General features: G+C 40.3%; 5 protein-coding genes, 4 long non-coding RNA genes, 1 other non-coding gene and 4 pseudogenes across 11 annotated transcripts in view; 8 read left to right on the forward strand and 6 right to left on the reverse strand.

Moving 5' to 3' along the window:
* Positions 1-7,191: 7,191 nt before the first annotated feature.
* LOC110044328 (extracellular calcium-sensing receptor-like) lies at positions 7,192-10,028 on the reverse strand. Its single transcript, XM_020749861.2, has one exon. It carries the CDS (start codon positions 9,918-9,920, stop codon positions 7,350-7,352), a length of 2,571 nt encoding a protein of 856 aa, XP_020605520.2. The 5' UTR covers positions 9,921-10,028; the 3' UTR covers positions 7,192-7,349.
* Positions 10,029-11,024: 996 nt separating this feature from the next.
* Positions 11,025-12,901, forward strand: LOC149105110 (uncharacterized; annotated as a pseudogene).
* A 13,585-nt stretch (positions 12,902-26,486) lies between these two features.
* LOC149105111 (uncharacterized) lies at positions 26,487-27,907 on the forward strand. The gene has a single exon (XM_089298902.1). The coding sequence runs from the start codon at positions 26,737-26,739 to the stop codon at positions 27,541-27,543; it is 807 nt and encodes a 268-aa protein (XP_089155028.1). The 5' UTR covers positions 26,487-26,736; the 3' UTR covers positions 27,544-27,907.
* Positions 27,908-27,966: 59 nt separating this feature from the next.
* Positions 27,967-30,256, forward strand: LOC149105112 (uncharacterized). The gene has a single exon (XM_089272326.1). It carries the CDS (start codon positions 28,232-28,234, stop codon positions 30,254-30,256), a length of 2,025 nt encoding a protein of 674 aa, XP_089128452.1. The 5' UTR covers positions 27,967-28,231.
* A 2,309-nt stretch (positions 30,257-32,565) lies between these two features.
* Positions 32,566-33,398, reverse strand: LOC149105113 (uncharacterized). Its single transcript, XM_089298956.1, has one exon. The coding sequence runs from the start codon at positions 33,375-33,377 to the stop codon at positions 32,880-32,882; it is 498 nt and encodes a 165-aa protein (XP_089155082.1). The 5' UTR covers positions 33,378-33,398; the 3' UTR covers positions 32,566-32,879.
* Positions 33,399-33,610: 212 nt separating this feature from the next.
* Positions 33,611-35,107, reverse strand: LOC149105114 (uncharacterized). The gene has a single exon (XM_089272433.1). It carries the CDS (start codon positions 35,105-35,107, stop codon positions 33,896-33,898), a length of 1,212 nt encoding a protein of 403 aa, XP_089128559.1. The 3' UTR covers positions 33,611-33,895.
* A 20-nt stretch (positions 35,108-35,127) lies between these two features.
* On the reverse strand, positions 35,128-36,716 carry LOC149105115 (uncharacterized; annotated as a pseudogene).
* Positions 36,598-37,534, forward strand: LOC149105116 (uncharacterized; annotated as a pseudogene).
* Positions 37,535-42,217: 4,683 nt separating this feature from the next.
* LOC149105117 (uncharacterized) lies at positions 42,218-44,233 on the reverse strand. The gene is made up of 2 exons (XR_016201424.1): positions 44,008-44,233; positions 42,218-43,610 (listed from the first exon to the last, which is right to left on the reverse strand). It is a non-coding gene; the product is annotated as an uncharacterized LOC149105117 (long non-coding RNA).
* A 122-nt stretch (positions 44,234-44,355) lies between these two features.
* On the forward strand, positions 44,356-45,126 carry LOC149105118 (uncharacterized). The gene is made up of 2 exons (XR_016201425.1): positions 44,356-44,485; positions 44,910-45,126. It is a non-coding gene; the product is annotated as an uncharacterized LOC149105118 (long non-coding RNA).
* A 4,214-nt stretch (positions 45,127-49,340) lies between these two features.
* Positions 49,341-54,156, forward strand: LOC110050394 (GFP-like fluorescent chromoprotein cFP484; annotated as a pseudogene).
* Positions 54,157-55,673: 1,517 nt separating this feature from the next.
* On the forward strand, positions 55,674-57,152 carry LOC149105119 (uncharacterized). The gene is made up of 2 exons (XR_016201524.1): positions 55,674-56,057; positions 56,383-57,152. It is a non-coding gene; the product is annotated as an uncharacterized LOC149105119 (long non-coding RNA).
* A 10,836-nt stretch (positions 57,153-67,988) lies between these two features.
* On the reverse strand, positions 67,989-68,061 carry Trnas-gcu (transfer RNA serine (anticodon GCU)). The gene has a single exon. It is a non-coding gene; the product is annotated as a tRNA-Ser (tRNA).
* Positions 68,062-70,344: 2,283 nt separating this feature from the next.
* LOC149105121 (uncharacterized) overlaps positions 70,345-71,373 on the forward strand; it is a 10,750-nt gene continuing 9,721 nt past the window's right edge. Inside the window, exon 1 of one of the 2 annotated variants that reach the window (XR_016201480.1) lies at positions 70,345-71,047. This is a non-coding gene — a long non-coding RNA (uncharacterized LOC149105121). The remainder of the gene's footprint in view (positions 71,048-71,373) is intronic. The other variant, XR_016201481.1, reaches the window with a different exon arrangement.

Here is a 71,373-nt window from a genome sequence, read left to right on the forward strand (position 1 = left end):
CACACAGTGACTGAAGAGAGTAAACATCATTTCCAAGTCTAAGATATTAATAAAAAGGCCATATTTTATGCCGGTTGGAATCGTGTGTTCTATCGAATATTGTTATTGACAATCACCTGTTTTATAATTTACGCCGACTGCAAAATGGAAGAGACAATGAGAATTTTATAATTAATACTAAATTATCGATGCTCCGGCTTCGAACAGTATTCCATGAGTCATAACTGAACTTTAACAAAAAGCCGCCCCATACAAAGTCTCTAATCTCGTTAAAACTATTAATTCGCATAAGTTTTGGCTTCCAAACCCCGTTGGGAAAGAAGTGGAAATGACAATGACAGAAGAAACTAGAGATAACTCGTCTTTCACTATCCAACTAAGTGCCGTCAGTTTACTTTCACTCACCCTGCACTACAGAATCGGTTTAGAGGAGCTTTCATAGTAGACCCCCGTGCAGGAAAAATGGCTTCGAAGTGCAATCTATACATTTGTAGTGCAATTACCTTTCACGGGTCAAACAATATCCACAGTACGAATTAGACTTCTCCGTGTTTCAAAATGACATTTTTCCTTATTAAATACTTTACTTACTTATAGTCAGAGACCTGGTGCAAATTTGTCCTAAGGAGGTGATCGTTTTCTTTCTTACTCTGGAATATTTTTTGCTCAAACGCTTGCCTGCTCGTACTGCTTTAATGCATATTTAGCATGTAATGTTAAAATTAATTATTTATCGGTGCAAAAGGCAAATTTTCCTGTTGACTAATGGTACAATTGGATTCGAACCCACTCTTGTCGGAGTCTTGGCACTGTTACTATATAAACGATACATTTTTTAAACTTGACGTTTTCATGTATAGATGTGTACATGTAATTGCATCGTTCCTGCAAAGAGTAGAAGGGCCTTCCTACAGAGAGTATAAGCGGCCGGTTTAACAAACATGAATTTTCTTCGGTAAGAAAACGCACGTAGTAAACCAACGAGGCTCAGGAGCGCATGCGCATCATGATGATCTGCCGCTCGGTTCCCTTTACAGAGCCGATTAAGAGAGCTAACATCTGTTTAAACAAAGTTCTTCGATTCCTAAGAGAGTTTTCCTTTTATTACAACTGTTCCATTTGCTATTGTTTTAAAAACAGTTTTAAAGGATAGCCTTGCAGTTGTTTTAAGGTTACTTTAGACCTACAAATGCCAAATTTTGTTGAAAAAAAGCTTGGTTGGAAAAGATAATTTAAAATCATTAATTTTCATGAGGTATGATGGACAAAAAAAATTGGGGGAAAGAGTTAATGGATAGCCAAAAGTGTTATAATCCTAAACATACAGGGTACTCCGTGTGAATTTTCGCGGAAAACTTCATGTGGGGACTTGAATTGAATTACAAAGATTTGCGTAAGTGAGCGTTCACATCAAAAGAGTTAGAACTCCCTTTTTTTGCGCTGGTTAAAGAAATATATATAAAAATCCTTTTGGAGTAATTGTCTGTCAAAAAGTTGTTGTTAGTTCGTTGCCAAGAGAGAAGACCACTTGGATAAAATATGGAAGGAAACTCGGGACGAACAAAAAACGAAGAACGGACGACGGATCCGTAAATGTAATAAAGGAAAAGGAACTCACCTCTAGCGACAACCTTCAAGACCCAAAGTATAGCACTACACCAGAAAATACGCGGATTCCCATGCTTCAACGAATTAACATAATACGTAGAATTGACGGCTTTTTACGAAACTTGGCCAAAAATTTCTAGATTATGAATGCGCGAAACGTTTTTTTTTTGGATATTCAAAATACTTCCTCTTTTAGGGCTTGTCGTGTGATGAGGATCAGAAAATTTTCTATTCGTCTAGTTCAATAAAAAATTCTCAGTAACCATTCAAAATATCGAAACGTTTTATAGTCCATCACCTGCTGATTGACATTGTGCACTTTGTTTGGTCGTACTTGCGCACACGAAGGTAGGTAATTTAGCTCAGCATTCATTGTCAGTTCTGCGTTTGAAGGTTTGCGATCGCCAACCAACAATTGAATTCTTTAATTATTTTTTTTCTGATTCAACATGTTATTAGCTTTACGGTGATGCATATTTTTCTATGGTTTTGTTATAAAAAAAAAAAAAAAATCGAAAAAGTAATTTAGCTCACCATGTTCAATTAAGTTGAACGTGAGAAATTTGTTTACCGAGACAAGCTAAATGGAGATCACTTACAAGCTCAATGGAAATGTCACCCTTACGCCTTCCTGTAGATGCGACAAACAAAGCACAGATCATCTGTTTACAGCACGTCCTTAATTTATGAAACGAATGAAAGATCTCACGCCATAAACAACGACGCAATAGTGGTGAAAGTGGCCGTGATAAATGGGTGAACTCCCCTCCTCGGGTGTTCGTTCTAATAACACAAAAATATATTCTACGTCAGTTAGAGATATCTCTCATCTCCCTCTGCACCAGATGAGATGTTTTCTGTGGTCACACTTAGTAACACGTGATAACATCCTCTTTCCTGGCTATCACCAGTTTCTCTGAAAGTCAGAAAATAACGTAGACTGTAGGGAAGTTAATCCAAAACTACAATAAGATGTAAAAAAGGTGCAAATAATTCTGTCAAAACGACGAATTTTGGCTTAACCAGCATATCAAAATGCGGTTGATATGGCAATGTCAAATGACTAGAGGGAAATTGGAATAATATATAGATTTAGCTAAGCCAAAAAGTGGAGCTCCTGATTACAATAAGTTAACTTTGCTTGAGCCTGCAATACAATGGAAAGCCAGTACCTGAGCAGCGGTCGACTTAAAAAAATACCTGACCACTATTAGCTCTAGACTTGAGCCTGTAATATGGTCTGACCTTAACATGGATGTCCAATATCAAAGATGTATGCTGTTGACCAAGGCTGCATGTGTCTGTCAACCTATTAGTTGGGCTACAAACGCCATGTTGCACGACTTTGTCGTGCATACGCGAGCACAAGCAATTATGTACAAGTATTTTACCTTCACTATAAGTATACAGCTGAACACAATCGAAGGTTATGAGACATGGGTGCATTTGGTCAGACTAGCCGAGATATGTTTTAATTGACACATCAATAAGATTTTTTCAATAACTGCAAAGATTCTCGCACGCCCATTGGCTAATTTTCATTAACAATAAGGGGGTAGACACATGAATTTATAATTTATGCAATGTTAAGGCAACGAGCAAGAGCAGCCAATTTGACAATTTGTCATTGTGAAAGACAAATTAACGTCATTTTTCATGCGTCTGTCCTGTTATTGACAATGAATTTCGTCTTAACACTGTCAAAATAGTTTGTGGAGCCACTCGGCTATCGGCTCGTGGATCTACAATTACAATGTTATGACGAAATTCATGATCACTAACAGGACAGACGCATGAAAAACTGACGTCAATTTGTTAAACAGCAAAATAGATAAACAATGTAACCTACATGCACCAAAACTGGACACGTACAGTGTCTGCAACCCTAAAACGTCTTATTAGGAAAATAGGGATCGGGTACACCCGACCAAATGCAGTCGGCACTAATGGAATCAAATAGCAAATCAAAATCAATGTAAAACTTTATTTACATGCAGTGTTTCTGATAGACGCAGACTGCATGTGGCAAAATGGCATGCTACTATGGAAGTGCTGTTAACTCAGTCTCGGCATGCTCAATCAATGAAAAGCGATAATCAAAATAATCAGTTCCATTCAATATACCTTATTACACGAAATTTTCGCGACACGTTAATTTCGCGAATTTCGCGATTTAAAAAAAATCGCGAAATTTAAGTGACGCAAAAATTAAATGTTGCGAAATTAACATGACGCGAAAATTAAGTGACTCAAAATACGTCAATAATTTAAAAAGCGACTTTATTACCATTACACACGTTTATAACAATCATTTTGAACTATTCTGTGGCAATGTTCTGGTCCTCTTCAACACTACTTCTTTCCGCCTCCACTCCAGGTAGCACTTCTTTTGTACAACCCTTAAACTGTCCATTTACTGGCTCGTTGTAGTGCTGTTCCACTAGTTGCTTAAACCTTTCAACTGCTTCAACGTTCTTAGTAGATGCCTCTATTCTTACTGTCGCCTCTGGAAAAGAAGTGCTACCGCCTGTTGATCCGTTTCAAGACATTTAGGCAAACAGTTAAAGAGCATCAGTCGTGAAACTAAACGGCAACATTTTCTCTTTGGAGTCTGCAGAAAGGAATATTTAATGTAGATGGATAATGAGGTCAACTGACCACTAAAAACGTGGCTTGAATTCAAGTATGAACTACAAACCGTGCCTTGTAAACACTGTGAGAACATCTTTCTTGTTACTGTTTACATAATCAGTTGCGTTTCTGTTTATTTGGACATTGTTGATTAAGTTGTTTGATCAAATTCAGGGACATGTTAAATAACATTGACAAACAAATAAGTGTCTCACTCAAAAACGCGAAATTAAAGTGAGTCAAAATGAAAAATTTTCGCAAAATCGCGAAATTAAGGTGTCGCGAAATATGCGAACCTCAAAATCGCGAAATTAACGTGTTGCGAAAATTTCATGTAATAAGGTAATCGATAATAATTAATCGATGAAAATCGATAACCAAGAGAGCGCTGAGTATGGATTTTCAACAAAACCGCTAGCTACATAGGCTATAAAATAACTCTCACCATCATTTACTGAATTGAGACATTTTTTTTAACACTTAAATATTTATTTACACTGCATTGAAGTTTTTCAATACTTGTTAATCGTACCTTGTAACATAAGCTGCTCTACATTTTAACTAAACATTCCACCGAACCGAATGAGTTGATCATGAACAACAACGAGGAAATCTGGATAAAAACAATACACTCTTTCTATTTTTTTTATAAGAACATGTTTTATAGCATATCGAGGCCGAAATTTGCGAAATTTTAAGAATTGCGAATATTTTAAGAATAAACCTGAGTCGAAAAAAAAAGTCAAAAAATGTCTCAGTTCAGTAAATGATGGCGAGAGTTGTTGTATAGCCTGTGTAATGATACTCAAATGGCATAACTGGCTAAAAAGCAACAAAAACAGCACTAGCCGTACATTCGATGTTAATAACATTTCTGCAGGAGGTTATGCGCGTTATATCAGACTTAAATGTCTGCGGGCTGGCTCCAAAATTAGTTCAACACGATCGAGACACCAAAATACATTCGAAAAAAGATATGTCATACGCTATATAATCATAATTGAGAATACTTTCAGCCTAGAATCCGCAGAAAAATAAGAATATTCAGCCTCGGCCGGAAAAACAACATTTTTACAGGAAAAAGAAAAAAAAAAAAAAAAAAGAGTGTATGCATATCACAACATCTGAGTATCAGACAGCAAATACCGTCTCAACGAAAGATGGCCGAATGAAAAATAAGTAAAGAAAATTCGTTTAATTTGATTATTATTCAAAGTAAAGCCACGAAATGAAGACTTGATTGTGGTGTTAAAATTTAACAATTATTCACGCTAAAGCGTAGATTTGAATATCATTTTTGCCGATGATGGCTTTGCAGTCATTATCGGCCGTAGCTTTACCAGTCTTTTACCAATAACTTTAAAAAAATTCACCCAAGCATTTCACCAAACCGACTAAATTGAACAAACAAAACGAGGAAATCTCCATACTTTGTAAACACAATATGCAATTTAACCTACGAGCGTCAAATATAAGCTTAACAAATCCCGTGTCCGCTTTTAACCAAATTTTGTTTTTAAATTAAGTCAATACGCCTAAAGTAATCTTTATCATTAATGAGACCCTCCAAAAGTTCCAGAAGGCAATTAACGGCAAGTTAATGTCATTGCCACGGAAGCACGCCAAGATTTCAATTCTTCAGTAATCAATATAAGTATTAACTATCTAATCTACTGCACATTACCTTGAGGGGTGGGAGGGGGGTCACATTATCTGTTCGGGAAAAGACATAAAACATATCAAAAAGCAAACGCAGTACGTTGCAAGGTCCTCAGGTATTTCTGGGAAAATAGTCGTATAAGGGGGCTTGCTTAATACAAGGAACGAAGAAAACGTACGTGACCTTTAAACGCGAAAACAAAAACGTCTTTAAGTACGGAGTATACCATTGTTGTTGTTTTTCTTTTGTTGTCTTTGTAGGAGGCCTGCGATTCGTTTGTGGCATCTTTATAATATTTTTGGCGGGATCTCGAGAAAGCCGTCTTACACGGGGGAGGGGGGGTGGCTAGGGTTAGGGGGGGAGAGCAAGTTAAACAGCCAGGATACTCCATTTAGAGACTTAAAAGGGTGCTAAATAGTTACAACGCACGTTTCATTTCACTTTCAAGTTGCTGCTGTTGTTAGCCCTCGGGCGTACAAGGGGAAGGGGGGGGGGGGGGTGTAAATGCCACACCCCATATGGGTTTTTCAAGTTTTGAAGAGACGATTTACTCTAAGGGGCTGAAACTTTCAGTAGCTTTTCCTACATTCTCTGCAGAAATTTTGATATGTCATTTGCGTGTCCATCATATTTGATGTTGCCATGGCAACCATCAAATTTCATGTAGGTCCAGCCAAAAATCAACGTTTTTGAGATAATTTTGTAGTTTTTCTCTCTCTCAAATTGCAGAAATTCATGCATTTGCACATTTTGTAAGCATTGTGGCTTGATTTTGTGCTAATTTCCATTATTTCTTGACTTTTTAAGAAAATAGGAAAATCCAAGATGGTGAATCCAAGATGGCGGGTCAAATGACGTCATTTTACGTCATATGGCGTCATAACCAACAAAAATGGTGCCATCTTGTAGAGCAAGCTCAGGGCTATCTAATCAGTGTAAATTTGTTTTGCTCTTCCTTAACAGAACGAACACCAAGAGGGGGGTTCCATCCACCCTTTCTACTCTTGTCCCACGGTGGGGGTATGAGTTAACTTGTGCGTCCGAGCGTTAACTGAGTTCAGAGGCATCACAATAGTAAAGAAAACACATGCTCTTCCGATTCCAAAAGCAGCTCTCGGGGTTGTCAAATCACAACATATTCGGTTCCATTGGCTTGGGTTAATTATAAACTAACCTCATGGGAACTCGCGGTGTTTAGTCTTATACCAGTTACATAAGTAAATTAACCTCATTCCGCCCGGGGGGGGGGGGGGGGACAAATGGAACCAGTGTCAATTTCAGAAGTGGAATGACTTGTTTATTTGTTATCATCACTGTACTCGTTATGATTTCTACTTTTGTCCGAGTATTACTGAATATAATATACATTAAATATACTCTATAAAATCTCCTCTAATTTCAAACAAGTGCTTTTCTGTTGGATGACTGATATAGTATTGGGATTTTTTCCTCACAGTGTTGAACTGTTTAAAGCAGGATTCGCGCGGACAGAGCTGATACCAAATGAGTAATTGGTCACCTGTTGACTTAATGTACTTGAATTATTCAACTCCGGTCTAACGATGATGATATACAATTTTGGCAAGAATATGCAGCAGAGAAAACCATAAGAAGTCAAAAGAGTTGTCACGCAGTCCACAACTGTCACATACCATCCATCCATTGAAAACTCTACCGGATGATACGCTAGCAATGAAAACATAAATATGTACATCGAAAAGGCTATTCGCTTCGCTTCACCGAAGTTTTCAGGAATGTTCCTTATCTTAAAGGAACTAAATGCACACAGCAACATTTGAAGTAAAACACAACAGAACGTTAACAAAAACAGGATTTTTCCAGTCAAGTAGTTGTACGCTTTGCATTCAATAAAAATGTAATGGTCTGTCAGGATATGCTTGGTACTGACAGGCGGATCCAGAAGCAACCAAGGTAGTAAAACAAGAAGCAGAATAACTTGTAGAGTTATTACTACCACTACTTGCACTCTATTGGTAAACGAGGGTATGGTGCAGCATAGCGTTATTGGAATTTGAAAAGCGCTGGAAATTCGCAAGACTTTTACCAGCAGGATCGAAAGACAGAGGTTGTAAGTTATGTATCGCCATGGATAAATAATCTTGCAAATCGTATCTGTAGGCTCAAGGAGATTCATTAATGTCAGAGACAGCATCATCAAAATGATTGCAAGAAGAGCAAGGCTTAGTGTTCTGTTGGATGCCTTGACAATTGGAGTGTTCCAAAAGCGACAGTAAACGGCAAATGAAAAAATGGTGCCCAGCACGCCCAAAGCTAAAAATGCAAGGACTACTATCCCTCCAAAACTAGAATACTTAATATTGATCAAAGGCAAGTCTACACACTTTGTTCTAGCCCAATTAGAAAGCTTTCCTCGGGGACATTCAATGCAGTTTTCGGAACCAGAAAAGGTGTTGACAGTGCCACGAGGACATCGGACACACTGCCAACAGCAAGGCGAAGTAATGGATTTTCTAGTTCCTTCCGGGCATTGGTCCAGACATTCAGATTTCGGAGCGCTATCGTTGGCGGAATTCCAGTGCATTTTGTTATAATGACGCATCCTTTTGCTGCTTTGCCCATTCGCTTCCCATTTTCCGACGATGGTCTGTTTTAGTTGAAGCTTACCGTCAGTGTCTTGCACTTGTTGGAACTTGACAATGTCGTAGACCGCAGATTCCCTGTCGCCAAATTCGTCAAACGTTACATTTCCAGATAGTCCAATAAAGTTAATTTTGGAAAGGAGCCGCCTCATATCAAGAAGATCAATGCTAAGCTCTTGCTGGCAATGGTCATCAGTCATACTGGTACTAGCTTGAGCTAAGCCTATTTGTATGGCATGTGCAACGGAATATACAGCATCAATGACATATGGAATATTGGACCCTAATATGTCTTGAACCACACCCTGTATACATACTTCAATTTGGTGAGTATCAGTCTTTTTACGAGTTGGGCAGGACCTTGTGAGAGCCTTAGCTTCGCTCCACCATTCTGGAACATTCTGCCTATTTGTTCCCTTAGTTAACAACTCTATTATATACTCCGTAAATCCTGTGTCAGTAAAACGATGTGGTTGAAAACCTATAGATTCGTTTATGGTGAAAGTGTCTGAATAGACAAAAGTCTTTAAAGTGACGGATACATCGCTAAGAATCCAAACTCGTCCGGTCAGGTTTTGTCCGTTTACCTCACTGAAAAAGTTCCTTTCATGACTACCGTATGTCCACAATATGATGACCCTGATGTTTTCCTGGCGTCGTAGGCTTGAGACGATGTTTCTAATACTCGGTAACTGGGCTTCAAGAGGTATGAATTCTTTCATAGCAACACAGAAGGAACCATTCCTTCTTGCGGCTTCTTTGATTACGGACCTCACTCCATTTCGTCCATATGAGTCATCGAGTCCAACAGCCGCCACGTATGTCCACTTGAAGTGTTCGATAATGTCGGCCATGGCTTTTGCCAGAAAGGTATCTGTAGGTGCTGTTCGATACCAATAACTATATGTGTTTGAGTTCAGTTCAGGACTCGTTGTTGTTCCGCTTATGGCTGGGACATCGAGAATTTGAAGAAATCCATTGATAGCTAGAGCTGTGCGAGACTCGAATGGGCCGATGAAGGCAATTAAAGGACTTTTCGTTTCCATTTTCCTGCGTGTTTTGTTCGAGCAAGTGCTGTCCTTTATTAGCTCAAAAGTCATTTCTATTGCTTTTGTGGCATTTTCGCAGTAGTCTCGTATGTCATAGCCAAGAGTTATATTTGGAAGTAGGTTTGAATTGTTGTTAATGGTTTCAATGGCAAAGATCATGGCCATTGCCCGGCCTAATCCTTTCGTATCAAGCTCACCACACTGCCCTTTTGAATTCTCTGCGGGAAATTGATGAACATTGAAAAGTCCACCAAGAATGAAATCACCGTCCTTAGATACTGCTTGAGCAACAGTGAAGAGCCACAACCATATTATACCCATTCTTCGAAAGAAAATGACCTTACGTTCCATCTTCAAGCCCACACTTTGTCAGAGTTAAGAGGACGTACTGAAGAGCTATTGCGGAAGACTCCAAATGAAGTGTATTAGGCTGCTGGGATGTTTATGTGATGGAAAAATGGATCTGAAACAGGTAAAAATGCAAATAATTAGCTGTTAGAAGGCTATTATTGATTTTAAAGTTATCAAAGGCGTCTTATTTAGGGTTAGGGTAAAATACATTTGCTAAAATACATTATCAGTTAAGGTTACTGCAGACCTTCAGGGGTGCCTTTCGGAAAATGCTTTCTTTACGCGCTGCTTTAAAGAAAACCCCGGCAAACTATATATCAATGTAAAGCTAATAAACTGTGGAATCCGAAAATAGCAATATATTTTGCTATTTTTGTTTTGATAGGCACGCGCAAGCCTAAAAACGCAAAAATGACCGTACTTGCTAAACTGAATTACCAGCCTTTGTGTTAGCGCGGACATCCAAACCGACTGGACATTATCAGTCAGGAGATGATGGGCTAACAAAGTGTGTGAGGCTTTTTCGATATTTCTATTGGTTGCTTAGAAAATCTCTTTCAAAGTTGGACAATGGAAAATCTTCTGACTGTTGTTACCTCATTGAACATCACAGGAAAAATATTTCGATTTTCGCAAAAGCCTCACACCCTTTGGTGCGCTAATATCTGACGAACATTTTGGCCAAGTTTCGTGGAAATCCGATAAATCTACATACGCTATTAATTCATTTGAATAGAGGTAATTCTCGCAAAAATAAACATTAAGTTTTCGGCCTCGAAAGAAAGTCACAGTTTTCGCACCTCACTGAAGCGGTTGTTTACGTGGCCATGCCGCGGCGGGCTACAATAACGCTTCCCGGGAATGAATGTGCAATGTTTACATTTACAGTATATCCGTTATATCTTACATCGTCTGCCGTGAACAATTCAGCATCTAAACCGAATCAGCAGATAAATAGTAAAGAAGCAAAAGAGAAAAAAGAGGAATGCTAGCGGAATAGCCTTGAACAGGCCTACTCGGCGAGCCGAATCGAGTGCGGATATTTACACATTTACGAAAAAAAACTAAACGTGCAATTCATCGGCCTGTTTGTTTTAGTAGAATATGGAAAAACACTCTATAAAGCAGGGGAAAGGAGCGTTTGGAGAAGCTGCCTTGTCAGATGTCAGCGATTAAATTCGTCGGTAATTCCGCGGCAATCAACTTTTGTGCCAGAAGTTAGAGCAGGGCAACGACGAAACATTAGCTTGCGATTTGCGCTTGCGTTTAAATGTGGGAATGCGAAGCGCCTAGTCTATCACTTAAGAGGCGAAAACAATCAACAAAAGCGAAGATTTCTATGCGAAAAATTGCAAGATGTAAACAAAAGAAGCGAAATACGACTCCGTGGATGAGATCAGTTGCGCGAAAATTGTTAATGCTCAACTCAAAGGTTGAGACATTTTAATTGGCTTATCACAGTTTGCGGTTCATTGACTCGTTTTAAGAATTTACATTTTTGTGTATAACTCGTTCGCGTTCTAAGTTTTTAAAATAATTTTTTTTGGAAAATTCAGATAAAGTAAAAGTGTTGAATTTGGTGTAAAAAAATAATTTTGGACAAAATAGGCCCTTGAAGGTCTACATAGCCTTAAATCAGTTTGCTGGGGATCAATTAAAAACAACAACAACAACAACAACAACAACAACAACATCAACAACAAAAAAAAAAACACCTTCTCTACTGGCTTAGTTGAACTGAGAACATTCGTTACAAAGTTTAAAGCAGCTGCCGTGTATTTTTGACAATTAAATTGAGGAAATTTGAAGACCGGACGCAAAAAAATAAACAAAATTAGAACCAAATTGGGAGGCGAAATGAATTAGTTTCAATGTTAATTCATTGATATTTCACTTTTAATTTCGACAACCAATGAGTTTTGGATTTATTCAGTCTTTTAATTTAATCCTCTCTATCATCTACGCTCTACGAAAGAGACACACCAATTACTGACCATTACACTTCCTCCTGCTTTTCGTTCCAAAAAAAAAAATTTCTTAGGACGACCAGTTTAAAAGTAATTACTTAGTTTGCTAAATTAACCGCTGTCACGAATTAAGTATCAGAAGCATATCACCTCGAAGCGTCTAAATTCGTAACAAGCTGGGGTTTTTTAGCCGACCAATCAGAACCACGGAATTTTTTTGCCCAAATATGGAATCAGCGCATTGAGGTAAGTTTGTTTACATAATGGCGGTTTTTTGCTGAGAGACTGTTTTCAAAACCACTTAAGAGCGACAATTCAAGCCACAAACCCTCTCGGGAAAGCGCTGTCAGAAATTGATATTGTCAACAGGGTCTGCAGAAAGGATCAGGGAGCTTTTTCTGATTACTTTGAGTCAAACTTGGCTGGTGAAGGAATAGATGCTTGAATCAAGTGTGTTGTTTCGTGCCTTTCGTGGGCTCGTAAAACGCTACAGTGACACCTTTTTTGATTTATTTTCCGAGAAAGAGAAAGGTAAATCATATGATAAATCTGCTGTGCTTCACGTAAGATGGTAGTAGTTTGTTCGTCAGGTGTTAGCTAGCCACGATGAGTGTCAAATCGTGAAGGAGATGCCGTTGCGGGGTAACGATGTTGTATGTTTAGAGAATGTGACAACAGAGAAAATGAACATTGTTGAGGACAATGTTTCGGTTTTAAAGCTAGGTTCTGAGCCGGTGTTGAATATAAAAAAAAAGTTTACGGGCCCCCAGAGAAAATGGAGGATCCCGAAAAGAGGAATATATCTTGTTTTGTACGAAACGTAGACAAAGGAAATCTGTTTGTGCTTAAGGTGGAATTAATTCCCTCCTTGCGGGCATTTGCATGTTTGGAAACGTTGCAAACCAAAATGGATTTCAGTTGTTTAATTTGGTGGAAAGCTCCTCAGGATTTACGGGTCTAGAACTTAGCAAGGCAGTACTCATCCCAGATGGTATTTTGGCTACAAATGCATGATTATAATTTCTAATCTGAAATTCAAAGTTTTATTTCAACCCATACACTTACATCCGTTGACATGATGTTGACATTCCTTCTAGCTATGCATGAATACATGTACATGAATTATATAAATCAAAATAGCTTTGAAAACTTGAGCACACTGATGACCTTTATACCTTTTTATAGCACTAAGTCACAAGGATGTTTCTTTTAACTGAATTGCCAAGTGCTATTAGCACTAAAACAGCAAAAAAACACCATATTTTGGAGGTATTGTAGGACAAAATGACGAGATATAACCGAAAGAGCGTTAGCCTGATGATGGTGAAACCACAGATGCCATTATAAGTAAATTTTTCATCGTGAAATGTTCTATTTTAAATTGTCTTGCTCCTCGAAAATTGCTACAATCAGTTGCATTGATATCAGAAATCCATTGAAATGGCTTTAAAACACCTTGTTACATTCACCATTTACTTCACTTGTAATATTTAGTTCCCAATGATATTTTGTTAGTAATTGGAAGATTATCTCCGAAGGGTACAGTGAATTAGCAATGAAAGCTCATGGTTTCATTGCTAGTCCTCATGTTATACCTCTCCTGTAATCAAGCCAGTGCAACTGTAGAAGTAAGCTGTCAATAAATCGTTTCTGTCGTTAAATCATTTCTTTTGTTTGCGTCTTCTAGGCCTCACTATCGAGCTGAATTTTAATATATTGAAAGTGGCCTATTGCAACTGAATTCAGTATGACCAAGTTTAGTTGTATATCATCTATACTGAGATGTTTCAAACTAAAATAACCAAATTGTAACAAAATTTGGAAATAAAAGCTGAACTGATGCGTCTATTCTTGAATACTTGCAGTAGCTCTTAAAATTGGAGATCACTACACGACCCTACACAGTATGCCTCTTTGTTAGTCAGTTGCAAGGTCATTAAGTACTCTGTTTTGGTCAGTTAGATACAATAGGTTCTAAATTTGATATTGTAGACAGGCTGCCGCTTTGCTTGTTTGATAGCTACAGTGTAGATGGAAAAAGTTAAGTTATTTCTCGGGAAATATAGCCAACATGTTAATCTCAATCCCATAGTTTTTTTTAAAATACCAATTGGTAATTTAGCATCTGCTTCAAATATTTTGGCTGGTTTAGAAGCAGACTTGGGGGTAAGGGTTGGATTGAGTGGCTAGCCACCCCTTTATGGAGAAGCAAAAAAAAAAAAAATAAAAAAAATAAAAAAAAAGTGAAAAATATTATGGTTATGATTATCGTAGAAAAAAAGCAAACACTCTGAAAACGTACCTAATAATTCATTGCAATTTCTACTTTGTGGCATTGCTAGTATTTCTGGTGTAATAGTTTTCGATAACATGTAGGTCTCAATTCGCAAAAAGCAATATTTTGTGGGCATGTCTCTGACTTGTCCTCAGTTGTCTTCATATAGCACACGGCAGCGCGCGAGGTGGAGGAGCAGGGGACGACCTACCCATCTCACCTTGTGCTCCCTTTCTTGGTACTCATGTCTCCCTGCGCTGTATCTCTCCTGTATGAAGATGACTGGGGACGAGCCAGGGGCGTGTCCCATTAATTCTGCAACCAGGATTCGAACAGGTCCTGGAAAACCTGGAAAGTCCTGGAATTTTATTGTGGCATTTTCCAGGACTAGAAAGTCCTGGAAAAGGGCTACTTGTCCTGGAAAGTTCTGGAAATCTGTTAAACTCAAGTAAAAAAGTATGAAATATATGGCAGACAGTTAGGAGAATTAACATTAAGATCTTGGGAGTGAAAGGGTTAATGTGAATTTTAGAGTCCTGGAAAAATCTATCTTGAGTCCTGAAAAAGCCCTGGAAATTTGTTTCTGAAAAAGGGTATGAGCCCTGATCTACTTCCTTGATCTACCCTTGCTGGTTCTGGTTTATTCTTTGTGTGAATGAGAAAGATTTTGCCCCCTCTACTCATCCAGACACACATGGTGACTAGATTGGGTGGGTTGGACAGCGAAGCCACTGTCCCATTTATTCAGTGTTAATACTTACCAGATGTTTCAAAGATTTGAAAACTAAGTGCACCAAAGCCGGAAAAGAAATCCCCAAAAAACCAGCAGGTGGAAAAAATAAGGGAAAGTGTGCCCCCGACCAAGGTAGTGTTGCCACCCTTGGGGTTTTTGGGTATCCTAATTAAATGTAGTGTACACAAATGTAGTGGCGCTGTGGCCTCATGGTTAGTGCGCTCGTCTCCGGATCGAGCGGTCCGGGTTCGAGCCCTGGCCGGGGACATTGTGTTGTGTTCTTGGGCAAGACACTTTACTCTCACAGTGCCTCTCTCCACCCAGGTGTATAAATGGGTACCGGCGAACTAAATGCTGGGGGTAACCCTGCGATGGACTAGCATCCCATCCAGGGGGGAGTAGAAATATTCCTAGTCGCTTCATGCTACAGAAACCGGGATAAGCTCCGGCCTGATGGGCCACTTGGCTCGCATGCAGACTTTACCTTACCTTACACAAATGTAGTAAACTGCAGTGATGTAATAAAATGACAGCTCTAAAAAAATAAATACAATTTGAAAGTCACGACTGTGCATAACCAAGAAAAGGAAAACAAACTTTACAACTGTATACGCTGAAGGCTGACCACAGAATGTCTCACCTTGCTAATGGCAACTAACCGTTGAACACTGTGCACCTCGAACCCTCCCCGATCCCTCTACTCTGTGCGAGCAAAATAGCAATTTATGTTAGTTTAGGATTATCACAAATTACATTTTCCATTTGCGCTCTTGTTGAAGCTGCCTCTGGGTGACCATTTTTAATAAGAATATTTCTTACAAGAAAACCCTAAACAAATGAAATGTTAACCTATATAATCCTTTATGATTTTACCTCTATCATATGACCTTTAACCAAAACGAATTCATGAATAATGGACCAAACAAAACAAATATTGAGAAACAATACTGATACTATTTGTTTATTCAAATCATCTGTGCAATGTTTAACTAATCAAACAATTTCCTTTTCAAAGAAGTTACTTAAAATAGACCGGCAATGAAATTTGACACTACACCGTCAAAACGGCCACCCTGTTTAATACGGCAAAATTTTCATGGCCCGTTGAGTATTATAAGACTTAGCATTAATGAGGTTTCACTGTAATGTGAAATAAACATACAGTTACTGATTATTCAAGCTTATGTGTAATCTTGAAGTACTACTTCCAACATTCAAAGGGGAACAGTATAATGGCCCTATCATTCAAACCCACTCATCCCCCCCCCCCAGGCTTTTCACAGGGGTTAGGTCCCCCCACCATGGGGGCATTTCAAAGGGCTGCCCAGGGGTGGGGCATTTGACAATTTTCATAACTAAGAATTTCATTACAAAGAATTATAAATTCAATTTGGTACTTTTTAAATAGAAAAGCGTGATTTATCAAACATCAAAAGGATTAACTCTTAGTAAAGAATGTAGATGTATATATATTTTTTCCTGAGATTTAACCCTTTGTAGAGTTGCTTGTGTCACAGCACCAACCCCAAAAATTCATGATGGTCTTTCACACACGAGAGAATCAATGTAGGACAAAAGGGCCTAGAATGTTCAAAAGAAACCTTCAGAGGTAAGTTATTGTTATTTTTATAATAACAACGGATTCTATATTTGTTTAAAGGGATGAACCTTCTCTCGATGAGTTTTCTCTGCAAACATCACCTTTGTGAGTTTGTCTTTATGGAGACCAGTGTGCATTACTTTTGACCACGTATGAATCAATATTTCAATATGCTTTACACAAAAAAAGTAGAGTACATGAATATAAACAGTCCAAATCAAACTTTAACAAGCTAGTTACGAAATAAAAGATGCTTTTTCACGTTGTATTAGTGCTGATGAGTACACAGCAATATCATTATAAAACAAACATGCCATTTGGACACTATTCCATGGGTGGAACATCTGCACTTATCTCGCAGCCCCACCATGGAGATTTTCAGTGCACCAAAACAAACTAAGAAAAGCCCTGGGGAGATGAGCGGGCTTAGAATTGACAGAGCCATGAAGAACTGGGAGTTATCAAAAGCAGTCAGATTATTGTAGATGACTGAACAACATTTGAGATAACAATTCAAGACAGGCAGTGAACATGATAGGAAAAAATTACTGTAAGCGATTCAATATATTTACACTGCAACGAATTTAACATTGACGAGATCCAAGCTCTTGCAGATTTATTTATACTTGCTTGAACAATTGTTTCCTTTTGGTTGTGACTAGAGTGTCCGAACATCGGCCAAACAAACGGACTACATACACTCTACAAAAACAAATTGGCAAGAAAACAATAAAATATTAAAGGAAAAAACAACCGAGCCACAAAATTATACACTTATCGTGAAAAAAAAAAACACGTGTAGGAATCACACCAACTCCCGCGAAATACCGCAAATGTATGACCTGGTATGACACAATTCACGGAAAAAGCCCCAAATTTCAAGTCCGATTTAGACCGTTTAAACCCTGTAAAAACGACGGGAGCCCCAGACTTTTCTTAAAATTGAACTATCGTACTAAAGTTCCATGCAAAAATAATTACAATACTGATCCCTGTCTCCCAGCAAACCACCAAAAGATTGTTTGTCAAACGTCGGTGTGCTCAACAAACATTTTCAACACAAACGTGATTTTCAGACTTGTTTTGATACAAAAATATGCTTGATGGGAATTAAAAGACTGGGTATAATACAACAAACATTTTCAACACAAACGTGATTTTCAGACTTGTTTTGATACAAAAATATGCTTACCTGCAGTTAAGACTTCGATAATCTCTGGCTTTGATATTACACTAGCAGCTCCTAGAAAAAGCTCGTTCGACTCTCTTGATGAGCGCAGAAAAAGGTTGAGAAAACGACAACCCATTCTCAATACGAAAACAACAACCGTGTCCGCCATTGCTTCAGCAGAGACGAAGATGTTGTGACGTAACCGTGTATAAAGCTCCACATTAGGATGTTAATTTTGATTGGTTCGCTAAAAAACCCTAGCATTGGAACGAAGTTAATCGCTTCGAGGTGATATGCGTCTGTTAAGTATATAATTTACGAAACATCAGCATAGTGATAGCAGAACTCGTTCAACAATTCCAACAAAAAAAACCGTTCAACAGAAAAAATCGAAAATGGAATCTAAAGGAGCGGTTCCTTTGCTGCATTCATAGGTGGCGAAAGCTCAAACTGCGAGCGATGACCATCTTGCGTATCGGTCACTGCTAAAATATATAGATGAGACGTTCTTCGGCGATATCTGCTTTTAGGCGGTAAAAATACTAGAAAGCTCTTGATCAAAAATGCAATGATCGCTTGTTCTGCTGATTTAAAGAGACCTTATAATTAGCGAGTTCCCACTGTTAACCTACTGAGGTGATAACTGGCTAAAATTGTTTCAAATCAGCGGCAAAAAAATGAACAGGAAAGAGGTAATACACAGTGGGAGTAACATAGGGCAATTTTTTAAAGAGCTTTTGACTATTTTTCCTACGATAACTGATCGTGAATAAGTCTATGCTAGGTCTTATATTTTTGCCGTGAGCGCTATTACGCAAGATGATCATCGCTCTTAGCTTGAGCTTGGGCGAGCTTTGATCCATTGAATTGAGTGAAACTACCCTGCTGACCCTGCTCTGTTGTGGTTGGTATATAAAAAGGAGCTAAAAGGCAAGGACGTTTTCAAATATGAAAAGATAACATGGTGCAAAGAAATTCATTTGGTATTCAAGTCCTATATTACTTGTTTGGTTAATAAGTTTAGTCTTCAAGTTGCTTTTCATGTTCAAATAGAAGACATAAAGTTACCTGAAAGACAGCTTTCTAAGCTAAGCTCATCTTGTACTGTCGACCTGCAGCTAACAGCAAAAACAGAAACGTGTTCGTCTTATTCCACAGACGAAGATAAAAACACTTTGCAGCTGCCGTTTTTCAATTTACCTAAGTAGGCACACCCGGGTTCCTGTTAACACGTAAATAAATATAAGTGAAGTTGCTTTGACGCTCTGCTGGAAACAACATCAAGATTGCTTACATACCAGTTATGCAACACTTCAGTGGTATACTATAAAGGCTCGTGTTCATGCAGAGAAAATACACACAGTCAAGTGACCCGTAGGATATTTCATGGTATACCACGGGTAAGTGCTAGTGTTCTGTGACTATTTTATACCGTGCCATATAAAATACAGAGGCCAGAACAGTCAATGGAAACGATGGGAATTAAAAGACTGGGTATAATACCTTCGATTATAAACTGGCTTTCCTGTATTCTGATTGGTTGTATTTACTATGGCATGGTATAAATAAGAATAGCCTGCTCAAAGGCCTGCTCTCAGGGTAACATAGTATATGGAAGTACCCCGAACCCCCGCCCCCCCGCCCCTACCCCTTCCCGAAAAAGGTTGTTATAACACTTAGCAGATGCTTCTCCCTCCAGAGCACAAAACTTGATCTTGTGCCCTTTTAGGATAAGTTTTAAAATAAGTGTTTTAAAGTGGGTTTTTATTCTTAGTCGTGCAAAACTTGGGCAATTTTTGGTCCACAGGCACTTATAAGGCAAATGGGGGATTTCTGGCTAAATTTAATTATTCCATAAAACTTTGGAATTGTGTTTACTCTGTGTGAAATGTTTATACAGTGTTTGAAGAGAGTGAACTTAAGTTCCAAATCTAACATAGTAATGAAAATAAAGGCCAAGGAGTTTCTTTCTTCTCAGTTTTAATTCTTGAGAGACTAGTATTTTAAGATTTTTATATATTTAGAGCGTTAGAAGAGAGCTTAGGCGTTGTTTTTACGGCTTAAAAAGGAAAAGAAGAAGAATATTTGACATTGTTTATGTATTAATTTTTAAGTACAACTGACGGTGCAATTCACATGACGAATACATGACTATGGTGCTAAGAACTGTCGTATCACAAATTCAAGCACACCGAATATATTTCTTTGTTCCCTTATTGACTGACACAAAATTCATGATTTTCTTAAATTGATATTTTAGGCTGGTTGGAATAATTTGTTTTATCGAGTATTTGACTAACAATCACCTTATTTATGACTTAAGCCAACTGCAAAATGGAAGAGAAAATGGGGATTTTAAAACTCAACTATCCCTGCTCCTTCGAATAGTGATCCCTAAATCATAATGTTGTTTTATGTAGCACAAAGCGGCTTTCTACAAAATCCCTAATCTTGCCACATTAATTTACAGAAGCTTCGGCTCCCAAATCCCGTTGGTAAACAATTGGAAATGACAATGACAGAAGAAACTAAAGATACCGGCTCGTCTTTTACTATCCAACCAAGTCATGTCAGTTTACCTAGTCCTAACTATGCACTACAGATTCTAATCGGTTTATACGAGCTTTCATGGTAGACGCCGCGCTGGGAATGTGACTTAGGAGGGCAAGTTATGCTGTTTATAGGACAACTGTTCATCATGGGTCAACCAATATCCATTGTTCTTTTTGTTAGCTTAAAAAAAAAAAATAAAAAAAATAAAAAAATGAAAACAGTTTCAACTGCATAGCTCCGCAGTTTTATATTTTTTTATTTATGTATTTTTTGTAATTAAGGTATCTTTAGACCCACTAAAGCCAATTTTGTGGCGGAAAAAACTATTTGCTCATTTTAGAGCTAAAACACTGATGAAAAGCTAGCTATATTAACTTTACGGTGATGTATACTTTTCTATGGTTTCGTTAAAAACGAGGCCAAACGTGTAATTTAGCTCACCATATTCACGAGAGGTTATTCACTAGAGACAAGCTAAATTGAAAATGGCGCGTGTCACGTCCGCGCCTTCTTGCGGATGCGACAACGCAAACCATGGAGTATCTGTTTGCATTACGTACTTAGCTTTTAAAATGAATAGCAGATCTCACGCCATACACAACGACGCACAAGTGGCGCAAGTGCCGGGACGATTGAGTAAACTCCCCTTCTTGGGTTTTTGCTCTAATCACTGACAAGTCGAGTATTTTGTAAGAGAGATAAGAGATAGCTCGACAGCCAGAAGACAGAGAGAAGGATAGATCGGGACGTCCTTAATTAAGGAGCTATGCCTCCCACGGGGTGAAAGGGTTTAAGACAAGTAAGTCAAGGGATAGCTCTCATCTCCCTCTGTACCAGATGAAATGTTTTCTATCATCACCCCTAGTGCCACCTGATAATATCCTCTATATCCTATATGGCAAAGTGTGGGATTTTTTATTTATTTATTTATTTTTTCTTAACGTCTTGTTTGCTTGGGTTTACTTATTTGAGGAAAATGCGATCCAGTTGTAACTTGCAATTCATTCCAAAGCAAAATAGTTGAATCAGTTTGTAACAAGACTATTATCTCTTTAAATTCAGTATTTCTTTTTATTTTCACGAAGAATAACATATTTAGAGTTCATTATATTTACTTTACTTTTTTTAAATCAAGGATGGTGGACCACAGATGGCCGATATTTGCACTTGTGCGTCATAATGACGTCATTAATTGCTGTTGCTGATAACACATTGCTTTTAAACGTTTTGTGGTGAAAAGGATAATATTGTTGGTCAAGACGGTTTCTGCCAAGAATATCAAATGACGGCACAGTGCGTCATGATGTCACCAAAGATCTCTGTAATTGATACAGTTGATGACGACGTTATCCTGTAAATACTAATGTTGTTGGCCATAGAGCAAAAATCCCTATTTCCGGATATCTCAGAAAACCGTTTTTGTCTGCCAGACTTTGCAACTAGCACTTATCTGAAATTTATCCTGGAGCAATATGACATAACAAGTCCTGTATTCGAAACGTGATATACGCATAGCAGCAGTATTATATTGATTTTGGTTACATAACAAAAAACTAAGCTATATAACAATTTAAATCTCTTCACTCAGATTAATCTCAACATTTGATGTCACCCCATTGCCAGTGGTGACATTTAAACATTTAAACTTTTCTCGTAGGAAGAATCAGACACAAGCTAATGTCATCACATTTTAGGCTATCATCGTTTTCTCACGTCATCGTTATGTTTTGTGCTAACTATTATTATCATCATTTTTTTTTCTCACAGTAGGGGATCACACTGCTCCATCCAAAAAGTCTAATCCTCCCAGCTTAGAACTAAGTAAATACTAGCACAGTATTTCCCTCGTGAATTTCCCATCTACTGCCTCTATTCAGCTAACTGCTTAACAACAAACATGGTTGCTTAAAATATCCAAACATAGGGGCGTGAGTTCCAGTGGCTGAAATATTGACTTTAGTAATGGAAAAAGTCAAAGCAACATGATTCTTACTATTTAGAACTTTTGAATCTTGGCAACAATCGTTATCAAGGCCGGGAGCTAGGACTTGAAGAAATGAGCTTACGACTTCATACTTGATCCGATGATATTCTGCTTTCTTTATTAATAGTATTAACTCGCTGAACATGGCCCTCTATACCTCAAGAATTGATATTTAATATTAACAGTTTCGCTTTTATTTGTCTTTTCTTCCTTTAGATTTCCGCCCAGCAAAGCAAATGAATACATTTTTTTAAATTACTATTTACAGATCTTAATACAGGATTACTATCCATAACAAATATTAATCATTTAATTACAAGTTAGCAGAGCTAAAAACGAGTTCTAAAAGACTGTGGTTTGACTCTGGTAATATAACTTCGTCATTTTGTTGTTGTTGTTTATCACTATACGCGATCAAATGTCTCGACCCAAGATTATGATCTTCCAGCTTTCCTCTACAAGCAGCTTACAACTATCTTATTCCTGTCAACTTTCCAAAAATATTAAGAAGTAAAAAAGTATATATTTATTCACATCCTGGGGCGTCAACCCCTGAAATACTTGTCTCTTGAATGTAAGTACAGAAATAACGGAACAAATTATTTGACCTACTGATTTAGAATCTCTTCATATCAGCAGTACAAAAACGGCTAATTATATGATCTGCGATAAATGAGTTGATATACTAACGCTAACAGTTCTTGAGGTAAAAGTATCTATCATTGTTCGATAGTAAATCCGTTTATTGCCCTCCAGATAATGACACAGGTAGCTGAGTTTTATAGGTATGGTTTTACAGCGCAAGAACGATATCAATGAAGCAAGTGTTCCTTCTCTCTCTTTTTTTTTTTCTCCAATGCAGCCCTGGCTTGCAGATTAAGTCCATGCCTGTAAAAAAGCTCCAACTTTACAGTATTTTTAACTTGTCGTCAATAAAGTAAATGAATATGCACCGCAGGATCATGGTGACATTATGAAGTGGCACTTCACCATTTTTGAGATGAGTGATACCAGAATGAAAAATCCCAAAGTTACAATCACCAAGCAATATTCCAACATAAATTCTTGTATTGAATAGGTCCTGATGTGGAGGCATCTGCGTAAATCTCGAGAAGGAGGAGAATTCCCCGTGTGCGATGATAGGGATGGCAATGACCCGTCCATTTTACAAAACTTGGGAAGACTTGCGGCCTGCTTGGCGCTTCTGCACGATTAGTAGTGCTTGCTTCTACTGATTATGGAGATAAGTTAACATGGTCAAATCAACTTATAGCAAGAAAGAGAAGAAAACAAAAAACAGGAAATACAGGAACCACAGACTTTAGATAACCAACTTAAGGGAAAACATGCATGTTCGAGGCCGCAAGTAGGTTGGGGTCACGGAACGGATTAATACCAGTTTACAATTTTTGGATAGAAACAAGACTGGTTGTTGAACCTGTATTACTGGTCCAAGAACGGATGAGAAAATAGCCTAGACAAGAGAATAATAAACACTTGAACTATATTCAGGTTTTATAATGACCTTCCTTTGGATTCAGTTTTGAAGTTATCTTCTTGCACAAATATCCCCCTCCTTTTTAAATCGCCACTCTTAATTATTTGAATGAGTACCTCAAAAATGTCCTGAAGTAGTAGCCAAATTAAATTGTATCCTTTAAAAAAAGCAACAACGAAAAAAACACAGACAATAAAAACAAACACAAAAACAAGGAGAGAAAGTGTAGAAGTGTTTACTTTTATGAATCTATGCGCCACTTAAAATAGAAGTGCAAACTCACCGCAAGGTCATGGGCCAAATCACTTCTAATTGTTCTATCTGTAGAAGAGCCTTCCGAAACACGTCATGTTACTTGCGCTATAAGCGCACATTATCATGAGCATAAATAATACATGAGAATGTTTGCATCACACAACGTACTTGGCTGCTATATGCACTATCTATGAATGTTTTGAAAATGTCGCGTGAATGATCCATACTTTCTCGAATGCTCAATGATAACCTTTGACTTTAATGAATATCCCATAACGTATTTATCTCGTATATTCAATAGCTGTTTCCGGGTGAGGCATAAATGTTATGTCAGCAAAACATACGCGGTATTAAATGCTATAAAAACGAGAAACATCTGTAGATGCAGTACTTTAGTATATTTATAATTAACTTACCACTAGAAAATAGCCTGGAAGTTCCGTACTGCACGCTCCTTGGTTTGGCACGCAAGTACGACAGAAAGGACTACATGAGATGAAGCCATTAACAGTGCTAAGGCTCGTTGAAACTCCTGAAAAGGATTGTGTGATTATTTTAGACTTGCTCAAAGAAGAACAGTGTCCTTACTGGGTTATTATCCAAAGTTTCCCATGTGATACTGTCAAACGCTGCCAAATCAGTAAACTGGATAAAAAGATTAGAGCATGTATTTGGTGGAGAATTGCACCAAATGAATAGGAGAAGATTACACAGTTTATCACGTCTAATTTTGTGATCCGGCTGTCAAGAAATAAAGTTGCCAATGTATGCAAGAAGGTGCTGTGCATTTTGTCCGATGATTTGTCTCCATTCAAGAGGGATTGCATCAACGATGTTCATTAAACTAAAATGCTCTATTGGAGGTAGATTTGTATTTTGCAAGTGAATTTATGAAATATCATATATTTGAACTGCGGAGAAAGATATGAAGACATGATTGATCATCGCAGTGATATACAACTTAAGCAGTCGTGAAATTAAAGCCTGAAAAAAAAAAATTCAGGCCTGAACGAATCGAATCCTGTTCAGGCCTGAATTTTTGTTTCCGGCTTTATCACAACTGCTTAAGTTGTGTGTAACTGCGATGATCAATCATGTCTTCATATCTTTCTCCGCATTTCAAATGTATGATATTTCATATATTCACTTGCATTGTTCACCATCTATGGGTATATTACAAACTCTCAACGTGACCAGCTCGTAGAGCGCTGCACCGGTATCGCAGAGGTCATGGGTTCGAATCCCGTTCAGGCCTGAATTTTTTCAGGCTTTAATTTCACAACTGCTTGAGTTGTATGAAACTGCTGCGATTATCAATCATGTCTTCATAGATTTGTATTTAACGCATTAACAGCCGCCTTTAGGAGGATTCCAGCATCAGAAAGGAGGTCTCCAATCGATATAATTGCTTTCAAAAACAAACCTTTTTTTAAGCGAGAGCTTTTTCACAGCTTCAAATAATCTGATGGACAACATCAGCTCATACGATAATATTGAAGATTGGTTTAGCATGGACCAAGAGTCCAGACAGAGAGCTGGCTAGGAGATTGGCCAATCACGCATGCACGTGGCATGGACCACTCCAGTAGGGTGCCATGTCAACACAGAAGCCTCAAACAATGTCAAACAACTGAGTAAAATACCCAGAAACACAGTCAACATCAAGCTTATTTAACACTGAAAACTCAAATTCTATGTAGTTGGGAGTGTCAGTAAAAGACACCCTCCCCTCCCCCCTGCTTTTGACAGCTGGCCCCCGGCTTCGCCCGAATCCAGGCGAAACCCTAGCGGGCATGTTTTTGCGAATTCGCTTAGATATATTTCACCAGATTGAGACTGCTGATAGAGGTTATTGAATATGCAAGCTAATTGATAATATTTTTGGAATAATAATATAATTTGAAGTACTAGTTTCATTAGATGTGGGAATTGTGAACGCTTTTGTTTTTCAAGCAATTTGAGTGTGATTTCAACACTCACACATTCGGACACTGCGGTTTTTTTTTTTTTCCGAGCAAGAAGGTCACCGGTCCCCAAGTCCGAAGGTGCCTGTACGCCTGTGACTTGATATTTGTATTACACACATAGAAGATGAGGGTTCTGGCGCAGCAGTATACAACAAGGAAGCAAACAGGCAAAAAACGCTCCCACCCTCAACCCTCAACTTCCCGGTGCTTGCGAGGGAAGTTGAGGGTGGGAGCGTTTTTTGCCTGTTTGCTTCCTTGTTGTGCTGCGACCAGAACCCTCATCTTCTATGTGTGTGTCACGCAAACAGTATGACAATAAAATCGCACGAGCGACGCAGTGAAGCTGTAACGCCTGTAATCAATCGCCACACAAATTCTTTTTCTTGAAGAAATGCCCGCACTGATTATATTCAAAAGTGCGCCAGAAATATTTTCGTATTCAACAAGTATATGCACAGTACATACGCCGACATGGCTGCCGCAAGATATTCGTCCGATGTTCTGCAAATGTTCTACGGCCCAATACCGAGGGAGGAAAAAATAAACCTCCCCGAACCGTTAAAACCAGATTTTACCGCAGTATATGACGGGTTTCAAATATCCCAAAACAATTTCCAAGAATGGCTTCGTGTGTGGAGAATGGATGTATCCGAAAGGAATCCAAACAATAAAGATATTTTAAAGTTTGCAAGAGAAAACAAAGAAAAGATCACTGATCTGGTTGGACAAGAAACCCAAAGGTTAAATAGCGTTAAAGTAAGTTTCGGGTTACAAGTAAAGTTCTCAATAGAAAGAAACGGTGAAACGTAATTCATGGAGCATTATTTCAAAGACGATGAACCGCACGTTTTCAAAAGGAATGATGAGGAACAGATAAAACAAAAATTCGATGAATTCATTGGAAACGCAAAAGGAGAAATAGAACACTGGTCCGAGAAGGGATCAGGATGGGTGGTTGAAAGGATACAAATCGCGTATGTGAATGTTGCACGCTATCAACCACTTCGTGGAGGGACCTATTTGCCTCTTCCAGCCAAACTGGCGAAAAAGAAGGCAATAATAAACGCGAAAAACAGGGATAACGAATGTTTGAAGTGGGCACTCAGAGCCGCTTTATTCCCTCCAAAAGACGGGAAAGACCCGCAAAGACGAAGCAAATATCCGGTTAACGACGGTATTAACTACGGAGGCATCGATTTCCCTACACCGGTAAAACAGATAGAAAAGCTCGAGGCACAAAACCCAAAACTCGCAATAAACGTATTTGGCTGGGAAAACGATTGTGTGATTGTGCACCAGATAAGCCAAAAACAAGCGAATGGGCCGCGGATAAACCTGATGTTAATCGAGTCAGGGGAAATTCAGCACTATTGTTACGTGAAAAGAGAAAGCGCTTTGCTTTTCGATCAGAGTAAGAACAGAAACGCAAAGCACTTTTGTATGATGTGCTTGACCGGTTTCTCAAGAGCAGACTTGCTCGTGAATCACAAAAAATATTGCAACGGTGTGAATGGCAAGCCGACAAGGATCGAGATGCCAGAAGAGGGGAAAAAACATCCTTTCCTTCCAAAACTACAAAAAGCAGATGAAGATGCACTACGTTATTTACTCGGACTTTGAGGCTATTGTCAGAAAGATTCTGGGCTGTGAGCGTTAGAGAACGCACACAAGCTATACAGAGAAGACCGAATGGCACGAGGCATGCGGTTACTCTTACGTTGTTGTGAGAAGCGACGGTAAAGTGGTAGGTTCAAATACTTACAGAGGCGAAAACGCGGTGGGGAAGTTTTTAAGTGACGTTCTGCGGGAAGAGGAGAAAATAAGAGAGAGTTTGGACACCCCGAAACCGATTGTTATGACGTGGAAGGACTGGGAAAATTTCAAAAAAGCAACTGATTGCCACATTTGCAACAAAGCTCTGATAAAAGACGAATTCATGGATTCTTTGCCTGTCTGGAACGTTGAAGAAGCTGGTGAAGGTGAAAAATGGTGTTATAGGGGGCAAGGCCACAAAAAATGTTTTTACGATGCACAGAAAGAGAAGGAGAAATGGGGCGTTCAAAGGCTGAAAAGACTGGAAGACGAAAAAGACCAGTTGGAAGCAAAATCACAGAAAAACTGTAAGTACTGTGAAAAACCTTTACTTCAGAAAAACTTCAAAGACGCAGTAAAGGACCATTGCCACATAACTGGCAGGTTTCGCGGAGCCGCGCACAGCGAATGTAACAAGAAGTTGCGAATTAACCCCAAGACGGACCCAATACCAGTTGTATTCCACAACCTGAGGGGCTACGACGCACACCACTTGATGCAAGCGATGTCGAAGCTGGAGAAAGAGGTGAAATGCGTCGCCAACAACATGGAGAAATACATCACATTCTCGGTCGGAGGCCTGCGTTTCATCGACAGCTTGAACTTTTTGCAAGGAAGCCTCGATTCACTTGTAAGCGCAACACCAAAGGAGTCATTGAAAATAACATCAACGATTTCGAAAGGCAGCGACCTGCTTTACAAAAAAGGGATCTACCCTTACGAGTACATGGACTCATGGGAGAGATTCGGCGAGACGAGGCTTCCTGACAAAGAGAAGTTTTACAGCAAGCTGAACGACGAGCACATAACAGACGACGAGTACGCGCACGCGCAGGCTGTCTGGGAGGCTTTTGAATGCAAAACTCTGGAAGATTACCACGATCTTAACGTGAAAACGGACGTCGCGCTGCTGGAGGATGTTTTTGAGAACTTCCGAAACCTATGCCTTGAGCAGTATGGGTTGGATCCGGCCCATTATTTCACGTCGCCAGGCCTCTCCTGGGACGCGCTCCTGAAAAAGACGGGGGTCGAGCTTGAGCTCTTCACAGACTACGAAATGCATCTCTTCCTGGAAAGGGGGATGCGGGGCGGAATCTCCACGGTAAGCAATAGATACGCCAAAGCGAACAACCCGCAAGTACCGGGCTACGATCCCGGCAAGCCCAAAAAGTACCTCATGTATCTCGACGAAAACAACCTTTACGGATGGGCAATGTGCAACGCCCTTCCGATAAGAGGTTTTAAGTGGGCACGCGTCATGCCCACAGAGGAGGAGATTCTTAGGATAAAAGAAAACGCAAAGATGGGGTGCATTCTCGAGGTCGATCTCGAATACCCGCCAGAACTTCACGAGGAGCACAACAGCTATCTCCTGGCGCCGGAGAAAAAGGCCGTAAAAAAGGAGTGGATGTCGGACTACCAAAAGGGGTTGATGAAAGACCTGGATCTGAAACCTCCGGACAGCATGAAGCTACTGCTAACGCTTCACGACAAAAACAACTACGTCGTGCATTACAGAAACTTGCAGTTTTATCTGAAGCAGGGCATGAAACTGAAGGGTGTGCACAGGGTGCTGGAGTTCGAACAAGAACGTTGGATGGAGCCCTACATCCGGATGAACACAGAGTTCAGGAAGAAAGCGAAAAGCGACTTCGAAAAGAACTTTTACAAGCTCATGAACAACTCCGTTTTCGGCAAAACCATGGAAAACCTGCGTAACCGCGTTGACATAAAAATAGTGCGTAGCAATGAGACGGACAAAATAAGGAAATTGATCGCCAGCCCTTTGTACTCAAGGCATGTTTTATTTTCAAACGACATGGCGGGAATCGACGTGCGAAAAAGCAAGCTGCTTCTCAACAAGCCGGTCTACACGGGGATGACGATCCTCGACAACAGCAAGATCCTGATGTACGACTTCTTTTACAACGAGCATAAAAAGCAGTACGGCTCGAAGTGTGAGCTCTTGTACACAGACACCGACAGCCTTCTGATTCTGATCGAAACAGAAGACGTCTACGAAGACATGAAAAACAACAAGGACCTTTACGACACGAGCGACTACCCGAAGGATCATCATCCACTTCACTCAAACGTCAACAAAAAGGTCTTAGGCAAAATGAAAGACGAATATGCAGGAACCCCTATCGAAGAGTATGTTGGTCTGAGACCGAAAATGTACTCCATCTTGAAAGCGGACGAAAAAAATATCAAAAAAGCGAAGGGCGTGAAAAAGAGCGTTGTCAAGAAACAAATAACGCATGAAATGCACAAGGAAACGCTTTTCGGTGCGAAGCAGCAATGGCATGGAATGAACATTCTTCGAAGCGAGGGACACGAGATCTACGGCATGCATCTTACCAAAATTTCGCTTTCGCCATTTGATTCAAAACGATGGATAGGTGACGATGGTACCCATACAAAAGCTTACGGGTACACCAACATGGATATATTGTCAACATTAACAGATGATGAACTTAGAGGGTTGGAAGCTGAAGTTTCAAAGTTGCTCTGGGGGTAATTGTGTGTTTGGAGGGACAACCAGCAGCTCTTCACGAACAAAGCCGCGCTTGGGGCCGTCGCGCAGATAGTAGAGAACGGGTTGATCCGGTTTGGAAAAAGATCTTTCAATGCCGAAAACTTTCAAAGACCAGATTGGATCCGTGGCTCTTTTCACGCCCCCTTCAAGCTCGCCGGGCTGGTAAAGATAACGAACTTGGACAAGAGAGGGGAGTATTTTTTCGTTTTTTCCAACAGGCCTCGAATAAGGTGTCGACGGCCTCGCATAAACAGATTTTTCTTTGATGGCGACGGCGGGTTTCTTGCCGATAAGGCTTGTGACCTCGTTGTTCAGAGCCGAAACAACTTCTGGAAGTCTTTTCACCCAGGCAGTGGACCGCTTGCCCTCAGGGAGTCGCATTTCAACGGCGTACTGGTGGCCGAACAAGCGCTCCGCCAGGGTGCGGTTGAAACGTTCGACAATGGCCTGGTCACGGTAAATGTCAACGCGCCCGCGCCGGATGAAGGTTTTGTGGTTGTCCATCTCTTTTGTGACAGCGCCCATGAACTCGCGCCCAGGATCAACCTGCAGCATTTCAGGCCATTTGAGAGGCCCGCGCTTCTAAATCTTCTGAAAGGCCTAGGAGACCTCATCAGAATTTTTCGAAGTCAGGGGTTCGGCCTCTTTGTAGCGGCTGGCCACGTCGACAACGGTCAGCACGTTTTTGAAAACTTTGCGGCCACGAGGGAGCTTGTCGTGCGGCAGAAAAAGAAGGTTCGCCTGATGGACCTTGTTGGGTGTGGGAACGTCGAATTTCGGGCGAGGAATTCGCCTCGGCGCGGGGAGGAATATCTGCCAGAGCGCTTGCCTGATCAGCCACTTTTTTGTGGTGTCTTCAGGTACCTGTGCTGCCTCGGCTAATTTTTTGATCGCGGCGATACCTTTCCAGTAGCCCCCGGGGCCGTAGTATATCTTTGCGAGTTTGGCGTCCATATAAGTAAGGCGTAAAAAAGTTTAAAGGAACCGGAAGGCTGCGTAGCCCAGAGCGAGAGCGCCGGCGCCTACGAATATGAGTTCACCGTTTTATTGCTGCTCGCTTGGCTGATAGAAATCTGAGAACTTGGGCTCCTTGGGGGGGGTACAATTCGTTCGTCAGGATGCGCCTGGTTGTAGAGTTTGAAGGCATAGTCCGTGTTGGTGAAGTTCTGCTTGGCCTGCTCCTTTTCTTGGGCATTGGTCGCGATCCAGTCGAGAAGTTGTGTTCGGTCGCGCGTGTATTTAGCGTAAGCCGCTTGATAATCTTCGAGAGCTTTGTCGTGGCGCTTTTTTTCTTCAAGCGCAGCTTTGTCGCCCCCGCCGAGCGCCCTTGCCAGATAATTGCCTCCGATAAAAGCCGTGGCGTTCAACACAGCCCCGTCAATCATGATAGCGATGCTCGCCATGGTTATATATTATCGGAAGCTTTTTTCAAATCACAACTCATTGCTGTTTTCCTTGAATAGTACCAAGTTGTTCGCAATCCAGTTGAGAAGGTCTTCGAGTTCGTTCTTGAATTTTTCTTCGGCGTTTTGATACGCCTCGGCGGCTCGCACTTGACCATCTTTCAAAAACTCCGCATCTTCTTTTTTATTCACGTTTGCCTCGATCCAAGCGTGGTTGAGAACTGTATTCTCGAAAAGCTCAAGAAACTTCTTGAGTGCTTCGTCGTAGTTCTTTTCGTTTTCTCTCGCGGATCTCGAAACAGCCTCGTGAACGTCGATGCTTGCAATACTTGCCATGGCGCAATATAATAGACTTGTATTTCTTCAAACGCTGTCGGGGAGGATTTTCTGGTCCTCGAGGTACTTTTTGAGCGCAATGCTTTCCGCCATGACGGCGGTGAACTTAGCGTAATTCATCGGGCTGCTGCTGGGATCGGAAGTGAAATTCTCATTCAAAACCTTTTTTGCGGTCCAGCCGATGCCCGCGGCTAATCCCGTGAGAGTTGCGGCCTCAATGACGGTCATGACAAGCTTGTTGTCGGACATGATAGTGGCTAATATAAGTAAAACAAATGTTCAAAACAAATTTATCTGTCTTTCCCGCTTGCTCTTATTTGGCTGCTTTTCTGGGAATTCCAGGCAAAAACTTTGTTTTCGTGATTCCGCACACAGCACACTTCACTTTTAGCAGTCGCCGGTTGCTTTTTGTAGCAACAATTTTTGCTGTTCCTCGGACGTTCGGCGTCACTCGCCCGTCTTTCACACAGTAGACTTCCATCTGAGTATATTTTCAAAAAGCTTATCTCCAAACTGTGTTAATTTAATCTGTCTTTCCCTCTCCTAATACTCTTCTTCTTATTCTTCTTATTTCTTCTTCTCCTACGCCCATTCTTATTAATTCTTGTTCCATTCCTTCTAGCATTCTTTTTGCAATTTCTCTTTTTCTTGTTCCATCTTCTTCTCCCCCATTATTGACAAAGACTTCCTCTTCTTCTCCGGCATTATTGTCAAAAAAGGCTTCATCCAAAGCTCTGAATGTTCCGCGAAAAACCTTTATACCAAAGTCGAGCAGCAAATACGTGACACCAAAAGTGGTGGTGAAAGTGATAATCTTCTGTGAAGTGTTAATTTCTGGCATCGTGGTACTTATTACACGCAAAAGTTCAAATCTTTTTTTTTAATCCTTTCGTCCGTGTCGCACGAGAAGGTTCTGGCTCAACACGCGCGGGCTCAGGCGCGGGCTCAGGCGCGGGCTCCGGTGTTTTTTTGTCGAATGCGACATTGGCCATAGCCTTGAGCTCTTCCCGTTTGTAATAAATCCCGAGCAGTGAAACGCCTATGCCGCCAATAGCAATCCATTGGTTGGCGCTGAGGCCGCTGCTCTTTGGGCTTTCGCCTTCTGTAGTCGGGGCGGGCTCAGGGGGTTCTGTGGCGGCTTTCGCCTTATTTTCCCCGAGAGCCCTATAAGCCTCGGCATCTTTCTTCTGTTGTTCCCGCGCCTGCCGCGTTCTTTCAGAAACCATTTTGCCAGGAGCCACACGCTTAGGATTTTTCACGCGCTGCGTGGTTGGATTTGGGGTTGTCGCTTGCTGTGTGATATCGCCGGCAGGTGCTGCCTGGGTCTCGACCTGAGATGCGCTCTCGGATTGTTCGGTTGACATTCTGAAGAGAACCGTATTCTAAGCAAATGAAAAAAGTTTAATCGTTTACAATTTGTCAGCAAGCCCTATTCTCATAATTTTTGAGATAGTCCACACTGTTTCTTACAACCTTTGAATGTAGTCTTCAATTTGTTTTTCGTATTCCTCTTTATTGTTTAGTTCATCCAATCTCAAAAGTGTTTCAATAGTTTTCTCAATGTTTTTTTCGAGATTTTTCTCAGCTTCTCGTTTTTGATTTTTATTTCTCGAGATTTCGTAAAGAATTTGGTCTAAAAGTATTTTCTGAAAGTATGGCTCTGTTTTTAACAACGTTTTTGAATTGATAAACCCTTCTTTATGTTCATCAGTTTTTGCACATATTTCTGCAATTCTTTTCTCTTGCTTTTCATTTTCTTTCAAATTATCTTCCAATATTGATATTTGTTCTGCGAGTAATGTACTCTCTCCCAACACGGCAGCGATGCTCGTAATACACAGCGGCACCCAATGTCTAACAGTTGTTAACGAATGCTGGCCAGTTATTCTGAAGTTGCTGAGCCGGGTACTTCATCAACGCCCTCAAGCGGATAGCCGTGTTCATCACGAGAAGGGTGGCTCTGCTCTGGCAACTGTGGACTGAAATCAACATGTTTAGTGGTGATGAACACAGCGTTGGCCGCAGCAAGAAACCGGCCGCACTTCAAAGCAAGGTTGCCGGCCAGATTGGAGAGCTCTTTGTTCAAGATGTAGTCGTTTCTGAGCTCTTTCTGATAAGCGTCGGTGTCTTTGATTTTGACGGTCATTCCGACCACTTTGATTGCAAGAAAAATAAAGCTGTCGATCAGGCTTTCCGTTGTCTTTGAGCCCACGTACGTCTCGTAGCGTTTGGTGTATTTCTCGACCTCTTTGTCGCTCAGGCGCTTCACCTGCTCGTGGGTTAGCTGCACTCCGATGGCCTCTTGGGCTTTGCCTGTGGACACCAGCACAGCCAGCTGCTCGCGAAGAGCGGGAATGTCAGGTCCGGGGGCGGTTGGAACAAGGCCACCTGCTGTACCACTCGACGGCTCGGGCTCGGTTTGAAGAAGGTTCATAACTTCTGCTAACGCGACATCTTCTCCAGCCATTGCTATATACAACTTCATTTTTTTATTCAAATAACTTAACCCCGTATGGGTGGCGAAGCGAGAAAACGAGATAAGAGAACTCTCGCTTTTTAGCTTTGAAACCAGACCTTTGTACTCATCCGGGGAGAGCTCGCCGGCGTAATCATCGAAGATGGCTTTCGTGGTCCTGGCCGAGGGGGTGTAAAAGAGGACGATCGCCGCCACGTTCTCCCGGAAGGAAGATGTTATGCCGGTCATCTTCTGGGTCAGCGCCCAAACGCTGATGCCCATATGTTGGGCAGAAAAGGCGAGATTCACCAGCTCGCCTGTGCGCCCTTTCACATCTTTGGAGGCCGCGCAGTCGTCGAGGATTATGAGCGTGTTGGTGCCCTCGGAAAGCCATCTCATGAGCTTCAACCACTTTTCCACGTCGTGCTGCTCGCAGACTATCACATCCATTCTTGGATCGTTTTCGCTAAGCCGGTGGTAGGTCTTGTTGTGCGCGAACGTCGGGCAGATGAGAACGATGTAGTCGAACTTTCCGCGGAAAGGGCCGTAGAGCTGGTCCACCACGAACCTCGATTTGCCTGAATTAGTCCGCCCCACGATGAGAGCGTTGAAGGGTATCTTGCTCGGGTCCATGTTCATATTCCCTGTACAGATTCCAGCTATCTGTCCATAATGTTGAACTGTGTGTCGGCGATGACGAATACGTGGCAGTTCACGTTGCCTGAGCCTTCAGCTTTCCTCTCGATTTCCAGCTGGACACCGTCTGTACTTTTCACAATGCGCTTGCCACTTCCGTGCATTTCTTGGTCCGCCATGGTGCGCATATCAATCAGAAGCCCGAAATTATCTCCGGTGTAAAACTTTGTCGCATTCATGTGCTCGGTTTCATTTTTTCCTTCACAAAGAAGCGTTGGGCCTCTTTCCACATGTCCTTACCTACGATGCCGTTGTTGTAAATCATGTTGGGCGAGCCGTTGATCGTGACGCTGACTTTCGTCAGATCCGGGAAGACGTATTTTTCTGAATCTCTTGCGCCATCGGCATACGGCTCTATGAAAAGTAGCAGGATGGCTTTTAGCGACCTCTTTTGGGCGTCGACTTTGATGTTCTTCCTCGTGTCGGTGTCTTTTATGAAGATCTCCACTTTGGCACGCATCACGTGGTCATAGGCGAACTCTTTTCCGCTGGAGTAAACGCTGTACGCCTCGTCTGCCAGAGTCTTGCTGCGGATCATTTCGTACTCGAGCTGGATGTTGGTTAGCTTGTATTTCAGCTCGGAGCCGCCCTTGACCACATGTTCAGCTCCAGAAAGGGTTACTTCGAACGTGAGGTCGTTGTAAAGGGCCTGGGGGTAGAAAACGCCGTGATCGGTTAGGATCTGATGGTCTAGCCTGATCCGGTACTTGCTCCCGTACACCTCATTCAGCTTGTTTTCAGCGTCGACGCCCGTGGTTTTCTTGTCTCCCGCGCCTGAGCGGATCTTGCATAAGTTCTCGCTCTGAATCCCTTCGAGAAACCTGTTGTCTCGTTCTTCCTGCGAAAGGAAAAGGTCATCAAAGATTTTGTAGATGCCGTAGCCAACCGTGTCTTGCAGGGTAGTGCCTCCAAACTTTACTTGAAGCCTGTCAACGAGCGCTCGCGTGACGTTCTGGACAAGGAAGTTGTTGGCGTGCCCTCCAGAAAGGTCGATGTTAAAGACAAGCGCTAGTGAGCCCGGCACCAGAACCTCGTTCGCGTTCAGCTTGGGCACTGAAACATACAGCGTATCGCCGGGTTCGGCTTCAGTGCGGGAAAAGGTGATTCGCTTGACCACGCGCTCGGCCTGCATGGCGCGTAATGTTTTTTTGCTGTACGTTGCGCGAAGGTTCTCTGGAACTGACATTGTATAATACGCCGGCGATTATTTTCTTATTTGAAAAATAATAGGCTTGCAATATATCGCTATCTCGGCGGAAGGCGGTGGCGAATTTGGCTACAAAGACCCGGACCTTGACAATCGGCTTGACCACGATTATTCTGATGACGGACAAGAGGTTAACAGAACCCAACCTTTTGACCCAGGCGCGGCATCAACTCCCTACCAACCTGGCGCCCCCTACCACGGGGGTGAACAAACGGAAATGCCTACAATGCGGCACGAGCAGTCCGGCCTGCCTGACACTTCTTATGCCGAGACATCATTTGGGGGAGAAGATATCCCTTTGCTTGAACCGGATCCGGAACGGGAATTTATCATAGACCGGTTAAAAAACCAATTTTCCAAATTTAAAGAGAGTAGTTTTGTAATTATGAAAGGCACCAAACCAAAAACCAAGGGTCAAATTGTTGCAGTAGGTACGGGTGGAGGTGAGTATCCGATTATGAAAAAAGACGGGACAGACTTCATGAAATTTTTTTAGAAAGGTTTAAAGACAAACTTGGGCCTAGAACTACAGTTATCATTGAAGAAGACCGGGATACTATCAGAGAAATGAAACAGACTGGCAGAAGCTGAAAACCAACTACAACAGGCGGAAACACTATCTTCGCGAAGAGAAGAAGAAAAGAAAGAAGTGGAAGCTCTGAGACGAAAAATCGAGCAAAAAGACGCTCAGATTGATGTCCTTCAGGATGAACAAGGTTCGAATTTTGAAAGTGAAGCAGAGCTGCGCAGGCTGAAACAACTGAAAAAGAACTATCAAACCGATCTTGAAAACAAGAAAAAAGCTTTGGACTCGCTTACAAAACAAGCAAAAAACAGAGAAAAGGAACAAGCCAAGGTTGACAGACTCAGGGCCAGCCTCGCAGCAAAAGAAAGCGAAACGAACGCCATGGAAGAAAGGTACAACCAAACATAACCGTTGGACGCCCTGAAAGAGCAGGAAAGCGAGCTGCAGCGCCAAAACGAGGAAGACCAGGCGATCATCCAAGATGAGAATGCCTCGCCCTCCGAAAAAGAAGCTGCAGAAGGCAGAGGGCGGAAAGAAACGAAGAGATCGCGGGTTTGCAAACTCAGATCGCGGAAAGGGAAAGGGGGGCGGCCTCTCTTGGAAAGGGTCAAAGAGATCTTCAAAAAATATGGCTTGACATCAACCGCTATTCTTATCGCCGCCGCGACCACAATCGGCGCTGTAATCGGGGTCCTCACCAGAGGTTTGAAAGCCACCGGCAAAGCTTTGGGAAATGGCCTCAAAGATATTGCCGCGAAACTTGGTTCTCTGCTGCCCGGGCTGATTGGCTCGATTGTGAGCTTCCTTCTCAAAGCCGCCGGCCAAGTCGTCGGGTTTATGGCCGAGCACACCTGGCTGCTCATTCTTGCCGCGGTGGCTTTTTTGTTCGAACAGTATTTTAAGAAGCAGCGTTAAGTTACCGCCAAGCCATGAACAGCAACGCCGACAATCCGACTACACCGACAATTACCGCCGTTTTGTTAATTTCGTGTTGCGGTGTTTTATCTGGAGCCGTGGGCTCTATTTTTTGCGCCGTTGGCTGCGCTTGCTGAGTTTCGGACGAAGATGGTTTCCTTGATTCGGCTGTTGCGGCTTTGTGTATCGGGTTGGACGGGTGGCTGTTGGGTGGGTTAATTTTTGACGGGTCACCTGCCATGAGTTTGAGCCCAGTTTTTTTTGTCCCCAGGTTTACCTCGTTGTTGACCTCCAGTTTCATCCCGGAGACCGCCTGTTTCAGCTTGTTGTTGTAACCGATCGTGCTTGCGGTGTTCATTATCATTTGCGCGGGCATGAGCCAGGCCATGGGGGCAACAGCGAGATTGAGCCTCACCTTCGCTTGATCCACCGCGAGCTGGTACCTTTGCACGCTCGCGGCCAAGTCGGGCTGTCTGATCGCGTCTTCCATCAGCACCAGGAACTCGCTTTGGGCTTCTTTCGCCCTGCCACCAGAACCGAGAATGCTGCTACGGACGTTCACCTGCGCGCCCAGGACGCAGTAAACGAAAGCCTCGATTGACTGGTTGATTCTCGACAAGCCCGCCTGCGTCAAACCGTTCGCGGTGTTGGGTGCAAACCAGTCGAACTGCCGATCTCCAAAAACATCGGACCGTATAAACTCGATAAGGTCCCCCTTAATCAGTTTTCCACCATCGTCGCTAAACTTGTTCCACCCAGGATACTTATAATCTGTTTTTGTTGGCGATTCCCCCTAAGGCTTAACATACAACACCCCCAAACCACTATTTGCACCCGAAGTAAACCTAAAGTCGCTTGAGGGGTCTATGCCGAACTCGCCGCATATCCTTTTGTATGAAGCGACGTCATAATAATTATTCAATTGGTCGACGTCGGGTCTCCGGGCAAAGCGCTTATGCTCTGAACACCTCCTAGCTGGAACAAAATTCGCCTGACCGTGAAATCTGCGGGGGGGGGGGGGGGGGGGGGGAGATTCATCCCGCTGTCAAAGATTTCGCGAGAAACTCCGCACCCCTGTGTCGCGCAGAAAACCGCGAAGTTGAGCTGTTGCGGCCAATATTTCATGTCAGGCCCTCCTAACCAGTGTTTTGATTCGGTTCCAGACGTGTCTTTGAATTTGGTGTCTTGAAATATTTCTCTGAATTTCGTTGTGAAATATTGGTCAGGCGTGACGTATATTTGGATTTCGGCGTCGAATATTTTCTTCAAGCTTGACGCTTTGCCGTCGAAAGGTACCGCAGGGATTTGCAGGGAAACTTTTGAACCAAGTGGCGACAGTTGATACGGAAAACCCCCGCTGTCTCCCAAACCTAGCGCTTCTTTCATTTCGGCGCTTCAATATTTTCTGTCTGATTCGAAGACGCTTTGAAACGAGTCTTCGCTTTCTTTGAAAAACACCTCCGCGGTCACGTTATTTTTCTCGTCGACGCTTCCTTGCGAAACGAACCGGCTTTTGTCCGCTTTGGGGTAGCGGTTTAAAAAGTTTGTCCACGCCTTTTTCTTCGCCGCCTCCGCTTTTTTTAACGCAGGACCATTCCACAAATTCGCCATATTATTTGAACACAATTTTATTTGTTGAATATAAAAATGGTTGTTCTCACTATTGTCACGCAACATAACGGAGAGACTATCAATTTTGAAAAGCCGATACCGAAAGTGCATTTCATGAAACTCATTTCTTGCAGTTTGTACAACAGCTGGTACAACTTGACAAGAGAAGGTTCGGCCACCTTGGGGGATAAAGTCAAATCAGAAGGAAAAATAAAGGCGGGGCATTATAGTTTAGAAAGATTGGCAAAAGAAATAGACGGTCTGTTCGAAAAATATCAATATAAAGAGCTGAAAACAGCAATAAACCAACCTCTTGGCCAACTTGTAATCAGAAATTATGGGTCTGGGGCGAAACCCATTGAATTTGATCGCGATTTGGCAAATACTATTGGTATTGGGCGAAAGTTTCCGGCTAATAGCTTCGCTTTCGTAAAAAAGATTGGCTCTCCTGCAACATATTTCATTCATTGCGACTTGATCGACAAACCAAAGAATCTGTTCAATGGCAAAAGGTCAGATGTCTTGGCCTCGTTTGATGTGAAAACCAGGGTTCTCCGCAACAGGTTTTGCGAGACTGCTTTACAGGCCAGTTCATAAATAGCATCACCATTAGCGTCAAAGATGAAAATGGTGAACTCTTTGATTTCAAGGGCCTGCCGCTTCTTTTTGAATTAGAGTTAAATTAAATTTCTATATATACGCAATGTCTTCGGCGAATCTGTTGCCTCCAAGCGCTCCGCCTGACGAGCGTCTATATCCAGTGGTGGTGGAGCCTTCTCAAAATTTCCGCTTGCAGAAGGTCAACGAGATTTCCAACACTTTGGCCGGTGAGGTTCACCACTATCGCCTCGTTGCTAAAAAATACAAACGCGCGAGGAAGTTCGTTAATTGGGGTGCTGCCGGCTCCAGTGTTCTCTCGGCAGCATTTTCCAGCGCGAGTTTTGGCTCCGCTCTGTCTGTGGTTGGCCTGCCGGCAGCCATTCCTCTTGGCGGCGCTGGTGGATGCTTCGCTCTTGTTTCGTCGGGGCTGATAATCGCCAGCAAAAAACTCGATTCGAAAATAAAGAAACATCAAGAGATTACCACGCTCGCCGTTGCCAAGCGGGATACCGTCAACAGACTGCTCTCCAACGCTTTGAACAACAACGAGGTGTCTTCGCATGAGTTTGACACCATCCTTTCAGAGTTTCAGCAGTACAACTTTCGGAAAGATCAGGTCCGAGCAAGGATGCTTCGCCAACCGTCGAAGAGAGGGCTTACCGAGAACGCCTTCCAAACTAAAATGTGGTGTTCCAATTTGATAAAATTCAGAGTAAATACTGAGAACCACTTCAAAAATGGCTACTTTTTCGGTGTAAAATAGAAACCTGTCTCGGAGAAAAGTTATTTTTACGTTGCAGGCTTGGAAGTTTCGTTGGAAATGAGTGCAAAATTGGCCTAAAGTGAAACGTAGAGCTTAGACGGAAATCTATGATTGCCATTTAATTCCAAAGACGATATTTGCAATATACTAAGAATCTTAAACTGGTGTTAAAACTCAGAGGAAAAGTTTCCCTGTTTGCAAGGAATGAAAAAATTCTTCCGAGCAATTTCCTATTCTTGATTTGAACTGAAATGTAATGTTTAAGTCACGCATAAGAAACCAAATGACTTTTTTGAATTTCTTGTCTCGAGAGGTTCCTCCATAGAAAACGATTCAAAATTTCTGATCCCCCAAACAACACAAGAGAGGATTCAAAATTTCTGATCCCCCAAAGAACACTAGAAAGGGTTCAGAATTTCTGATCCCCCAAAGAACACTAGAAAGGGTTCAGAATTTCTGATCCCCCAAAGAACTCTAGAAAGGGTTCAGAATTTCTGATCCCCCAAAGAACTCTAGAAAGGGTTCAGAATTTCTGATCCCCCAAAGAACACAGGAGAAGATTCAGAATTTCTGATCCCCTGCAAAGCCAGTGTTACATCCAATGTAGCCACATTAAATCATAACACTGAAGACAGGGTTTAGATCTTGCTGCCTGCCTGAACAATGTCTAATCAAAATATTTTTTCTTCATAACAATATTCAATTAGAAATTTTATACAAATATAGCATAATTCTTAACAGATTCCATACACTCAGATTATACTGAGAGAGTGATGAAGAACAATTTTCTTCACAGCAGTCTATTAATATAACTGTAAACATCACACATTGTATTACAATGATCTATGCACTTCAAAATTACAGTAGCTGTAAGTTTAAAAAAACAATATCAAACAGTACCTAAGAGGATAGGAAAGTCCAGAATTGATCAAAACAGTAAGATAACTCAAACTGCACAACTGTAGGCATAAATGCAGACTCCACTTTCTCTGTCAGAATTTGCCCACCTTATGTGAAAGAAAAATTTCTAACAATTTCTGTTTAACATGGAAACAAGGCACCTCACTGTTATAAAACAAAAAGAGTGTTCAGGAACACTACAGTACATTACAGGGATGACAATTAAAGACTGCAATATACATGAACATTTAAATTTGCAGTTGATACATTTAAGTGGGTCAATGTACTCTACATACATGTATACAGTGTCCTCCAAAAACCTGTTGTCATATAGCAGAGGCCATGGACTTTAGCTTTGCCCAACACGTTTTTACATCTTCAATCTAACTTTTTGAGTGGGCTACCAGTTCATTCACACTTCAGTTACGCAACCGGTTTAACCATGCTCAAAGGAGAAGAGTGTGGGTAAAATTGTTTTTATAAAGACCTGACAGATATAGATGCAAGTATTGTAGCTAATGCTACAAGCAATTCTATTCTTTCTTTTTTAATTTGGCATACTCATCTTGGAGATGTTTCCTGGTAGCTGGCAATAGTTTGCTGTCCTCAGTTAAAGAAGCCCTCCCAAAAACAATCATATCTTATTACTAGTTTATTACTAACTTCATGCTGCTTGCAACTATCTCATTCCTGGTTGAGGGATGCAAATCTCTATTCTTTTTTCTATCCAAGAGGTTTTGTAGATAGAGGATAGCTATCTTTGACATGGCTTAAAGCTAACTAATATCTATCTATCAGATAGTTAGGAAATAGATTGACTAGCTAAAAACTAGCTTCCTGTGTAGATAGTCAACAGATACTTAGATGGCCTATCTATCCACTAACTTGTCTATCCAAAAACCACCACTAATGTAGTAAGCCAAAACCTAGGCTTTCTGAAGACTAGTCCTTACATTGAACAATAAAACACTATCCTATCTAGTAAAAGATAGCCTATCTGAAAACTACCCATCACTCATATCGCACTGTGATAACCTACCCAAAACCCAGAGATAGTAAACAGATAGCAGCCAATCTAAAAATTATCCATCACTCATGTACATGCAGCACTTTAATATTTACCTAACCAAAAGCTTTCTTAGTCACAGGTGGTGAAACTATAGCTAACTATTGAAAACTCTTCATTATTCATTTTATATGGATCTTTGATAACTGCTCTTCAAATCCTAAACCTAAGTGAAACCTCTGTATTTACACAGGAAAATGTATAAATAACTAATAGTTTTATTTAAACCTGCTACAGTTGTACATTAAAATTTAATACCAAAAACCAGGCACATCCAGATGCAAAAGGAGGACAAAATCTGGCTGGAAATGAGTTTCCATTATGTTGCGATTTATCACAAAACTTACTTAAATTTAACATATATCTTTCTAAAATCCTGTTTGAAACACTTCTCAGCTACTTAAATTGGAGTCTAGTAAATGTTTACATTCTTCAGTAAATTTTCATGAAATGTAAACAGATTTCATGACCGGAAAAGCACAAAATATTCTTGACATGAATTTCAAATTTCAATTACAATAATTTCTTCATGAAAGTATTTTTTTCAATTAATTTTATCCATGAATCATGGGTTTTTCAAATTATGGCAAGACTTATGTACAAAGGTCTGGAAGTGGTTAAAAGTAATTTTCCGTAACCTAGCTGTGAATTATATCTGCTGTTCTAAATAACCTCTATTTGCATAAAGAAATGCCAAATTATAAAGGACCTTTGGAACACTGCCCAATTAAAGAGAACTTCAACCACCCTAATGAAAATAACATCAGTGTTTTGCAACTCAAGTAATAAGTGGCAAACAAATGGTCTTGATAATGTAATATGCACATCTAACATAACCTCAAGAGCACCACCATCAACCTGAAAATCAAAAAGGTGAAGGATGTTGCTTTTTGATATCTTGTGTTTTAGGTGTTGTATACTACATATGTATGCCCAGTTGATCCTAGACAAGATATACACTAGATATATAAGAAGTATATGTAAACTACATGAGAGAGCTCACATTTATTGCACTTATTGTACTTTTACAATGAATGATTTTCCCAACACGAAATTGTTCGTATATTGTTGCGTTGAATACAGTTGCTTTCATAACTCCTTTAGGAAATGAACATTTGTATTCACGAAATCAACAAGACTTAACAGTGTGTTAAAGCATCTGCATCTTCTGTAATCTTCCACGATCAATTTAACCGGCCAGAACGTTTCCAGTATTTTAAGAACCGTCACAAATTATGCAAGAAAATCAGTTTACCTTGGAAAGCTGCAGGAACCATAACCTTTCTGTAAACCTGACGAGTGTAAGAGAAACCGCCAGCTGCTGGCAAATAGTTTGATTGCCACACTGTTTTGCCGACGAAACTTCATACTTTTCCACCTTTACTGGGATTTGACTCAACTGGAATAACAACGGACATCTGTAAACAATTTGTGACTGCTTTCCAACGTAGAACAAGGCTATATAATAACAGAGAGCTTTGTTATCGAATCCTAATAACATTGACCACGATCTTTGCCCGCCATTTTGGTGTTTCCGTCCGATCCCATAATCCTTCGGTCAATCTGATAAATGAATACTTTTGACCAGCAGATTCCCTTTCCAAAGGAGTCGGTTATTTGCGCGCAATTTCGAATCCGACATTGTCAATAGCAGCAAGAAGCATGGAAGGATTTGTCCAAGTTCAAATGAGTATCTTGGTTGCTTCGGTGAAAGAAAGGCAAGTCGCAGAAAAGTAAGTATATCATAATTGTTGCTCAACATTACAGTTAGCTGCTCAATCTTTGAATCGAAATCAATGTTGTGGCTGAAGAAATTTCGTTGTTATATTTATTTCGCGATCACTGAAACACAAGAAAAACGTTTGTTCTCCTGATTTTATTAGCACCCGTAACGAAGAAATTATTCACACGCATTTCCTATGTATGAAATGCTTGCATAATAGCTTGTTAGTGTGCTTTTTGAAGAGGTAACTTAAAGTTTACACTGAATTGATTTGAAGCTACAGATCACGCTCGATACACTTCACTACCGCATTGCCTACATACTGCTCACTATTCTTTACAAAAGAATACACTCCCGATCAATTGATTAATGGAAAACAATGTTAATTCTAGCGCTATTTATAAGAATATTTAGCTTCAATTGCTTCATTGCAGAGCAGAGGGAAAAAAAAAGGCAAGAATAGCGGCCCTCAATCCGAAACGAACACATTAAAGCAGAAAACGGAGGTGGCGCAGACGGCAGCTGAGTCCTGATTAAAATTCTTGTTATCTTTGATGTGGACTTTAAACAACAGCTCGTAATTCTGGAGCCTAAATTCATATCTTTTTGAATTGAAAATAAAACCTTTCACTGTCCGAAATGAAACTGCAATTTTTGTCTCCATCCTTTGGCGTGGTTTCAAATCGTTATTAATAATAACCTAGCTGTGAATATTTCATTTGTGTACTTTTCTGATGCCCTTTACTCTGTGATCCTTTTGTCTGTTATGTGTTTAAAGTTACTATCCAATCGTTACTTTTTAGCTATCAGACATCTAGTTAATTTCTTGTGAATTATAAATAGACAGCCATTTCTGTCCTGTCACCTGACAAGGGGGATCAGAAATTCTGAATCCTTTTAAGAATTATGGGTAGATGACCGTTTTGTTCTGATAAGTTATGCACTGGGGGATCAGAATTTTTGAATCCCTTTAAGTCATGTGGGATCAGAAATGCTGAAATGTTGTAGAATTATAAATCGACAGCTCTTTCTATCATGTTAGCAGATTTGGTGGGGGAGGGGGATCAGAAATTCGCAATACTTTTAGAACCATGAACAGATAGCCGTTTTTGTCCCGTGAGGTGGTGGGGATCAGAAATTCTGAATGCAGTTAGAATTATAAATAGATGACTGTTTCGCTCTGACGGGTTGCGGACTGGGGATCAGTTTTTTGAAACTATTAAAGTCTTGGGGGATCAGAAATTCTGAATCCTTTTAGAATCATAGATGGATGACCGTTTTATTCTGATAAGTTGTGGGCCGGGAGATCAGAAAATCTGAATCTCTCAAAAAAGGAAAGCGCGATGGGTGCACGATCTTTTTTACATTAAATTGTACATTTTGGTGAAATTGGATGTATTGTCCCTGGCGGACTCAACTGAACACTTCTTTTTCTCCTTCCAATAAGCCAAAACCTTTCGGAAACACAAACTTTTTCGGCATCAAATACCAGTACCCTTCGGAATTTTTCCAAATTGGAATGCCACATTTTAGTTTGGAAGGCGTTCCGAGGTTGATGTCAATAAAATGGAGAAAGACATCCGCGACAGAATTGAAGCGGAAATGATAAAAAAAATCACGAACCCCCCCCCCCCCCGCTTCGAACTAAGTTTTAGAAACAGACGGTTTTGTTTGCATGTTACAAAAACATGATTACCTGCTTCCACTTGGTTGCGTTTCTTGTGAGTGAATATTTCGCCCCTGAGTGGCAAAAAGAGTCTCGTGATATTACTCGCGAGGTCGTCGCCGCAATGGCTGAGGCGGATGCTGAAGTTTTTCGCTAAAGCAATCTGCCGTCGGAAAGGAACAACTCATGATAATCATAACCATACCAGGAACATGGTTTTAAAAAACCCTTGTACTCAGGGGTGACTTCAATGAGAGGTATTACCTCGCAGCTCAGCTCCATTTCATGAACAGTTCCCTCATCTAAACATTGGAAACATTTCCCCTCGAAAGGACAGTCGGGATATTCGAAGCATATTATCATTGGGGAAATCTGCTGCTTGAGTTCACAGAATGGCAGTTTTAAAATGTTCCCGTGTACCTCGCCCCACCCCATTTCCTTTTTTTCCTTGAGTTTTTTCGCAATGAACTCCTTGAGAATCATCTCACGAAGCTCTGGAGGGAGGTTTTGAATGGCCTCTGAAAGTTGAACATCGGACGAATATCTTGCGGCAGCCATGTCGGCGTATACACTGTGCATACACTTGTTCAATACGAAAATATTTCTGGCGCACTTTTGAATATAATTAGTGCGGGCATTTCTTCAAGAAAAAGAATTTGTGTGGCGATTGATTACAGGCGTTACAGCTTCGCTGCGCCGCTCGTGCGATTTTATTGTCATACTGTTTGCGTGACACACACAGAAGATGAGGGTTCTGGTCGCAGCACAACAAGGAAGCAAACAGGCAAAAAACGCTCCCACCCTCAACTTCCCGATGCTTGCGAGGGAAGTTGAGGGTGAGAGCGTTTTTTGCCTGTTTGCTTCCTTGTTGTATACTGCTGCGCCAGAACCCTCATCTTCTATGTGTGTGTATTGGCTGTTGAAAAACTCTATATTGAAGTGGACGAATAGAATATTTGTTGATCTTCTTCACATGAAGAAGGCCTATGAAGATCTAGACAGAAGAGTATTTGAAATATTAAAACAAGCCGCCTCAAACACGCTGGCGCCATTTTTTTGTTTGTTTGTTTTTTTTTAATCCGTCAAATCTACGTACCTTATCAATTCGCTTGAAGCAACCGTATCCACGCAAAAAAGCCCAAACCTTTGGCTCGTAAAGTTTTACAAACTTATCACACCTCATAAACGATGTTGTCAACGTCATGCCACCGACCAATCAAACACAAGCTTGGAACTACCAAGGAAAGTTCCAATTACTTGAAGGTAACCTATTGAATTGAAATTTGAGGAAAACTAATTACTGATTTGCATCGTGATCCGAATCCAAAATCCCATCCTTTGTGTTGAGTCGTGGAGAAGTGTAAGATCTCTGAGAAACGTAATGAATAATAAAAGTTGTATATGTTATTGCAGAGTATTTCAGAAGTTATTGAATGATCTTGAACTCTCCTACAATTTCAAAAACAAAACGCTGACCGTTTTTTGCAATGTTTGTATGTAAAAACTAAGCACGATTGATAACAAACCTAAGATGTGGTTACTAGTTTGATTTAAATCTACCAAGCCAATTAGAGATTATGATTGATTGATTGCCTGATTATGTCCCTGAAACAGGCAGATCTTATATTACGACGATAAGACTTCGCTTATACTACATGAAATTATGTAATTAAAAAAACTCTGTCAACACGAAGCCATTATTGTTTTTGTTTTTGTTTTTTTTTTGGTGGAGAGCAAGTGAAGGCGAAGTGCACTGCCAACACGTGCAAACCGAGGAGAGGGACGCCCACATCACTAGAAGTTGCCCCAAAACGAAACCATGTGTTAAGGCCGTGGAGTTTTTGTCAGGCGAGATTAGCCCTATAACCTTTCCTTGTGGGATATTTTAAAGTCATTTGTTGTAATTCGGCACCTCTTAGAAACAGATGTAAAAGCTATGGAGCCTAGAGTAATTTTGTTGATTCCACTATAGACCAACCTATACCCCTCCAGGCGATATTTCGAGTAGCTGTAGCTACTTTTAATCAAGGACCAAGAACATTCAACGTTGCTGAAATACTTTTAGTTTCCACTGTCTGCACTGTTAGATCATGAATTTATCTTTTTTTCTCTGGGCTACAGGATAAACTTACTGATTTTTACCAGCCATGTGAAAAGCAGTTTAGTCGTGAAATTATAGTAACCGCATTTCGGGGGCCATGTTGCGAGTTTCTCTTAGAATGATAGTAATAATAATACTAACTTTATTCAGTTGATAAAAAATTCAAAAGCCACAATTGATAAAAGATGAAATAATTAAAAGTTTAGAAAAGGTTACATAATAAGAGATGGAGAGGCGAACTTGTGGCTAGGTTATGTCTAACCCATATATAAGCAAGATGTTTAGCTGGCCGATTGACTTTCTCCTCTTAGACGATAGAGCGGTTTTCAACTGAGTGTCTTGAAATTTGGCATGATCGACTTTGTCAAACGCCTTACTCATATCAAGAAATAACGTCCGTCTGCCTCCCAGCGTCGAGCTGCGCCCCTATGCAGTCAAGAACGCTGGTTAGTTGAGTAACGCAGGACCAGCCAGCTAAGAAGCCATGTTGGAAGAGGCTTATCTTGTTATTTGCCCAAAGTGCAATACCGCTAAGACCTTAACGCGCCCACCGCATTGCTGCTTTTAAGCTCCCTATACTAGATTTAGATTTATATATATTGTATAATTTTGTCTCTTAATTATATCTAAGGGGGCCGCTGTAATTGGCTAAGCTGTAGCGACTCCCCTGGCCATTTTGTTTTGCTTTGCTGTCCGTTTTTTTTTTTTTTTTTTTTTGGTGTTTTTTTTTTTTTTTTGCTTCCTCTTCTTTTTCTTTTTCGTTATATGTAATAGAAGGCCGAAGCTTAATAAATAAATAAATAAATAAATAAATAAATAAATAAATAAATAAATAAACCAAAACCAAAACCAGTTACTTACCAATTAGACTACTCAGCTCATCTAAAACCGTAGTCAAACTAAAACCAAAACCAAACCCAAAGTGATTGTCTGATTACATCCGACACTCAATTGAAAACCGCTCTACAACGTAATAAACCGCACACACGATTGCACTTGCCAAAAATAGTTGGTTGACATCCCAAGAGCTGACCATTTTAAAAAGCACTTAGACACGTGTTGCCTTTTCACGGGAATCGAGGCAAAGACATTACAAAAATGCCAGAAGTACTTGGTGTGTTCACTGGTTGTATTCAAGGTTACTCGATAAACTTTCTAGTGTGACTCTTTCTTAATAGAAAGGTTAACGCTGACGAAATGAAGGACATAAATTATATAAGTTATTGTAGAGTATTACATAAGTTATCGAATACAATAATTTATGAGAAAGGATGTATCTCTGCTCCATTTTCAACTCTTCGTGTAACAAGAAAACACTCTTACTAGACTGATTGATAAAAAAGTCAGGATGTGATGCCGAGTTTAACTGAAATCTTTTAAACCAAATTAGATTGGTTGAATGGCTGATCGCGTCGGAGAGACAGGCAGATATTATAGATAACCGTGAAAATGACCGCGCTTTTGATGTCATATTGCAACTCCTTATTAACCGAAGCAATGAAGTTTAACCCTAATGCTAACGGAATTGAAAATCAAGATAACAATATCTTTACTTGATGATATGATTAATTCTATAATTCCATACGAAAAAGTCCCTCTTTAAAATAATTCTATCATTACATTTGTTAGTCGATACCCCAAGGTGATTTTCATGCGAACAGCGAAAACGTGTGGCTTCGGCTAGACATCAAAGGGTTGCTGTTTGTTACAATGGGTTTTTTGTTACTTTAAGGTTCCTGGCTTATGATTGGTTCAATTTTGGGTGTGGCATTCAGGTTTAAAGCAGCATTCTCAGTGCTAGCGTCCCATTCACCCTGGTGGTTTGGAAGAGAGCAGATCGAGAACAAAACGAGGTGTATTAGGCTAAAGTCTTTCTTGCGTCTACCATCATGGTAACTGTTACACGAGAAAAGGTTTCTTTACTGCTTATTCTGAATTAGTGGTTGGTCTCAGGTGTTTCCCAATTTCTTTCCGCAGAGTGTGATAAAACCAGAAATGAAGATCAAGCTGCGTATGGAAGGAGGTGTAAACGGGCACAAGTTCATAATTACAGGGGAAGAAAGAGGCCAGCCTTTCAAATAAGTAAAAGTTTACAAATCTTTGATCATTGTAGTCACCTATCTCTTCAGCACACTAGTGTGACGCTTTGAGGAACTCTCGATATCTTAGGGTGCGTTCCTTTGGGGTGATCCGGATCCGGATCAGTAAACAAAGATCACTCGGATGATGGTGCATCAAAGGAACCGACGAATCCACTCTGATCACGGATTTATCGGTTCTTTTGATGTACCATGATCCGAGTGATCCTGGATCACTGATCCTGATCCAGATCATCCCAAAGGGACGCACCCTTCATGTTTGCAAAGGGCTCAAGTTAAAAATAAGTTCTGCATTGCATATGAATGAGTACGTTTCCTTACGTCTTTGGTTTCTTGTTTGTGTTATAGGGGAAAACAGACTATGGACTTGACAGTCATAAACGGCGGACCTCTGCCTTTCGCTTTCGATATATATATATATATAAATATATATATATATATATATATTTAATTTATTTATTTTTATAATTACATTACATTCATTAAGTTACACCTACATTGTATATTACACTACCACACACTTCTACACTACATAATTTACTTAATTACTTTACATGCTACTTTTACATCCACATTGTATACTACACTACTTCACACTACTTATACTTAACACCCGAAACGGAAATAAATCACTAAGGTTTACAACGCTTACAACACTACATAAGTTTTCTAACAATACAGAAAAAAGTGTCTATACAATAATTATTCAATAACAAATATACAAATAAGTGTTTCTAATTAATGAGAGGCTTCCACTTTCCTTCGTGGATGTTAATTCGGTTGTTCATTATGGCTATAGATCGTTCAATGGATTCTATGTGATCTAATTTTATTATGAGATGACGCAATGATGGTAGAATATTCTTCAGACGACTGTGGTAAATAACTAGCTTTCCAGCGATGATAATATGATTTAAAAGCAACCAATGAGACCTTTTTTGGGTCAATCCAAAAATTATGTCACAGTCGTTTAGAGAATCGATAGCAATGTGCAAGGATTTAAGCCAAAGAACAGCAAACATCCAGAATGCTACAATGAAATCACACCTACAAAAAAGATGCTCGAGAGATTCATCTGACATTTTGCAAAGAGTGCAGAGGGGTGAATCAATCATTTTCAATTTGTATAAGGATTTGCTGGTATAAATTATTCGATTTAGTAATTTATACTGAAAAACTCTTGTCTTAGTGTCAAGCGTGACAACATGAGGAATTTGATAGATCACTTCCCAATTAAGATCACCACTATTCTGAAACAAGGTACTAAATTTATGCCGTGCTGAAGGATAGACCTGAATAATTTCTATAAGTTTCCAATACAATTTCGAGTGATTGAATCAAGAGGAAGAGTACTATCTTTTAAGTAAAGAGTGTAGCTGAGCATGATATTCCGAGAGTCAGCTGAAGTGTTAGCTGAAGTGTCAGCTGAAGTGTCGTCTTTGGAGTTGATGAGCTTTTTCCATGTGAGAGGAATGGAATTGAAGAGACCAAACAGTAACAAATAATCATTAAAATTTAGCCTTTCTGCCTTGAAAAAGGTCCAAGGTTTAAGGCTACCAGTATTTGTTAAGATATTAGCAAGAGATATGAGACCTGTTGAGAAGAGCGTCTTGTTGAAAATAGGTTTACCACCGATGCGGAGGAATTGGTTGTTCCATAATAGTTGATTTAAGGCTTGTTCACGGGACAAAATGGGTTTTACGGATAGATTGCACCTGACTTAGGGAATGTTTCGAAGTGCAAGCTTTCGATATCTTGACAACAGTATTCGATTACGGCAACAGGGTATTCGCCAAATACCCAAAAGACATCCCAGACTATTTCAAGCAGTCGTTTCCTGATGGGTATTCCTGGGAACGAACAATGAGTTATGAAGACGGGGGCATTTGCATCGCCACAAATGACATAACGTAAGTAAGATGTAAATCTGATGCCTTTCGCGAAGAAGATTTGTAGGTACTTTTTAGTTCCATTCAAGTCAATTAAATTTGTGCGCCTTTTTAATCTCTTTATGCCCCTTCTTTTTCTCTCGGTACAGTTTTAACTTTCTTATTCTTTTCTTGCTATATAACGTGTGAACCACAAGATTTCATTGTCAGGTTTAATCGAAAGGCGAGTCTGTGGCGAAGAATGAGTAACCATGGTTTGGTTTGGTTTTTTCGGGTTACATAATTTTAGTAGAATTCAATGTTATTTATCTTCTCAGCTCAAAGTATTATCTTTGTTTGAATGTATTAAGTGATTCTGGTGACTGCATCTGATTTGTGTCAGAGTTTTAAATCTTCTCGGTCTGTTTACGCGTACTACGTGAATGATCAACTCGATTCGGGGCACTTCGCGCTTGTGTATAGTTTACTGATCTGAATGAATAGCCACCACAAAAAAATCAAAACGTGATACTTTCGTCGGAGAATTGCCGTTCAAATAGTTATCCCAAGTCAGAGTATTCTAAAATTCTATCTACAAATCTTCGGAGCGATTGCAGTTTATTTAGTTTAGCTTTGCATTCCCTGTGGAATGAGTACGCTACATCAGCTGGTACTTGCAAGCTCGTGTGAACAGTCTTCCAGAGTTTAGAATCTGGAGAAGTTTGGACGATGAACGTGCAATAATACATCTAAACAACTCATATGTTTAAGGTCGCCAAGAAAAGATCATTTCATTGACATACTACGGAAATTCATTACTACTCTTCAATATATAGTCCTTTTCCTCCTCAGTTCAAAACTGACGTCACCAGCCCTAGTCTCCGTTGGCCTCGGTCGTGTGCTAAATAATCCCGACTTAACAATTCATGAAAAATAGCGGTTTTAACCAACAACACAACTGGTTGCGGTATTTTGCTCCACAAAATGCATATAGTTAATACCGATAATAATATATTTTGGGGTTACATGCACTTTAAGGCATTTTTCCAAAATGTTTCTGTCTGTGTATAATAAAAGGGAAAAATCGCCACTGGTTTCATCTGGTGTCATGTATTAAATTATATTACCATCTATGCCTGTAAATGACAAAGTGTTCCTTTTATCTTTGCATGATAACGCTGACTAAGTTTTATTTCGTTTTTATCAGAATGAAGAAAAACGTCGACAACTGTTTTCTCTATGAAATTCGATTTGATGGGGTGAACTTTCCTGCCAATAGTCCAGTTATGCAGAAGAAGACCGTGAAATGGGAGTCATCCACTGAGAAAAAGTATGTGCGTGATGGAGTGCTCTGTTGCTGGAAGGAGGTGGCCATTACCGATGTGACTTCAAAACTACTTACAAGTAAGTTCTTCGTTTTTATTATGCGTTTAGGATATTGATGACTCGCAGTAAGGAGACATGAATAGGTTCATCGAAACATGATTAAGTTTTAGTGGTCACTGTTACAGTGGAATCAGTGGCCTAAGCTCCGACTATCTAGATATTCCCCATGTGGATATTGTGTTGAACACGACTCGGAAACTATCTGAACCCCAAAGGCACGATCCAGTTATTTACCCAGCGAACAACCTTACCTGGGAGGGAATATATTTCTTTTTTACCAGGATAGTGAATTTAGTTCGGAAGCTGGTAGCGATAAGTGCTAGCAGGTTTCACTTTTAAAACAGTGTTGTATTTGTTACATGCTGATGCACCCGACCCCGTTTCGCTAATTCGAGTTTGTTTGCTCCTTTGCATGCAGAGCTAAGAAGGTTGTCCAGTTACACAGAGTATCATTTTGTGGATCACCGAATTGAGATAACAAGCCATAACAAAGATTACAACAAAGTTAAGCTGTATGAGCATGCAGAGGCTCATTCTGGGCTGCCAAGGCAGGCCAAGTAAAGGCTTGACGAAAAGTCAAGACGACAACAAGCAGAAGAAAAGTTGTTTTATTTTATTTTATTACTTTTTTTTAATTTAAAGCCATTTACTCACTCAATGTTTTGTTTTTGGTGTTTGAAAAGCACTAGCTTTACAGTCAAATTTAGTTACAGATAGTTTCCATATTTCAGGGCATTACAGTTGTAGTCAAATATATACAAGTACGAAAGTAAATTTATAGTGATAATAAGCTTGTTGTCAAACCAGGTTAATTTTGTCGGGTGTTCTTATCATAGAGTACTGGTTTTTGAAAGATTTTAAATTGTTTCCTTTCCCTTCTTCTAACCTTTTCTTTGCTTTAAACGGTAAAATACGACAAGAATGGTTCAAGATTTAAAAAGTGTTTATGAATTTGCATGATTCTCTACGTGATCTGTAATTACTGATAATGGATTTGACGAATTTTGCCCCGTCCATTATGGGCCATCATGGCTAGGTTCTGAGACCTATACTTACGAGTATGCTTTGGTTGATTTTCCAACTTCCAGTAAATGCATTACTTGCGGAACTCCAGAAAATAAAGTTCTGAGGTGTCCTTTAGATATATCAATCCAGTTTTAGTTCAGGATATTTGTCTCAATTTGGGTGCTACCTCCAACTTGTTTACAGTATCATAGAACAGTTGAGAATTGAGTCGTGATCTGCTTATTTGATCAAACTTAGGTTTCTCTTCGGTAAATAGTTTTCTATTATATGCTTACCAATGAAAGCTGTATTGAAGGATTTTAAGTATAAGTTTAACATGAGAGAAAAATATGGGTAGTGACAAAAATAACGTGACGAACATATCCTAGTAATCTTTTGAGCCGTTAGTTGTTAAGGAAAAATATTATGTGAATGTGCTTTTAAATTAAGTGGTCGAAAATACGTATAATCAGCAATTGTGAGAAGAGCATTTTGAAAAGAAGAGATAAGGTCAGTGAATAACAGAGAAGAACTTTGTGAGAAGTGTAATTCAGAGAAGAAGGAAAAGGTCTGGAATCGAAATATTAAATATATATCTCGCAATTGAACTTGTTTTGGATGTTTTACGACTAGGGGTACCTCGTTTGCTGGGCTAGTTTCCCCAAAAAGCGCTCTACACGGGCGGCATCCTTTAACATGAGGATAAAACTGTCGTCGTCGTAGCCAAGTTTTGTATATTTTTTAGGTCATAGAGTACTGGCTTGTGAGGATTGCGGTAAATGTAATTAATAATTCAACTGTTTTCGTCCCCATGCTTTTCACTTTCGTTTTTCTTTAAAACCGTAAAGTGCATCATGACGGGTGGAAGTTTTAAAACGGTACTAAGTCACTCGATCAATCAGCCAGTCACTCACCCCGGTCTTCTTTTCTTTAAAGTTCACTTAACCTATAGATTCTTATTTGGGCCTAATGAAATCAATTGTTCTATTCGAAGCATTTCGAAGAAAATTACGTTTAATAGAATTTTCCCCTTCGAAAGTCTTATTCAGGTTGTTGAAAGACCGAGTAGTATGACTGCGTTAAACCATCAGAAGAACCATTGACCTGTACCGTCGAAATTATTTTCTTCTCTTTTTTTTCTTTTTGTCGGGACCATCGGGGCATGAAAGGGGGAGATTTTCAGATATCCCATGACGCTTTGCGGCTTTTTATTCACTTCATGCCCCACGCTTTCGAGTTTTCGACGGTTTCGACTGTGAATTTTATTTGGCGTTTCTCTGCGACGGAGCTTACTTCAGGTAAGTTTAAAAGATCGCCTTTGTTTTTTTATACTTCCATGACACAAAGAAATGTTTCACTGCTCAATAGATTTCATATTCTCTCTGTTTAGGACCTCTCTTTGTTTCACTGTTTTGCATTGCAAATGAAGGAATGGTTGACTGCTCTTAAACAATCGGGTGAGTGTGACTTTTTCAGTTGAGTTTGCATTGAAAAGATTATTCATGTAGGCAGAGAAGAGATATGTGATATTAGTTGACCTCTCTGACCTCTTTTGACTTCGCGATTTGGACAGGTTTGTCCGTTACGAAATTCGGTATTTTTCAACCGTTTCTCCGCCAAAAATGCAAAGCGAAGGTGTCAAATTCTGTAATACGAATGCCAATTTCACCGTGTGCTCGCTTATTTATATTTATTGACCCTGTTAAAAGCGCTTTTAATATTTCATATGTGTTCACGTTAATTCCCTTTGTATATTTAAATGTCTGTGAATCATTCTTTTAGATGAATATTGTTTTTATACACCATGGATGGATCGCAGAAGCGATCGCACGTGGCGACTGGCAACACTCCACACAAATTAGCCGACAAAAAATCTCGCGAAGAGATCATTGAAAGTAGTCACTCACCCGCCAGGCGTACACTTGGCTTTGGAGAAAGGGCAAGTCCTTCACGAAAGGTATAAATCATTTTTCTCTGTTATAAGTTTAACGTGGGCTTGTATGTAGTTCCAGCTAAGTTTCCGCTAACTGAAATAAGACTTTTCAAATGTCTTTGTAATTTTTGTTTTTCCTATATCAGGCATCAAGTCGCCTCCTTCAAAGAGCTAGGTTGGTAAGATCGCCAAAAAGTCCGAAACAGTTACCATCAACCTCGAGGATATCTTTCTCATGGCAAAAAAAGGAGCAGGTCGCCTTGGTTCAGTTTGTTGCTCTCCTTGATGAGTCAAAAAACGATGGCTCTGAATGGCCCACATTCGGCAATCGCCATGAATACTGGAATAAAGCTGCCGCTTTCGTTCAAGAAACTATAAGAACTGAGTTTCGAAGATCTTGTGAGTCAAATATTAATTATTTATTACTTATTTATTTATTTATTTATTATATCTGAGACAACATTATGATTTAGCTGTTTTTTTCCAAATTTGTTAGTAATGTTTTGCAACTTTTTTGTAAATTTGTTTTCCTTAATTTCCTTATCAAGGGTTTTCCTTTGCCAAATATTTTAGTTGAGCATACCTGCATCTTTATTAGTTCTTGAATTACTGTGTTATCCATGTGACAAAAAAAAAAAAAAAAAAAAAAAAAAAAAATTACAATGTTTCATTCTTAATAATATTTTACCTGTGTGAACCTTAATTGCCCAGAATTTTTTTTCTATATTATTATAGTAGAAGCGACACTCTTTTGCACAGTACTTGTTTTAGTTCCATATCGGACATACCAAGATGCGTTTTAAGCCCATAAAACTACGCCATTTTTGCCGTTTTCATAGGGGCTTGAAAAGGCAATTCTTCGACGGTCGACGGAATCCTTCCAAATGCCTGAAAAATTTAAAACTTCCTATTGTTAGATAGAAGAAAGGTAAAGCTCTTATGCTAAGTTTACCCCGTGTTCTAGTTTTGTAAAGTGTTTCAATGCGAATACCGAGAACTTCGTCAACTTTCCAGATACTTTTTGTATATTTAATGAGGCAAAAAGCTGTATTTTCGTTTTTTGCGAATTTCTCGAATACTTTAAATTCTAAGAAAATCGGAATAACATTTTCGAAAGTAGCTGCCTAAAAGAGTTCTTTAGGCAAAGTTTCAGGATTTTCGATTTTTCGAACCTGGCCAGCCATTCTCGATATTTCCGGTCAGCGACTCTTAAAGATGTATGCTTGACCTCATGGGATCAGGGAGGGGGGGGGGGGGGGGGCATTGGAATTTAGTGTCACTGACATTTAACATTGTTGAAACGGAAAAATAAATTTGACTATACCTGAGAAAAAACCACGACATGTCCAAATTACTGAATCGCCGTTAAAACTACTCTCTTGGGGTGCCTGCCTGTAACAAAACGTTTATCAATTAAGGGATTGCTTAGGGAAAACATATTTTGTTTAAGGTTCTTAACCAGTCGTAACTTATGTTATGGCATAAGTTTGCGTCCTAAGCAAAAACACGAATTTGTGTTAGTGCCGGTCGGCAAGAAAGTTCCCCAAAGCGCGTTATGTGTATGGGTCTATTCTTTAAGTGACACGATTTACAAGGGACTATTAAAAGGGACGCTATTCGCAAGGCAGGAGAAGCATTTTTGATCTCCAAGGGCAAGCCCCTTAAACTTTCTGGGTTAAACTTACGTGACGAAATTTAATCAATTAATTTTTTTATGTATTCGCTTTAGTACACGTTTCCTTTTTCTCTATTTTTGTCAGCCAGTCATGTCACATATTTCCTTAAGTATCATTTAAAATTTCGTAACCGTCTTATCCATATCTACTTATCTTCAATGTAACCCCTGAAGAAGGTTAGTCCTTTCTAACCGAAATATTGGTCATTAAATTTACCCTTTTCAGCTGTCCGGTCAGCCCTTCAATAGGCCTTATGTGCGATTGCGTAACATGCTCAAAATTCACCACCAAGCCTCGTTTGCGTGACATTTTCTCAAACCTCCTTTACCTTCGTGTTGTTTTCACGTGGGCATTCTTTTCATTATCGCTGCTTTGGGAATTAATTCATGATAAAATTTGAAATTTTAACTCTCAAACCGAGGCGTGGTGGTGATTTTAGCTCGTCTGATGTCATCACGCATAAGAGCTATTGGTTTTATGCTTTATTTTACACTGCTGATCCTGATCTAAACCAGTTTCCGGCCTCACCCCACTACTGTTTGTACAACTGGTCCTTGCATTACAGTTTATCCACATATATTATCCCTAAGCCCCCTCTAGAATTTCCTCGGCCTTTGACCCTTCCCCACCCCTCTAGAATTTCCCATTCCTTTCGTTGGGGGAGGGGGTGAGGGAGTATGAATATTTTCTGGAACCACAGATGATAAAATCTGTGCTGTATATTTAACATTCCACATCCAGGCAACTGTAATAACTATGATTTCCTCTGTTTTAAACAAATTCATGAATCAGTAAAGAATAACTGATATATTTTCTCAACATAACCAGAACACAATATTCTTTTTCATCATACATAATTACTTTTTCGGCTTTAAACTACAAAACGAATAACCTCACCTAAACCCTTGGACAGACGCCAAGGGACAAGAATCTAAGACCCTTGCTTATTTTGCTTTGTCAGAAGAGATTTTCCTCAATCGAACTGCCGAAAATGAACCTATTAGAAATCTGAGCTCTAGGCTTTTATTAAGGCAAAAGGGCAACGAACATTTTTATTTGTAATTTTTATTCGTGAGCTTTTATATGTTTTTCCCATGAAGTTTTGCCTTTTTAAACTCTTAAACTTTTTTGTATTTTTACCTTTTCAAATTTTTGTAATCTTACAGGACCCCTATGATAACAGTACTTTCAAGTACTGATGGGTTAATCCTGTATAAAGATTCGTTCATTATCATTATCATTACCATTACCATTACCATTACCATTACCATTACCATTACCATTACCATTACCATTACCATTACCATTACCATTACCATTACCATACCATTACCATTACCATTACCATTACCATTACCATGACCATTACCATGACCATTACCATTACCATGACCATTACCATGACCATTACCATGACCATGACCATGACCATGACCATGACCATTCTCATTCTCATTCTCATTCTCATTCTCATTCTCATTCTCATTCTCAATCTCAATCTCATTCTCATTATTATTATTATTATTATTATTATTATTATTATTATTACTCTCTCATAGTACGACACCTGGATATTACATACAGTTTTTCCTGACGAAAGGCTCATACATTTTCTATTCCATTAGCTTGCTTAATACGGATACTGGTTAATACGGACAGCGAACACTTTTCTGTGAACCGAGTGACACGCTCTCATACTGGGTCCTCCGCTTTGTGTACAGTATATTTTCATTTCCCACGACGTTTATGCTGATTGTATCCTGTGATAAAATGAAAACTTTCTCTGCGATAATACAGCTTCGTTTATAAGTCACGGACTATTTAGTACCATTTCAATAATACTGAATGTAATGGAGGCTTTGGAAAACAGGAAAAACGACTTGAAATCAGAAGAGACTTTAGTGAGGGAGGTTCAGGGTACGATGAATTGTCGACGCGGTCGTGGACCAAATGGAACGATTGCAGTAGCAGCTGCGGTGAGGGAAGCAAGAGATTCCTACAGCGCACGTACATTAACGTCATCAATGTAATACACTCGAAGTGTTCGGAAAACAGTTTACAGATTCAGTCTTGTGTAGTTCCACCCCTGGGGCGGATCTCGGAGGGAGGCTCGGGGGATTCGGTTGAGCTCCCTAAATTTTTTAAAAAGTACGACATTAAAACACGCTGACTTGGCCTCAGAATGCCTGAAGTCCCATTTCGGAGGACCTGAATTTTAAAAATTTTCAGGGAGGGGATACCTTGGTACCCCCCACAGTGGACCACCCTTTGCAGTTCCGTTCTCGAATCCCGTTCTCTAAAATCCTGTATCTGCCCCAGCACCCTGCTGAAAACGATCAAACTGTCAGCTCAAGAGTATGGAAGGAACCTTCAAATGCTTGTTACAATCCACTGTTTGTGAGGTTATAGTACTAAACTTGAGAAAAAACCTGGAACTCAATTCAATAAGCGGTAAACACGAATTGAGCTTTGACGAAGTGTTTTCTCGTTTCTTCATTTTGTTTGAAAATTTATCCAAAACCTCTGTCCATTAGCACTGTTTTCTCTTCTCCTGAGTAACATAACAATTTGCTAGGATGCTAAATTGGCTAAATCAAATCGATCTTTCCTATAGTTGACAATTAAGCAGAGTCAAAAGCGCGAGTACCAACAACAACCAACAATCAACACATAGTACCCATAATGTTTCTCAAGTAACGACCTCCCGAAAGAAATGATAAAATTGAACGGTTGTTTCCGAAGGAGCGACCGCCCTCCCAAAGTGACACATGCCCGAACTGAGAAGCAATTTCAAACGCCATAACTTATCATCTTGGGTACTTTCCATTATACCGGTCGAAAGTCAAATGGAAAGGTCTGTTTCGGTTCGGTCGGACCTGTCGACGGACCAACATTTGCAGCTTCATTTTGAAACATCGGTTCGTTGCCCTACTTCTCGCAAATAGATTTTCACTGGTGTTGGGGATTGAGCTTTGGAATGAAAAATGGTTAGAGCTGTTCCTTTCAGTTAGCCAGGTTTGCCAGGTTTGACCGAAAAATAACTTTCTATTTTCTTGGTTAATCAGATCCCACTGGTTTATGACCGGTTGGCCTCGCATTATGGAGCACCCCTTATATCCTCAACAACGTCCGTTTGTCGCGAATTTGCCACCCACCTAACCCACCCGTGTTAGCCTGGAGAGAGTTCAAGAGCACGCGTCCAGACCCTGCTCCTTACCACGATGTCCTTTGCTCATCTTCGGTATGTTGGTCTGCGGTTCTTATTGCACGGTTCTAGTTATTAGAACATCTTTATCCTTAGGTAACTGGGCACTTTTATTCTCGTTCTGCTAGTCTAATGACAGACGCGCTTAAAGGCGTCGCGATTTGCTGGGAAAGAACTGACAAAAATGTGGAAGCGTGGGGTTAAAACAGTCATACTTTTCAGACGGTTTAGCGCTGGCTAGAGCCATGAAAGCGCTGCCGCACTAATAATCCTTTTTTTTTTTTTAACATACGGTGCATATTCGAGGGGAGAACAACTAACACTCTCTTAGGAAAAAACCAAAACTCCAGCCAAAACTCTATTTAGAAAATTGATCTCAGTACGAGGCCTCCTGGAATAAGCGCCACATTAGAGCAACGTTTTACCAATAAACGCCACGTTGCTATTTATGGCTGCAGCTTATTCGAAGGTATTTTTGATGTCATTTGCAGCACTTATATTGTGACGGATAGAACATGTCTGGTTTCTATTGGCTATAACAGTTAACCAATGGCGTAATGTACTTTTCGATCCTTACTTTTTTGAAGCTCGACCTCGTTATTTTGTGTTTCTTTGACGGCATTTTTTTCTAGAATTCTGGGCACTCGATGGCTGATCTGCGATGTAGAACGGGGCACGTCCATAATAATCAGATCAATGTAAAATAACTGAATTCTGAGTTTATTTTGCTTCTTTGTGAGGGCAAATAAAAAGAAATTTCTTCCATCTTATTATCGTACATTTCTCAGACTAGTCGATCGGTGCCCACTTTTACGAAAAAAAATAAAATAGTCTTTTCAGAAGAAGAAATGGACTCAGCTCGGGAGGTGCACGGTTCCTTAAAGAAGCAATTTCATTAATTTTTGTCATAGTTACAAAAGTCTGCCTCAAAAAGGTATCAAACATGTTTAATATTTGTCACTTTAAAGTAGGTAAGTAGGGGATCGTAGAGTGATGGGTGATAAATGTGATAAATGCTGTACGAGAAAAGTATAAGAAAAATCGCATGCGATTTACCCCCTTTTCTTTTTTCTTTTTTTCTTTTTTTTCAAGCAACAAAAATCGGGCTTGTCGTAAAGGTGTGTGTGGCTTGCTTAACCATCTAACTCACTAGCGAATTATGGTCGCCTGACCAGATATACAGTCAGTATTAGTCTGAGCTGCTTCGGTGTTAAAAGTCGATCTGTAATTTATTTTCGGGCTCCATTTGCGTAAAAAGTAACGTGCCCCTAAAACGAAACTCCTGCATTTTGCGGTTGAGATTAACGCACTGATATTGGCATTTTATCGTCTGCATTACTCATAACCGGAGACGAGTTTTACGTTTTCAATTTATTTTGGAAAATAGGAAACAACCAAATAAGCATTCCTATTATTTGTTCGTTGGTTGATTTTTCGAAATATCAGCAACTAATGTCCTCGCGCGTGTACTTAGTGTGCTGAGTGTTGATCGCAATATACTGCGTGCAGGAACGACAAAATACAGGAGCGGTTCCGGTTAAATTCTGCATGTAGCTTAAAAGTTGAGAATGCCTTTTTTCCAAATCTTTGAACATTTTCCCGTATTTGTGTTGACAAAAAGCTACATAGTTGTTTTACCAGGACTCATCGCAAAGTTAACCAAACAGTCGAATTGTAATTGGATTATTTCGTTACAATTACACCTCATGGTAGCTTTTTGGTACGCTTCGGCGGCATATCAGGCGAGTTTAGTCGAGCAATGGTCCTGAGACCTAACTAACCTGATATGCCGCCAGCGTACCAAAAAGGTAAGATTAGGTATTTGCCGTACCCACATTCGGTCACAAATACGGCCACATCAGGTCAGTGACTTGATATCACAGGATATTAGAACAGTGGACACGGCATTATAGCTATAGCAGAGCCGCGCAACCAAATGTAGTACACGTAAGCGTGCACCATTTAACAATAGTCAATTCCCTCTATGGCACAAGCCCAAAACAACTTCAAGACTTTTAGTAGCGATGAATACAACTACCAGGATTACCTGAAGGCTTTTCTCATAGAGGGAAGTGGCTACAGATTACGAGCGCGAGTTCTGTTTGAGCGAATAGTAAACGAGGTGTAGCCGAGTTGACAATAAGTATAATTGTTTTAGTACACACTCTACAGGACTGCAGCCCAAAACCTAAAATTTTGTGTACTTTTTATCCTAAAATCAAGAATAAATTTCAATTTTACGAGCAACACGACAACGACGAGAGCACTTGACAAATTCGCGGATTCCTATAGTGTAACGAGGGCTTTGGGGGGAATTTAGGGCACTGGCTGAGCGGGAAGTGCCATGCTACCTTCCGGGATCTTTTTAGATCAAGTGGACAAAAGCATCATCAAGGAACATGGTGTGTAATGATTATCTTGACTCACTCGCTTACAAGCAGAACTCCAAGTTATTACTTTAAGGACAACTGTCATAAATGATTTGTAGTCATTAGCATTTCGACATCTCTGTTTGATTTATGGAAGCTAAGCAAATAGAGCAGTTTTCAAGGATATTACTTTTCACACCCTTAAAACCTAGAGCTCATTTCTTATTCGAAGGCTCTGTTCTAAGAGCAGGTGCAAAACGCCTATACAACTACTTCTATAATTATTAAAGATTGTGTTGTTGCAAGATTAACTAAAATCTGTTGTTTATCGACAAATGTTCCGTGAAAATAGGACGAAAGTGAGAGGCTACTAAAACTTGATAGTACAAGCCAAACCATAAACTATTTGTTAAATAGTAACTTGCGGACTATAGGCTTGGTACACTCGGTAGACCCAGTACACTCTGTGAGGAGAGAATTTGGAGATACTTCGTAAACATGGAAAATTAGCCAACAGTAAAGAAGTTGTGAGAGTCAACTAACCATTCCAAACACCTGTCTATCCGTATTATATTGCCACGCCTTATTGTGAAAACTACCTGAAGTTGAACGTAGTTAATACTTACGAGAACAACTTACCTGTGATGAAATTGCTGGTTTTCAGTGTCACGCAATTCAAAATAGATCAAAATAAAAATCAAAACCGGTCAATAGATAAAGTCCAGAATCTGGGAAATGAAAGAAGGTAAATATGCAAAGACTCTCGCTAAAATTCTGGCCACAGCAATTTTTCTTATGCGAGATATGCAGAGAAATTTTTTACCCAAATTTATAGAGATTTGACTTGAGACGCCATGCTGGTGCCTATCCGTATGGACACCAACATGGCGGCCGGAAACCAACAGAAACATCTGTCACTGAGTTTTGCTACGAAACGTAAATTTGTCCCTCGAGGAACTCTAAAACATTAAAATAATACTTTTTCTGAGACATGAACTGTTCAGATAGCCAAGTTCCCCGAAATAAGACACGTTTTTAACCATCATGACAGCTCTCTAGGCCGTCACGAAAATGCCGCGTCACGCAAAAGCTTAGAAATTCAAGCGCAGTGTATCACAAAACCAAAAACCCATTCGGAGCGAGATATTGTATGAATATTAGTTTTCAGCTGCTCTTATACATCATTTAAGTGAAATCTCAGGAAGATCAATAGTTTTGTAGTTTGAATTGTAGTGACGTCATGTGAAAACCAGCTACAGCCTAGAACCACCACGAGCTCATGGGCAGCCAACAGCAGTTTAGTATCGACAAACAAAAGATTATATCATTTGCGTAGAGAGTAGCTCAAGTACTCGGCACGCTCGGCACGCTCGGCACGCTCGGCACGCTCGGCACGCTCGGCACGCTCGGCACGCTCGGCACGCTCGGCACGCTCGGCACGCTCGGCACGCTCGGCACGCTTAGCACACACTCAGTGCACTCCGCACACTCAGTACAGTCGGTACATTCTGTACCCTCTCACAAAAATACCAAAAAGGTATACACATGTGAAAAGTTGGAAAGGTTTGTTTTCTAACTTGATCCCCAAAGATACAGTTAGTACCTTCATGGATATGGTTGTATAATAATGCAATTGATTGTGACTGCTCATGCAAATTGTGTTATTGAAAGTCTTTTGTTGAAAAAGAAATGTCCAAAAGTGTAAATGATCGTCGTTTCGTGACAATGAATTTTATTTCGACAAAAATAAAAGTACAATTACAGCCAATGAATGTCAAAGGAAGGTATTGTTTATCTTTTGATGATTTTGAATGTTAATACATGTGCAAGTGTTATTCTTGAACGTTCCTTACGCACCAATGAAGGTCAAATTGGTGTTAAAGAGCGTATATTGACCATAATGAAACAAATTTGGACTCAAATGAATGGATATTTTCTGTAACTGAACAGCAAAAGGTGTAATAAACTAAAATAGCAAATCAAAATCAAAAGAAAGCTTTATTTGCCGACAGGATTTACATGCATAATCGTCTACTCGACACTTGGACTATAAGCATTTCACCGGCCAAACCGAACTAATTGGACAACAACAAAATAAAACGAGGAAATCTACATTATAGTTACAATATGCATACCACTACATATGAGTATCAACAGCAAATCCCTTCTCAGTGAAGGATGACCGAATGAAAGAAGGGATAAAGAAAATTCGTTAAAGCATGCAGTGTTAAAGTTTAATAATCATTTACGCTTAAATTTGAATATCACAGTGTGTATTTTTTCCGACGGCTCAATATTTACTTTTACAGTCATTTGATCGGCAGTAGCAACCAAATTAACCTAGAAATTCTCTCAAGCATTTCGCCAAACCGAATAAATTGAATTAACAAAACCAGGAAATCTCCCTACTTTGTAACCACTATATGCAAGTATTCACATAGGAGCGTCAAAAGTGAATTTAGCAAATCCTGTTCGCATCGGATTAAAGTGGTTTGTTGACCTTTCTTCGTTTTCAACAACAGAAGAAAAAATTTTAGCAGTCTACGAAGCGGCTGTGCCAACAGAACTAACACAAAGAAAACTTCAAAACTCGCCCGGCAGTGTTTACAAATACGGTTTTGGTTACGCTTATTTTTAGACGTGAGGTTATAAGTTGACGACGAAAATCGACAGAAAACTCGGCAGTTATATTCTGCAGGTTGCAGGTTGCAGGTTTTAATTTAATTATAACAGGAAAACCGCTGGCACTTAAAAGAAACGTACTGGTGGTAGACTTACCGTGACTGTTACATGACGCTGTTTACAATCGCTCGGTAAGGTAGCTTCCACCTGAGTGCCAAACCGGCCGAAGCGATGGGAGGAGAGTATATTCCTATGATTTTAAGCCTGTAATGAATTATTGTTTTAGAAGAAACATCTGAAATATCATCTGAAATATCTGCTGAATTTGGTTTCTTCTCTGTGAGTACCAAAATGAAAGCACACTGAGCTTGTGCTAATACATTCCGTTGGTTAAAATCTTATGTTATTTCATTTCTTTATTTATTTCCTTCATTTGTGATGGCAATCTTCTGTTGTTGAGGCAAGACCCGAGCCAAATCTGGAATCGATGGAAACATCTGTGGAGCGGCCATCCAGATGACTTTGATGAGATTTCACTGGTCTCAGCGTGTCGATCGATAAGTACTTATAGCGGATCGATCATGTTTTCACTATGTGAAAGACCCAAACTACTTTATTATTTAAGAACCCCTGACGAGTGTATAGGTTGTTAATTATTTTTAGTGCCAGCGGTTTTCCAGTTATAATTAAATTTCAACCTGCAACCTGCAACCTGCAAAATATACCTGCCGCAGAAAACTTAATTTGTTTACAATAGGCAACTTACAACAACCTCCACAAAGCGACTCACGTGTTATTGTTTAGAGATGAGCGAAATTAAAACTATGTTATTTATAAGATGTCTCACAGCATGGCTTCAAACAAGGAAGACTTTAAAAAGGATTCCTATTGACAATAAGCTTATCTCGCCGAGGGAACTTGATAATTTTCATAGCAAACGCCACAACAAAAGTCACTTACCGCCAGTTGGCAATTCACTTCGGCCAGTGTAAATCTTCCAGGCAGCAAAAGTTGTGAAGGACTGAATTGAACTAATCTTTTCTTTTCTTTTTCCGCTGTGTTTACTGTTTTGTAATTTCTCCGTTCACACAGACACTCTTGTTCATCACCTGACCAAGTCGTGTGATTTTTCTTGCACGGCTGCACAGCATCGCGTCGCGCGAATTTTAAACTTGGGAGGTTCATTTGTCGGGTACTTTCGTCTTTCTATATATAGCCCTCGTTAGCTTTGCTTCACGTCGTTGTGCGGTATTATTTCATCTCCTTTCTCTAGCCATTGACTAGCTATAATTCACGGCATTGTTCAGTACTGTTTCGCCTCCTTCCCCAGCGCTGGCCCGCTCTCTTTCGCGATCTTCTTCGCTACCTCTTTGCCTGTTAATTCTTGCTTTCTGTTGTTATCTTAATTTTTTTGCTTCAGTGCAACCCTATCTTAAAAACGTTGGATCAACCTCCGCAATCGTCTGTCGACATAACAAATTGAATTGAGTCTTCTTTTCTTAAAAAATCCCGCCAAGAAAAGATGGCATTTGTGAAGGTGAATTAATCAACATGACACGAGCGTGGGACAAAGAAAAATTCTGAGTTCCCGACAGGAATCGAACCCATGACCTCCCGAACAGCGGGCGGGCGCTCTATCCACTGAGCTACGAGAACTCACGGAGAGCAAGGCCATTTAACTGAGTTCATATATGACAGGTGTCCCGCATACTGCTAGGATCAACACTATCGAAGTCATCGTGAGTAGTGATAAGTTAATAAAGATGGTGAACTCAGTTAAATGGCCTTGCTCTCCATGAGTTCTCGTAGCTCAGTGGATAGAGTGCCCGCCCGCTGTTCGGGAGGTCATGGGTTCGATTCCTGTCGGGAACTCAGAATTTTTCTTTGTCCCACGCTCGTGTCATGTTGATTAATTCACCTTCACACTTCATTACCGAGCTTAAAATTCACCATCTTTATTAACTTATCACTACAAAAGATGGCATTCTTCCGCTACAAACCGAGCGGAGGGTGCAAGTCTCTGTGAACCTATTAGCTGGAGTATGGCCGCCATCTTGCGTGACTCCGTCGCCGCCGTCGTCGTGCGTACGCGCCCACGAGCAATACCGCTAGCCATGATAACCATGAGAAAATCCATTCATGGGTAACCTTTACTTTCCTGTATGAGTATGGGACTCCGCTTGGGGGCCCTTCGGGCCGCCGGAACTCGGCTAAAAAGTGCGTTCAGCGTAGAGTCATTATACCACAAGGACAGCACAACGTCTCGTCCGCTCAACAAAGTTAAGCCCTGTTCGGCGCGGTTAGTACTTGGATGGATGACCAAATACGAATACCCCGTACTGTAATAACTTCCTCTTTTTTTCCTTCCCTTTTCGAGGCGATATTAAAGACCGTAGAACTCCCAGCCTTGTGTAATGTCGTTTCTGCTATATGTATTTAAGCTTATCAACTATTTGTTCCTCATTTCGCCATGTCCGTATTTACTTGACTGTATTTGTTCATTTACAATATCGTATAAATAAACAGCGGAACAGGTCGTTCGGATTCTCTCCAATTCTCTTGACTGTTGATCGTCTAAAATATTTAATCACGGCTTGAATCGTTGGAAAATTCATACAGCTCATCAATTTTGTGACTTTCTATGTCTTCCTTTTCGGCGATCGAGTATGGTTAAACCTGTATGAGCTATTTATATAATTACAGGTAGCTTCTAGTTATAAAAACGTTCGTACGAAAATTTATTGAATGTAGAGCATTTCTGCGGTCAGATATTGGGTACTTGCGTCAGAAATTCAAAGAATACCTAACTTGACACAGTGCGAGCGACCGTAAAACGGCATAAACGGCGGATGTTCGAAACCCGGAGAGGGGGGACTCCTATATGAAAAGGTCGGGGATGCTCGTCTCAGGCACAAATCAAGGATTCTGGTCTCACTTAGGGTGTTGATGACGAAACGTCACCATCTTTAGAGTTCAAAGTAATCTTTAGGGTACATTCGAAGAAGTAATAATTAAAAGAAACGCTCTCATTTAATTTCTGGTTTTGGGCTTGATTTCCGCTGATCTCTCGAGTACGCGAGTCGGGTCTACAAGTGCGCGAGAGATACTTTCTTGACCGTAACAGTGGCTAGTAATCGAATCTATTCCGTTTTAAGTGCTATCTTTTAGTGGTCTAATAAGCTCGAGCAGCTCCCATATTAGTCTCCTTTAGGAGTAAAACTCAAATATTCCGACGAGCATCCCTGAAGTTTTCATATTCGAGTTCTCCCCCCCCCCCCCCCCCGCCCCGCTGGGGTTTCAAATGTCTAACAGGAAGTGACCCAGTGAAGAAGGAGTGATGGAGTGAAATCGCTTCACCACTACAACTTGGAAAATAATATTTCCAAGTCTAAAAAGGAAAGAAAGAAAGGAAAGAGCGTGTGATTCCTGTTTTAAATCTTGCACCATTCCTGTTGTACTTTACCGTTTTAAAACAAAAAATTAAGATGCGACGAAAGGGAAGGAAAAATTCAAAATCTTTCCAAAACCACTACTCTACGACAAGAAAACTCGACAAAACCTGGCTTCGACTACGAGTTTATTCTCACCTCAGTTTTCTTACTTGTACTTGACCACTACTGGGTTTAAGACGTCTATGCCTATGTTGCATTACCGCAAAAATGCTAAACCGTCTTTAACTTAATTTAACAATAAAGCTAGTGCCTAGCAAATCCCAAAATAAATCCTTGAATTGAAAGTATCAAATACTAATTCCGAGTGAAATGCCTTTCAATTGAAAAATATATATATACTTTCTTGAACTCTTTGTCTTCTCGGCTTTTCGTCAAACCTTTACTTGGCCTGCCTTGCCAGCCCAGAATGAGCTTCTGCATGCTCAGACAGCTTAACACTGTCGTAATCCTTGTCATGCCATGTTATGTCTGGATTTATGAAAACGGTGTTACTGAGACTGAATCAAGTGTTTTTTGATTTAGTTGATTTTTTCATTTTTTTTTTCTGCTTTCGCTATGACAGCAACTTGTAAATCTTACCTAGCATGGAATGTAGAAACTCCCTGCCGCATGTTTCATTTATTTAGATATTTTTTTTCATCATTTATCAACCACCCCCCTCCCCCCACCCCCTTTTCAATTTACGTGAATTTTAGCCCAGGCTACACTCGTCTGAATTCAGTTCGCGCGGTGACTCTGACAAGGAGCAACCGATTAGCGTTCTGTATTTGCTGTCTAAAGGAAGTCTGCCCGAGGACATCATTAAGTCCAATGAAGGCCCAAGTCTAACGATTTGCTAGTAAGCGTCGTCCATTATCGTACGTGAGGCGGGCCTGAGGAGATGTGTAAACTGTACGGGTCACATTTAGTCCCGTAACAGAAGGCCGTTTGCTCTGTGGCGATAATGTTGTGCTTGCTTTAGACAGCAAAACTCTTTAGCCACATCAATTTAGGGCTTAGACGTGCAATGGACTAGACATTTCTAGCTGCTGTTGGCGTCATTTGCTTTGAACTTTGATGTAGCTAAAGACTGTTGAAATCTGGATGTGCCATTCCGCGCTCGATAAAATTGAAGTACATCCGGGACATTGCTATTTGCCAGCAAAACATGGCCACGAGGAGAGAGAAGAACACGAGTTCAAGCGCTGATCGTGAGTAGAATTTCCTTGTTTTATCAATTTTAGGCGTTCTCGGCTTAGCTAAGTATCAGAACTGTCTGTGATTCGCTAGCGCGGAAGAAATTTATTTGCGTGGCTTCCGGGCGATAATTGACGTAACGACAACATGTTGAGTGTTCGCTTACTGCTAACTATGGCCTAGTTTGTCTGAATTTCAATCGATTCTCGATGTAGGAAGCTCTTGTTCAGTCCATTTAGGACGATGCAGGCCTTTAGAAAGCGATAGATTGGCTCTCCGCCGCGGTTTTGATATCTGTACGTTCGTGTTGATTTAGACTCCAATTTCATGTTAAAAGCAC

This window comes from Orbicella faveolata, unplaced genomic scaffold (assembly GCF_042242905.1).
Source record: "Orbicella faveolata isolate gen_17 unplaced genomic scaffold, um_ofav_v1 contig_34, whole genome shotgun sequence".
NCBI classification, from domain to species: Eukaryota; Metazoa; Cnidaria; class Anthozoa; order Scleractinia; family Merulinidae; genus Orbicella; species Orbicella faveolata.

Excerpts from the sequence above, each read along its gene's own strand:
- LOC149105111 (XM_089298902.1), top strand. The coding sequence starts at position 26,737 with ATGGAGCATTATTTCAAAGACGATGAACCGCACGTTTTCAAAAGGAAT.
- LOC149105114 (XM_089272433.1), bottom strand. The coding sequence starts at position 35,107 with ATGAACATGGACCCGAGCAAGATACCCTTCAACGCTCTCATCGTGGGG.
- LOC149105113 (XM_089298956.1), bottom strand. The coding sequence starts at position 33,377 with ATGTCAACCGAACAATCCGAGAGCGCATCTCAGGTCGAGACCCAGGCA.
- LOC110044328 (XM_020749861.2), bottom strand. The coding sequence starts at position 9,920 with ATGGAACGTAAGGTCATTTTCTTTCGAAGAATGGGTATAATATGGTTG.
- LOC149105112 (XM_089272326.1), top strand. The coding sequence starts at position 28,232 with ATGCAAGCGATGTCGAAGCTGGAGAAAGAGGTGAAATGCGTCGCCAAC.